This window comes from Sceloporus occidentalis, unplaced genomic scaffold (assembly GCF_023333645.1).
Source record: "Sceloporus occidentalis isolate IW3139 unplaced genomic scaffold, rSceOcc1.0.p SCAF_22, whole genome shotgun sequence".
Taxonomy (NCBI): Eukaryota; Metazoa; Chordata; class Lepidosauria; order Squamata; family Phrynosomatidae; genus Sceloporus; species Sceloporus occidentalis.
In genome coordinates, this window is record NW_028317002.1 from 4,047,776 (window position 1) to 4,119,864 (window position 72,089).

General features: G+C 38.4%; 2 protein-coding genes across 2 annotated transcripts; one reads left to right on the plus strand and one right to left on the minus strand.

The window, feature by feature from the left end:
• Nucleotides 1–2,567: 2,567 nt before the first annotated feature.
• On the minus strand, nt 2,568–8,122 carry LOC149300906 (replication factor C subunit 2-like). Its single transcript, XM_089484474.1, has 11 exons — nt 8,022–8,122; nt 7,278–7,347; nt 6,562–6,603; nt 6,355–6,461; nt 5,568–5,669; nt 4,988–5,088; nt 4,752–4,909; nt 4,197–4,262; nt 4,012–4,092; nt 3,414–3,527; nt 2,568–2,675 (listed from the first exon to the last, which is right to left on the minus strand). Exons 1-11 carry the CDS (start codon nt 8,120–8,122, stop codon nt 2,568–2,570), a joined length of 1,050 nt encoding a protein of 349 aa, XP_089340600.1.
• A 21,314-nt stretch (nt 8,123–29,436) lies between these two features.
• Nucleotides 29,437–58,817, plus strand: LOC149300907 (CAP-Gly domain-containing linker protein 2-like). The gene is made up of 16 exons (XM_089484476.1): nt 29,437–29,548; nt 33,672–34,210; nt 37,795–37,919; nt 40,737–40,950; nt 42,217–42,414; nt 43,036–43,139; nt 43,823–43,883; nt 47,401–47,505; nt 49,055–49,999; nt 54,014–54,071; nt 54,273–54,356; nt 54,726–54,882; nt 56,333–56,492; nt 56,684–56,869; nt 58,010–58,072; nt 58,806–58,817. The coding sequence occupies exons 1-16, from the start codon at nt 29,437–29,439 to the stop codon at nt 58,815–58,817; spliced, it is 3,123 nt and encodes a 1,040-aa protein (XP_089340602.1).
• The last annotated feature ends 13,272 nt before the right edge of the window (nt 58,818–72,089 follow it).

A 72,089-nucleotide genomic window follows, 5' to 3' on the forward strand; every position in this document is an offset into this window, starting at 1 on the left:
GGTCCGCCCTTTGGTGGAAGTACTCAGGGGGGCCTGGTCAAAGGAGCTGAGATTGGGGAGAAGCAGACAAAGAAAGAAGACAGAAGAGGCAGGAGAAAAAGCCCAGCTAAGAAAGAAGACAGGGGCACGCAAGCGGTCGGGGGAGAAGGTAGGGAGACATTGAGAGAGAATTTCTGGGAGACTTGGGACCTCTTTGTGCCACACTCCTGATGAGTGGCGCCTGAGGCGGATCAGGTCTGCCCTCTCAGGTACACTACTGAAACTGAGTATTTTGTGGAAAGTAGATCCCTAGATCTGTTCTAACAAATGTTGATATTCTGTAGTTTATTCCATATTCTGAAGAAAGTATCTGCACAATAAGTTGAATGTGGCTAATTTATCTTTTATTTATTTACAGGATCTGAAATGGAAGTTTTTCTTATATTAAGGCTCCCAGAAATCTCACCTCTAGAAATCATACTCAATGTGTTGAATTAGCTTATCTGGACAAATCATGGGACATTGAGATACCTATCCCCAAACAAAAAAGACAACATAATATGAAAATGTTGTGTTGCAGTATATATGGGAATGGCACTAGTAAAAGTGTATATAATACAGAGAGTGAAATGGGGGGATCAGGATACAAATACAGGTACAGAGTTTGATTGGGAGATGTTTGAATACTTTGAAATACACCTGTCCAGATACCACACCCTCTCCATATGAACAAATGTGTAATTCTCTTACTCATTCCAAACAAAAATGGACATGCTTCGGAATTCAGCATATAGACGTGAATATGAATGGATCACGTTTCTACTTATAATGTGTCATTAAAAACATTGAACATAGATGATCAGATAGAAATAGAAAAGCAATTTGTGTTTTTATATAAACCATTTGTAAAGCCTGAGACCAAAAGACAGTGTCCTAAAATTTTATAAAATAAAGGCACAGTTGAATGTCCCTGACTGAACCACGGAGAAGAATTCTTTAGTGGTTGTAAGACTTGGCAAAGACATGGCTTTGAAGCCAGTTGAAACCAACGAGAGCACTTACTGGTCTGAATAGGCTCCGGCCAGTTTGTTGGAGGTCTTGTTTGACCAAGGTGATCTCACCTTTTCTTTCTGTGAGTCCACATTTTTACGTGATGCTCTACTTACGTTCAATAAACATGCAGTTCAGTTGTAAAATTATATGACGTATAAGAGAGGACCCATTGAAGTCTTCAAGGAAGAGTGAAGGCCAAATGGCACAGCCCACTTCCTCACCAAAAAGCCTAGTCTCCCGGGACCTGGCTCCACTATGGCACTTTCACATATGCACTGGTAGGTTAATAAACCACCCCTCCACCATCAGCGAGGGCAATTTAAGTGAGAGGTGATGCACAAAAAAGTGTACATAGTGTGATTGGTTTACCAACCCATGCACGTGAAGTGAAAACAAGTGAGTGACCAAAACGGGATATTATAAAAACCCCGGGCTTTGTGATGCAAACCCAGCTTTAAAGGTCAGAGAACTAAGCTTTCCCTCTCTAATTTGATCTAAGCAAAATGGCAGAGAAGCGAGTCAAAGCACCTTTCATATATGTCACAACACAAAATGGAGAGGTAATTCTTAGATTGTTTAGGTTCAAAAAATGGACCACCTAGGTGCCAAAAAAACATAACATACACAGGTGGTGTCAGCTGTTTATTATCAAATTGTCATAGAATAAAATTATCTCTACTATACACTGGAGCAATCTGCACCTACAATTTTGTAAAGCCTGTTTCCACCAAGCATCAACTACCCATGTTTTATTATCAAAATACTCTCTGCCACCCAAATCCATAATACTTACTAAATGCAGTAATAACATGTGCCCGTCCGCAGCACTCTCACTCAGCAACGGAATTACCTAGTAACACAATCTCTCACACAGGTCTTACAGGCGATGGCTGAAAAGGAGGAAAGATATTTGGAATGCATTAGGAGGCTTTTGCACTCATTTTCAGCACATCACTATGCAGCACATCGATGCTTAACTTCCCTCAAACTTCATATCTAAGCACACCACCTGAACCAATACAATATTTACACTTTAAGGATCTGCCTGGTTATTCCCCCCCCCCCCCCCAAAAAAAAAACAACAACTTGTCACCCCCAGGGAAGTTGCTGACTTGATTTGCTCAGACACCCTTTGGTGGTGGTGGTGGGGTGAGGAAAGGGAAGAGCTACTCTCCATTGATGGAAACTAGCAGGTACACTGGGGATACTTTCTTTACTTTCCAGTTACTGTAAGTAAACACGTTTGAGCACTATGCAGTGTCTTCTCCGAGCTTGTAGTGTCATCCTGCACAGGGTTATTTGGTATTTCCTTTTCTTGGGGGAAGAACCTGCCTACGCTGATAAAGGGGACTGATGATACTCCAGCACAACCTAGCAAACGTGTATTTTAAAACAAAACTAATTGCATTTATAGATATCATCGGGTTATAAAATCTTATTAGGTGTGAATGCACAGAAGTTTTCTAAAGGTTTTCGACGAAAGATAGAAAACATTACAACTTTAATTAACAAAAAAACAAGCAAACGGGCATATTTTATTTTGATGCTACTGCAGTCTTCTGACACAGACGAGCAAGAAGTCCAGCCATTTGTAAGAGAGAGTGGACACCTTCAGCTACTTTCATGTGTGTGTAACCAATTTCCTGCAATTTACAACACATTCATAGTTAGGACAACACATTTAACATACATATCTGAAACATGACCGTTATAACATACGTAAATATAAATGAAAGTGTAGCAAGAAAGCTGCAGTTTGTAGGAAAGTTTTAGTTTCAACTCCCACAGTTTATAACACATGTGCATATACATATACACACACACACACACACACACCGTATTGGCTCGAATATAGGCCGCACTTTTTCCTCCCACTTTAAGTCTTTAAAGTGGGGGTGCAGCCTATATTCGGGGTCTAGCGCCGGGCAGGGTTAGGATACAGATCCCCCGCAGCGGTGCAGGGGACCTGCATCCTACTCCCCGATACGCTCAGACAGCCTCCCCTGCCAGCACTTTCCACGGTTGTCTAAGCTTTACCTCTGCCCCCAAGACTTACCAGAGGAGACTCCCGGGTGTCTTCCGGTGCCGGCACATCAGCTGAGCGCCGGCACCCCCGCAAGACACCCGGGAGTCTCCTCTGGTAAGCCGGGGGGGGGGGGGCAGAGTGGCAGCATATCTCGGGGGGGGGGGGGGGGGACAGTGGCAGCATATCTCGAGGGGGGGGGAGACAGAGTGGCAGCATGGTTTTTTTTGGTGCTTTTTTAAAGAAAAAAATTTTCTTTAAAAAAGCACCAAACTTTTAGGGTGCGGCCTATATCCGAGCCAATATGGTGTATATATATATATATATATATATATATATATTGTACAGATGAACCTACCTTTATAAATTCCAGCTTAAGATATTCAGGCATCTGGAAAGTTTTGCACACTCTAAAGATGTTGCCTATGATGTCCTCAGGGGAATAACCAAGTTTCCACAGGTGAGCCACAATCTGAAGCATTAAATGGTCATATCAGCAAAGATCTCCTATTGTAACAATAGCTGCATTTTTTGCATAAAGATTTCCAAAGAAAAATATACATTTTCATTCTGCCCTTTTGTTTTGAAACACTTCAAATAGTCTAAGCACAGTGGTGGTTGAGCCAGTTAACCAAGTCTGAAAAAAAGCACATTTAGGTCCCCAAATTATCTCACTGAAAGAGGAGTATAAAATCATTTACAACACAGGAAACGTCTTGGCCTATATTATGCTGTGCATTCACTTCAATAAAATATACTCTGAAATTAATTAGGCTCATTTGATACTACAGACCCAGGCAACGCTAGTATAAAATACACTGACCACTGCTAAACTCAGTCTCTTAACTACCTTTTAAATTTTAGCTTTAAACTTGCCAGTGGTCTACAGCATATCAGCCTAATTTATACAAATTAGCTGTAATTTTAAGAATTCGCTAGTAGTTGGGAACCCATACCTTATACGCTTCATCGATATTTGCATTCACACAGTGCTGTAACATTTCTTTTACTAGTAATGGATGGGGCTCATCGCAAACCTGAAAACATCAAAAGAAAACTGTTGAAATAACATCTTCCCTTTTGTTGTCCCCAGTTACACGTTTCTACCATGAGCCGTTACTAGGAAATGAGTCTCACTTGCCTTAAAAACATTAGTACTGTTTACAGTGCCAAAACCAGCATGAGTAGACTGCACGTTATTTAATGCCTAGGAAAAGAAACAGCAGTTAAAAGACTAATCACACAGTGCAACTGGATTTATACAAAACTAAAAGCAGCCCAAGTATAGTAGCGGTTTGAATAAATAAATAAAAAAATAATTTAAAAAAATCATTGAATTTCATTGTTCTGGGTAATTTTGCTGTACCGGGCTACAGACTCTGTTTGTGCTATAAAAGCCTGAAACGGTCACTATCCACAGGGAGTACTCAATACCATTTGGATTTAGGTTAACAAGCTTGAGAAGTATTTTTACAATTAAACTGTGCTCGTATCAACATTTACAGACATACGTATTTGGTTACTTATTTTTTTTAATGATGTTCGGCACAGATAAAAGAATAGCTCAAGATTGCTGTGGGATTTTTCTCTTTAGTAGTCAATTGGCACTGCAGTACAACAATATTATTATATTATGTTGGTTTCTGAATTGCTGGGTTATTTTTATAACTTTTTTCAATCAAGCCCTAATGCACACCTGTCTCATATCTCCTTGTGCAGTAAACACAATGGCTTCTAGTCCATCATCTGTACACTGAACCCTTTCCTTCTCAACAACCGTCATCAGCCTTGCAAGAACTTGGGCATCCGTCAGTTTGGTATACCGTAGAACAGCACAGCGAGATTGTATGGGTTCTAGGAAGAAGAAAAACATATTAGGAGAAGATGTAAACAAAAACTTTTGTAACTAAATGAATAAGGGAATAAAAATACCTATGATTTTGTCTGAAGCATTGCAAGCCAAGGCAAAGCGTGTGGTTTTGGAATAGATTTCCATGGTTCTTCTTAAAGCTTGCTGGGCTCCATCTGTCATGCTGTAAAAAAAAAATATGTGTCAATATATAAAATATCAAGGACAGTGTAATAGACATTTGTTCTAAAAAAAAAAAAAACCAAAAAAAAAACCCCCCAGAAATGAAGAATCTATTTTCTCCACATTAACCATTACAGGCCCAACCTATATAATCTGGATAATGTGAGTTAGAAGCAGCAACATGAACCACAGTCCAGTAATAACATTAACAATCTGGAGAGATGGAACCCCCCCCCCCTCAAAAAAAAAGTAGGATATTTTAGAAAATATTTTTAGAATGCATTTAATTCACTAGTTGTGGATTTAAATAAACTGTTAATATTAAATATTGGCATGCCTATCTATTTAATGTATAGAAAAAGCTGTATTATTTTGAAATGCAACAACAGAGTTTGTCAGCATACCAAAAAAAAGTAAAACCAGGGTAAATGTTAACAAATAAGTAAACTTATTATATAAGAAAGGTGAAAAATAAGTCACCTGTCAGCTTCGTCCAGGATGATAATTTTATGTCGACCTTTTGGTAAAGTCACCTTCTGCTGTGCAAACATTTTAATTTTGTTTCTCACCACATCAATGCCTCTAAGGACAACAAACACACACTCGTAAGGTTTTTTGTAATTTTTTGGAAAAAAAAACCCCTATGAGAGAATATTGAAGATTCATTATTTTTAGATGAAATTTCTTTTTCTCATTTCTTACCCGGCTGACCAACTTTAATTTTTGACAAGTTGCTGGTTGTTTTGGGGGATTACCGCAGTATTAATGCAGCACACCAACAGTGGGTGGTGTAATAGCTTTCAAGAAGATAATTTGCACAGTGCCCGAAGCTTTTCATACATCTCTTAAAGAATAAATAGAAATTCCACTTTTTCTACAATGACGTTAGATGTTCTTCAGAATTATACGAAAATGGAATTTTATTAATGCCTTTTACAGATTTACTACTAAATAATGTAATACCTCCGGCCTTATCTTTATAGTATTCTATAAACGGAAACCAACCCTCAAAAGCTGTGGCAGAGAAAATTGATTACATGGATATATACTATATTTCCAACATTAAAATCTAAGACGTCAAGCAGATTATATAAATATAGTACTTAGGCAGCTTGTCTTTACTTGCTAGAAGCCAAAATGATCTACTGTACCACACACATATGTATAACAAATATATAAAAGACCAGCAAAACATTAATATATTGTATAGTGAAAGATTAGTGCATAACAGCACAACTGAATTGTCAACATAGATAGGTTTGCATACCGATCATTTGAAGCATTAAGTTCCAACACTGCATCTTTCAACGCAGGGCCCAGAAGCGCTCGTGCCAAACACAAAATACTTGTGGTTTTGCCAGTCCCAGGAGGACCCTAAACACACAAAAAGAGTTGTGTATAAAAAGTACAGATTTGTGTTTTCTTCTTAACATGTATGTAAACACAACTAGTTTTGTAGGGCTCAAATACTTACAGCAATGATGATGTTGGGCACATTTCCTTCTCTTGCAAACACCTAATACAAAATACAAGTTACAACTTCTAGAATACTGATAGTTACAGAGGACAAATATGTAAGAAAGATAATTTAACATATTAGTAAGACATCTAATTTTTACAATACAATAAGTAATCCCCATCATTTGTGTACAAAGGACAAAAGATGTACGAGTAGTGTATGTGATCCCGACACCTAGAACGCAGCAGTTCATTTGAGGATTTCTCCTACTCTATTTATTAATAAATAAGCCAGCTATTTAGAAACACATGCATCAAATTTTATGATGTGATTTTGGCACACCATAAATTTGGTGCACTTGTTGCAAATGTTCAAACACACAAACTACCAATACTTTTGATACTTTTAAAAGGTCTTTAGGGGCTCTGTGTAACAGTGTCGCGATTTAAAAATGGGTCACTACCCAGCAATAAAGGATTTCTTGTTTCATCAAAGCAGAAGACTGGTTCTTTTCTAACAAAACATATTTCCTGATTACTTTTAAAAAGGGACATGTAAAACGTAACCAAGTCGTGCTAATTGGTATTATAGCATTACACGGTATCATGAGTGGTCATTTCAAGGAACATCTTTAAGAGTCCGCCTTTGTGTAAGAAAAAATAAAATAAAACCACAAAAAATTATCTTTGCAAAGGTCAACACTTGCGCGATTAAGATCAAACAGCGATTACCTCCAGCCGACTGACGGTTTCTTCATTGCCAACTATTTCGTTCAGCTTCAGTGGTCTGTATTTCTCCACCCTATACGGGGGAAAAAACCCGTAGTTTCATTTGATGTCAGCATTCAACATAAGATGACATGCGTGATGTCAAGGGACCTAGAGAGCACCCTAAGTAAGCTACTGCTTTTTGTCACTCCCTATCTATAGCAGGGCAATCCCTAAACACCCCAGTTCCCTTAATCAGACTCGCCAAACTATGCGATGTACACATTATAAGGAAAACAAGCAGGATGTAGTGCATATAAAAAATACCATTATGTGCTCAATTATAAGACGACCCCCAAAATCTGAATATTAATTTAGGAAAAAAAGAAAAAACCTGAATGTAAACTATTTTTTTCATATTTAATAAAAGCTATGATTGAGAAAAATGGTTTTATTTCCTTTTATTTGCCAACCTGCCCCCCAATTATGCCTTATGCCCCCTTATATGCCACTCTGCATCCCTGATATGCCTTCCATACATAAACCTCACATTTTGTTATTTTAAGCATTATCAGGGTGTACGATTTAGTAGTATTTGCACTTCCACTTTGCCGTACAATATTACCTCTAGCACAAGCATCACCCTAATCATACTTTAATAACGATACCCACTTTCACCAAACTACAGACACAGAGGACACCGACAACTCCGACTCCGCCCTTATCTGCACTACATCCCCGCCACCCGCTCATACCCTCCGCTCTCACCAGGGCAGCTCATAAGTCCCGGGAGGACACTTGTTATCGGGAGCAGGCTGCTCTTTAACCCCCGGTTGCCCACTTGGAGCTTCCTCCATTTCCACCTCCATGTTTATTTCCCGCCAGCGCCAGACTCCGCTGACAGGCCTCGTAGAACGTGCTACGTCACCAGCCAGGAGACGCCCCCAAACACTGGCGCCGGCATCAGCCCTCTGTGTTTGAAAAAGTCGGGTTATATACACTGCGGACTCCGAATGGTCCACATTTCCTAGTTTAACCTAAACATTGTATTGGAATTATATGTATTTAAATAGCATAAAACATTTTGTATACCCGCTAAAACAGGCGTTCTAGCCTGCAGACTATAACTCCCATCGTGCCCGCTCAGCCTTTGTCGACTATTCTTCTGTGAATGCATTACAATGCGCCCCACGAACCACTGGAGGGCGATAAAGAGCCATGATTGTAAAAGGAGAACGCAACTGTGTTGGGAATTGGTGTCAAATGTCCATCATAGCTACTACCCTAAAGGCCTCATTAATAGACATCAACCTAAAATGTTCAGTTGGGTTAAGTGTTTTTAAATGCAACGCATCCCATGTTCACATATTCACTTAGCTGAGATGTTGCACCTGTGATCGCGGTTATGCTTTCTTCTGATTTCAAAATAAGTACGGTATTATTGTTTTATATAGCGCCATCATATTCTGTGGCGCTGTACAATGGGTTGACAGGACATAACAAATAGTATATAATATAAAAAAATGATTTGAAACAGATGAGGAGGGCCCTGCTCAAAGGAGCTTACAATCTAGAGTTTGGGTGCATTACACAAGAGGTAATGATCTGGGGCAAGCCCTTTTCTTTATGGACATGCTCACATTGGCATTAATGATTTTTTTAATTGCAAAAAGTAAATCACACATGTTAAGTTCTTGTGTATTTGCATGTGCGTGTTTGCGTGTTACTGTAGTTTTTTGCTCTGTTCCAGTACTCTATCTTTCTTAATTCCTGTGGGGGGAGTGTGAGGTCTGTGCCTACAGACCCCTGTTCCAGTACTCCATCTTGGTGCACGTGGCTTCAGTGTTGGGCGCCGGGATATAATGTCATAGCATCGATAGCCTGTATGCTTTGCAAGGGAGCAGTGAAGCAGAAGCTATGAACAGACCCCGCTTTTTTTTTGTTTTAGCTAATTTAGAAAATTAACTGGTCAGTCGGCAACCTTGCTTAATGCCACAACAGAGGCCTTGGCGTGCCTGTTGTGGCCTGCATGCCATAGGTTCGCTATTGTTGTTATACAGTATAATATACAGTATATATATAATATTATTTTATAGCACAACCCTTATGAATATTCTGTCGTATTTTAAACAATAATAGGGATGAACATGTATATCTCTACTAATATTAGTGTCATTAATTAAAATATAATTATAATTAAAAATCAAATTAACCATAAACATCTGTTTCTATTAACTAATTGAGATATTTCAGTTTAACGGCTGTACAATTCTGTATTTTAGATTTATATTCTTAATCACTGTGCAAATTAGAAAGCACAATTGTGTTAAGAATGATTGGTTCCTGTGTACAGAATATACAAAAATATACATGCTATGATACAAGACGTTTTTTTGTAAATCAAATATATACCGTATATAACGGAGAATACAGAGTATATTCGCTATAATGAGTATAGTGGATTTGAAACGTTTTTGTTCACAAACTTTACAGTTCGTTAGTTAAGGTTAATGCACAAACCCCTAAGAAAAATGATACCGTAAAAAAGAAAATTAACCATTTTGTGGATTTTTTTTTTATTTCAGGACTTTATTGCAGTGCTCCATGAGGATGTTCTGAATTTTAGATTTCTAATGCTTGGCATTCATATTTATTAAATAATATATTTTTATGGTGGATTGTGCTATATAGTAAGGTGGGAGGCGGGGAGTTGCGATGTCCCTCTGATGTTTGTGGGACGTTCTGATTGATGATAGATCTGCTGTGGGATATATTCCATCTTGTCCATGCCCATTTCTTTAAGAGCCACCAAGAAGCCTGGGAATTTGTATTTCCTGTTTGCAGTGCATTCTCGTGGGACTGTTTTCTCTTGAATAAAATATTAGTTGCTCTGGTCTGGCCAAGAAGGGAAGCAACCTTTACCAGCTGGTGAACCCCACAGTATATAATGCTGTGTTTATCATTCCCTCCCTTTGCAACATTCAGGTATTGTTCTAACTGGTATACAATTCCAAGTATACACTACATTTTGTTCAATAATATTTTGCACACAACGCCTTAGTCTTCCACCCTACAAATTTAAATGATACACTCTCGTTTGTGCATTTTTCTTAAAAAAAACCCCATAAAACCCAAGTGACAGGTTAATTTCTCTCATCCTCCTACCTAACACTGTCTCCTAATATTACACCTGTTGTTGGGTATCCCATACCCAGGGACGGCCCTGCCATGGAGCAGAGTGGGGCAATTGCCCCAGGCGGCACTTTTGAAGAGGCGGCACTTTTTTCTTCTTTAAACGGAGGAGAGAGAGGGCCGCCGAGTGGTTTTTGCTTATCAAGTTGTCAGTACCCGCTCGGCGTCCCTCTCTCTCCTCTGCGAGCCCTCTAGCTCGGTCTCAGTGCCGGCTTGTAATGCTGAGCGCCGGAATATGATGTCATTTCCGGCGCTCAGCAGTAAAGCAGCGCGCACCGTGGCAGAGCAGGGAGACTCTCGCCGCAAGACTGCTGGAAGGTAAGTGAAGTACAAAGGGGGGTAGGGTAGATAATAGGGAGGGGTGTAGATAATGAGAAGGTAGGGAGAGGAAGGGTAGATAATGAGCAGTGGTGTCGGCAGGGGGGGGGCGCGTTTGAAACTTTGTCCCAGGCGGCACTATCTCTTGGGCCGGCCCTGCCCATAACCCCAACATTTCTGGCATCTAAATCAGACTACCACTGCTGGGGTGTGCGGCAATGGTCAGGGCTATTACCAAAAACAGGCAGGTCTAGCATCACAAGTAAACAGGGTCAGGCCCTTACCATCCGCCCTCCTTACAGAAAAAGCCACCTCACAGAGCTCAACTTCGGGGCATCACAAGGTAAGCATGTGGGATCTGCAGGAGGGTAAGTGCTGCAAAAGACGTCTATTGCAAATCAGGCCTGTAAATACGTCCTGTAAAATTATTGATTAAAACAATGTTTACACTGAGGAACAATTGCACACTCCCATCTCCTTTTGTTTTTGTAAATCCAAACTGTTATGTGATGACCTGTTTACCCATTGTATTGCATTGTGTAATATGATGCGATAAATACATCATTCATAATAATAAATAATAATTATTCAACATATGTCCCATGCCACTTTTTTACATTGTCTATTCACCGTCTATCTTAGTCCTCACAGTCTCCCAGCGACCTGCAGAGTATTGCGCATAAAATTTACTCTTTATATTGATATGTTACAATAGGCTGTTCACCCATCTGCCATCTTCTCCATGTACCCAACACCTCTAAGGGATGCCAGGCTTTAATACGTCTCACCTCTGTAGCCCTGCACTTCAGCCCCTGGTATTGTGTTCTTCACCATAGTGATCACGTTTACCTGACTGACCCATTACCTCTCCTGAAGTCCTATGACCTGCTCATCATGTGGTGGGAGCTTTAAAAGTTAGTGATGCATCTCAGAAGAAGAACACTTGTCAGTTTGTAACCAAACACCTGCCTGGGTATGAAGGCTAGTTTTTTTTTAGAGTACTAATGTGTCAATGTGTAAAATCACACACGCTTCTAAATTAAATTAGCCATGCTATCTGTGAGAAATGAACTCATATAACATCACCAAGTTTAAAATAACTAGAAGACCTGCCATTTTCCTACATTATACACTCCATGCGTTATTATAACAAAATGCACATTGGAGTCAGTTTTGCATGAACACCACCACATTTTACCACCGCCTTGGGTCATTATTATTATAATTTATTTATATAGCGCCAACAGTTTACGCAGCGCTTAATACAATACATAAATTCAAGGGATATGACAAGACGAGAATTGACAGACTAAGACAAACCGATACATTTGGTGGAGAGAGCCCTGCTCGCAAGCTTACAATCTTGAGGGAATGGGGTGACAAACATAAGGCTGAGAGAAAGGGTGAGAGGTAGTGTGGTGGTTGTATCAGCGACAAGGAAGTTCTCGCAGCTAAGATGGTGCAGCTTCTCTGAAGAAGTGAGTTTTGAGATGTTTCTTGAATGTTGGGAGGAAGGGTCATCAGCAGAGACCAGTCACCATAGTACTGTTAAGTGTTCATCGTAATTTGTGCTGCTGTTGCTATAGTAGATTCTTAGCTCTGACTGTGAGATGAAGTGGAGTTAACTTCTTATTTGTGTATTTCTTTTTCTGTCATCTGTATGGCAGGCTTGGCAGCCAATGCCTTTTGCCACCTTTCACATGTATGTAATATTGAGCCCTTATTTCCAGGCATCTGTCTTAAAGGCAGCATAACTAGGATAACTGATTGTGCATCATCTTTACCATTGTCATTAATACGGATCATTAAGTAAAGGTTTCGAGTTATGGTAATCTGCAAAAAATTGTCACAATAGACTATTGTGTTGTGGTAAACTATTATTCTCATTAGATTTTATTTATAGAGTCCCAGCTCTTATGATTCTTGTAGCTGTATTAGCTACATGTGTGCATATAACTATAATGGTATCATTGGCCAGGTTATAAAATAACAAAATGAGACAAAAAAGGAAGACTAGACCAGATGTCAAGGCTTTTCTATATATTCACTTGGCATTAGTTTATGTTTTGCCACCATGTGGGTTCATCAGAACCCAAATACAATGGCTATATCCACTTATTGTGAGAATGGCAACTGGTGGTTCTCACTTGCCACAAGGTTATTCAAGGTCATATTGTAGGTTTCATTGAGTATCGACTTACATTAGAGATTTCATTTAAAATTTCAGTTCTCCTGCGTTTCCAGTTTTGATTTTGTTTCTGTTTTTGAGATGTGGCTTAATACCACTGTTGTCTTCTAGCCTTTTTGTGTTGCACCAGTGCATTCTTTCTATCTCAGAATGTACCAAACTGTTGATTTGGCCACTCCTAATGTTTCTGGGATATCTCTGATGGATTTGTTCTTTTTTTGCAGCCTAAGGATGGCCATTAAGAACTTTGACCGCATGTTGTGGGTTCACAGCAACAGCTTCGAAATGCGAATGCCACACCTCGAATCAACTCCAGACCTTTTTACCTGCTTAAATGATGAAGAAATAACGAAGGACTAGCCCACACCTGTCCATGAAACCACTTCATTAAAGTGCTGTTATACCTATATTATAACCCTTCCTCCAACTTGGATGTAAATATCCTCAAATTAAAGCTGGGAGACTGAACTTTAATCTCATATTCATATCTCATACTCATATGTATCTGTTACTTGAGTTTATTTTTGGAAACTGCCAAAATAAAAAGCTTGTGTCAGTGTCCAAATATTTCTGGACCTAACTGTAGATTGTTGCCATAGAAAATGCTAACGCTTCTTAAATGTTTTTTGTATTGTTCTGTTATACTTTTAGGTGAAAAGTAAACCTGACAGATATGTTAAGGTTTATGTGCACAACAGGCCAGGTGTAAGAAATAAGTATTTGAGGAATAAATATTTATTTCGTTCACACAGACAGCACTTAACATGAACATTTACAATATAATAAACAACTATTCTATCAACAATACCCTAACGATTAAAAAACACAATCACAATATTGACAATATACTGCTACCAAATGGAAATAACAACTGTGAATTTAAAACAGAGGCATTCTATTTATCCTTATTGCCTGCCGGTGTCTGCCACTCTGGGAAGGTGTTTGGCAGTTACTGTAAACCTTTATCCATACCTCTGTGCTGATCAATTCCTCTGTGTGAGTAGTAGTTGTTAGGCTGTCCTGAAGGGCTTACTGAGTTAGCATTAAGAATGCTCTTCCAGCTCAAGAGTCTTGATGCAGCTTGGGCCTTGACTAGAACATGGATAGTTGGTCATCCTTGTGTTGTGGACCTCCGCCATGATATGCCCTTTTGGAGAGTCGGTTTAAATAAGGGACACAGCTGACTCTAGGGTGGTCATCATAGAATTCAGCCTCCCCAACATACTGTATACAGTTCTGGTTATAACTGTCCCCAGGTTCTTGTCAGCTGCCAGTATCCAGATTCTTGTTCAACTATGGGTTACTGTCAGTAACCAAGTTCATGTTCTTCCTATCACCATAGGTAGCTGTCAGTATCCAGGTTCTTGTTCTTTCTATAACCATTAGTAACTGCCAGGGTTCAGGTTCTTGTTCTTCTTATAACCGTTAGTAACTGCCAGGGTCCAGTTTCTTGTTCTCCCTATAACCCTTGGTAGCTGTCAGTGTCCAGGTTGAAAAAATAGCCAGTGTGTTTACATGTAATCACTGTTGCTTACTCCTGAAATGCATTGTTGTTTATAGAGTCAAGATGTAGGATAATATCCAGTTACTAATTATAGTAATTGTAAAACTGATACCTCCATATTTTTACATTTCTACATTTAATGGTTTGTTTATATTATTGGGTATACGTTGAGGGTACTATATGCAAAAGTAATCACAATCACTTTTGTATACATAGAGTTGTAGTAAATTACCTTCAAGTAAGTTGTCAATAAGGTATTGGGTTGTGAATAATGCATTTCCTCAGCACAATACAAATACATGTAAAGAAATTCTGCATAAGTGATGCTACCATGTAAACAGAGGAGCTGTTTATGCCATCCATAACTCAATGGATCATCGGCACCCAGATGATGATACCATCAAATTAAAAGAAACACATCAAGGAAAATCTGCCCTCCCTCCTGGTTTTCTGAACAACAGCAGATCTAGGAAACACAAATCTCTATTCTCTGCTGCTTCATAAAACAGCTGGATTTCCCCTCCTCCTCCTGACTGCTGATCTCCCCTCTGCTTCCTCTTTTGTTTCATACATTCAGTGAAGCAGACTGAGCCCATCCAAGAGAAGCAGGGAGGGAGTCAGCAGCAGCACAACCTTCCCTGTGATAAACACAGTAGCACTGCCTTTCTAGCAAAGGCTTGGGCATTCCCTCTAGCAATCAGCCTGGTATTCTGCTTGTTCCTGCTCCATACTCAAGATCCTGTATAACCCTGCTGTGCACAGATTTGTTTGTTATCTTTGCACAGACACTGGATAGGCTTCACCTCCAAGAAGGGAGGAGGTGTAATTTTGGCCATTGAGGATTGCTGCTGTCATTGCTTGTACCCACTCTGGCAACTGGTTTCCTCCCCCACTGTCTATCCCTTGCCTGCAGGGAGTGGCTGATCACTGAGCTAGAGGCAGACTGCAGGGTTGGGCTGGTAGGATCCCTCTTCTCATCTGGTGCTTTGGGGTGCTGGCATCTCTGGAGGTAAGGATGTATGAGCATTGATGGAGTGATGGCAGTGGGTGTGTGCTGAAGCTCCATGGATCTCAGAATCCCTTGCTGCAACAAAGGCAGAGGAGTGGGTCCAGCGTGGCATGGATGGACAGTTCCACGCTGCCTGTCAAATACACAGGACTGGACCAAGACCCACAGCCACGTATCCACAGCCTTAGTTACACCATTGCATTTAATGTTTAGCATGGATATTTTACCATTTCCACCTATTGTTGATGTGGAGTGGAAGGGCTCTTTGTGTAAATCCAATACAGCTGTCTTTATTTACATTTAATTGTTAGTTTTAAGATACCATTGATAAGGATAAGAAAGGACATAGATATGTTCATTTATAAGGGGTTACAGTGTTGCAATAGATTATTTTGTGGCATGATTGTGAGATTAGCATACTTGGGTAGGACAGATGTGCAATATGGTGCCTAGTATCAGATGTATTTGTGAGACCATTTGTAAGGAACAATGGATGCATCCACTACAGGCATCCTATGGTATTCTTCATTAGTCTAGGATTGCACTGCTGGGAATCATGGATCTTCTGGTCTACTGCTGGAGTGCCAGAGCTATAGCAACCCTGTGGTCCATTTTAAGTAGATGATACAGTGCCCATGAAAATGTCACATGGCTTCCTTCATTTAAATATCCATTTGCATTCATTTATCAACCCAAGTTAAATAAAGATTTTAATTGTAATAATAGTCCATTGTATTGCTCCAATAATCATTGACTGAATCATTGATTTTTTTTTAATTCATGATATATCATGCCTCAAGCCATTATAGAACAGTGCCGAAGCCTGTTCACTTCAGTTTGGACAGATTAATTATTTGTCTTAAACTCCATTATTAGGATATGACTTAGAAATTGTGTCTAATTTGCTAGGTCGATTTGTTAATGTCGAACTTTTCCCTTAGATGGACAATTTTTGATGTCCTCTAGATTTTAAGCCTGCGAGCAGGGCCTCTTTACCTGATGTATTGGTTTGTCTTAGACCAGGGATGCTCAAACTGCGGCCCTCCAGCTGCTGCAGGACTACATCTCCCATAATGCTCCTTCAGCTAAGGGGCTGGCTGAGGAGTATGGGAGATGTAGTCCTGCAGCAGCTGGAGGGCCGCAGTTTGAGCACCCCTGTCTTAGACTGTCAATTCTAGTTGTGTCATACCCTTTGAATATATGTATTGTAAAAAGAGCTGGAAAAGTTGTTGGTGCTATATAACTAAAAGATAATAATAATCATCATCATCATCAAGTAATGCCTTGCAGGAGGCCACCCATAGTATGTTAGGCAAAAAGTCAAGTAAGTGCCTTCTCACGCATTCCACCCTAATATTTTAGTGGTGCTAACATATGTATGGACAGCCACATACTACTACCACATACTAAACTTGTAGCTTCCACTAGCACGTAAAGGGTTCTTAGCTATGTTTTGTAAATTTTTTTAAGGAATTGGTAAACATTGCTAATTGCGCATACAAATTTAAAATCCGTTTTTGCTTGTCTGTATGCCAAGCAATCAAAGAGATTAAATTCAGTCTTTGTGTCACATAATGTCTTATTCTTTCATTCCACTATAATTTGGCCCACAATTGCTCCGATTGGATTCATTTACCAGGAAGATTTAAGGGGGCCTGGGCTAAACCCAGTCTAATGTAATCAGTCTGCAGTCTGCTTAGTGGCAACATGTCAGTAAAAGGTTTGGTGTGCTGCTTTTTAACTAGAAAATGTTAAGTACTTTTATTATATTTACCTGTTCGATGCATACTTACTGTACAAATATTTCATTGAAAAAAAGACAGAAAGCATATTTGATCAGAGCAAGTATTCTAGGAATACATTTATAGAAACGGAAACATATGTAACATACTAAAGTCAACTTACACTTTTGTAAGTTGTTTCTGATGTTAGATGTTTCTGATGTTTGCATCTTAACTAACAGCGTAATGGTTATGGGTGTTTACGACGCATGGTCCTGAGCTCAGTTACAGCCGCTACTCAATGTGTTTGTCTTATCTCCTGTTAAGCTATAAAACCGTGTAAATGTATATGCAGCACAGTTGTCTGGTGCCCTGTAGCATGTTATGTTCTTTTATAGCCATAGCCCAATGTTATATGGTTCAACAATTATCTGGTACCCCTGCAGCATATTGAAACTCTGCTGACCCTATTTGGTGCTATGTCTACACAGTCCACCCCGGAGCCGGTAACACCACTAATGAGTACCAGTTTATATAACCTTTCCCCAAGCAAGTGTCTTACTCCCGATGGTGCTATGCCTCCACAACCCTCCCTTTAGCTTAAATATCCTCTAGTAGGTAGCACTACTACTTAGCATGGTCCCTGACTTGTCATATGTGCACACAATGACAACTCTTATTGATGGTTTCCTGACCCTATTTAAGGCCACTTTATCATAGCCCCTCCTTAGCTGGTACCCCTCACTCATACTAACCCTTGTTTTGTATACAATGCTATGGCGTCACACCATTGGAATAACTCTTGACCTCGGATCAGTTTTCAGTCTTGTGGAAGTTGTACGTTCCAAAAGGATTTTAAGTGCTTATTGCATCCACAAGAAGAGACATATTACAGAAGATTGGCTAAAAGTTCATATTTAATAAAATATGGAGTATCACATAAGAAGACTAACCGAAAGCTCACATTTTTTAGGATTTTTTTTAAATACATCTTGTGATACCATATAAAAACCTTTTTTTCTAACGTTCAAATGATTCTATTCAACTTTAAAACACAGAATTCATGGACAGTATATCTTTTTACATTTTGAAAAGCTTGGCGAGTTCAGCGGTTTAATGCATGCCATTTTAATGAAATCGAAGTAAGGTTTCAATAAGAAACACTACTTGTTCTCTTACAAGATGACTGCCCACAGGGATTGGAAGTGTACTTTCCTAGGCACGCTCTCCTATAATGGCTGTTTAAGAGAACTGAACCCAACCTTGACCCATATGTGCCATTTTCTAGCTAGTCTACTAGACATATAACTGAAATGGGTGGGGGTTCCTACAGAGCGTAGACATTTAATGTGACTTTAAATGTATATGAAGATCAGGAGAAAGTTATTTCACCGACTAATACAAAAACCTGTGTTCTAATGTCATAATATTGTGTTAAAGAGGCACTCCAGCCATCATATGCACTTTGAAGAATATGATAGGTGAGTCGTCTCTTTACATTTTTGTGGTGTTCCTTTTGCAAATGGATGAATGACACGCAGAATGCCACCATATGCATTTGCCTTTTTCCACGTCCCCAGCTAAACGCAGTGCAGGAGATGTGTTTGGCCAGACACTTCTCAATGTAGTGTTAGACTCACCTCCAGTGAGCTCCAGCACTGGCTCTGGGAAAGCTACACGTGTGGGTCAGTTCAGACACGCGTGTGGAAAGTGTGGTGGTAGAATCCATTTCCAACAGAAGCACTACGTTACTTTAAATGAGAGTCGTTTTCTGCCGCTGATTGACTTCTGGGGTTTAACATTCTGCAAAGAATTATTTCATCTTATCGCTACTGTATTCCTGCCACAGGCTTCTAATCAGACACTTCCCAAGTGCCCAACGGTAAATGTCAGTAGTCTAAGGTCATCAGTAGCTTGCTGGATTTTACACAGGCAGAAATCTCCAGTCTTATGACATGGGAAGTTGTTAAGCTCCTTGCTGGGAAAATATTTTAAGCGGGCATAATCACACATACTTTTTTTTTTGCTTCCTGTCAGGGTGTGAGAAAAGCCAGACCTCTTGTAGATGAAAACTGTCTCTCTAAGTCTCAATGTTAATCCTTCTCTGCTCTCCGCCATTGTGCATTTTGTAGGTCTATAGCTTTTCTAGGAGACATGTATAACACGAAGGCTATAAATTTCGATAAGCGTGGCGCTACTATAAAACCAGATCAACCTGCTCTTCGGGGCACCCATTTGTATAATGGGTCTGTTAGAGAATGAATGTGTAATGCTCTGTGTTTTCCTTTAAACACATAATTGCAAAATTGTTATTTTATTGTTTATGATCAGGCCCTAAAAAAATCAAGAACTGTCCCTGCGAATAAACAAGTCATGTGGCTTACGCACTAAGATGGCAAAACTACATGGGGTATTCATGCCTTTATGTGTAGCTCTTTCTGAATAGAGCAGCTTGGTGCACACAGTTTTTCTTTAACAGTCCTGATTTGCATTCAAAGTAAATACTGCCCGACTACATTACATGACCACAGCTGCCAGTCACAGACTTTCCGTGTAGCTCTCCAATAGATCTCTCTATGGATCTTTGGCGTGTATTCTAGCGGCATTAAGATGTTTTATACACGTATTCTCAGATATTCTCCTATATGAAACAAATACTTAAGAGGAAAAAGGTTTTATTATATATTTTTTTATTTTTATTTATTGCAAAGTATAAAATATTTGTACATTTAACATACTAGAGACTAGAGCTATGAATCTGGTTCAATTGAGATAAATGTACCACAAATCATTGTATACCAATCCTCCCAAAAACAGTGATACATTTCATACCAGTTAATGAATCCGGTTCAATATATCTCTTGTTTTTAGTTACATTTTTCTATTTCAGTCTACGGAAGGATGTCTGTTCAGATTTATATCTGCCAAAGTAATCCAACCTGAAAGGAAAAGCTACTTTTTTCTTACAAAGTTTGAAAACCACGTGTTTTGTCCCAGGTGAAACTTGGATTTTTGCCACAGCAGGTATTAAGACAGCCAAGTAATTGCAAATTTAACATGAGACCCATGATTTTGCAATTCAATTCCATATGGTGGACCACAAATAAACACTAAACATCATAGTTTTGTATGCTGTAATACAAAGGCAACCTTTAGGCCTTCATCTGTTGTTTGCAGACCAAAAGGTGTTATGGGACTTAAAGAAGCCCAAGTAGCCTTGCTTTAGTGTGAAAAAAGATGCCAGAAAGTACAGTCCTCACCTTCGTTCGACTCTACTACTAACCCAATACTAACCCAATAGATTTTGAATTAAAATGCGGCCCTCTATTCTGTTATCACATTTTGCACTAGGTTGAATGAGGATTTTTGTTCCTTACAGGCACCCATCAAATAATTGTATTTTGTAATGGTGATAAGATAGCAAGTGCATGAGAGGTTTTATAGTGATATTATTTTGAAGCTAAGCTATTGCTGTGTGCATATTGCTCACAGCTTGACTCGATCATTCTGTGTCCATTAGACTGGGGCGATTTGAGTGATATAAACTGTTATGAAGTGCACATCCTGTGTTCCAGGGAATTACAGCAGATGACATCTTACTCTAAATTTCACAGGATTGCACCACAACTCTAAGCCGGACAAACGTCTGTGACTCATGCTAATAAAAATCATATGAGGTTTTCCAGGCTTCCTGTTAAAGCTGCCGCTGATTTAATTGCTTACACATGTTCCATTCTGGTTCCCAGTAGTAAGAGGATGACTGTTGTGTTCACATAAATAGGGGGCTAAGCAGGTTTCAAGGCGAGGAACAAAGTATAAATAGCCAAACAAAAATATAAAAGAGACAAAAGTAGTAATGCAGTATTTAGTAAACTATTGCTTCCTGCTTGCATTCATGCAGTTCGAAGTGGTAGATTATGTTATGTTATGTTATGATTACGCACGGGAGAGTACCCATGTTCCATACTCATATCCTTACGCACACGACAAAATAACAGTCCCCAAGAATAAAAACCTCAGGAATTTTATGGTGCCCTTCTGATTCTGCTTAGAGATTGGTCGTTTTTGGTTAAATCTAGTTTTATTCTCTTCTTTATATTGTGACCTGTAGCCCGAGGGCCATAAACATCACAGTTAGGGGTCTTAAGCACAGTCCTCTAGGGCAATCAGAGTCAGGAACACCAGTTTGTAGCAAAACAGTGCTTTATTTTTAATCGCTCAAACCCCAAAACCAAATCATAAAAACAAAACCTAGCTCCCAATTGGAGCCCTCTCTAACTAAACTATGCTGGTCCAGACTGACCAGCCTAATCACCCGCTACCTCAACCTCCCAACCAGGCCCAGCTACGCCAGGCTCTGGAAAACCTCCCCCAGACAGCACACAAAATGTCCAGGCAGGTATTGCCTCACTTGGCTCAGGGATTGTCTCCTTCAGGGCCTCTCCTTGCCCTGGGAGCACAGGGAAACTTCCTCTTCCCCCAACAGTCTCTCTGAGTATCAGGCTCCAGGGGTTTTTAATGTCCAGCACCTGTGCCTGACGCCAGCCCCATAGGAATCCCGGACCGGATCCTGCGGACTTCTTGCCTCCTGGAAAACCCGGCATGGAATTTCCACAAAATGGGGGAACAGAGCATTGGCCCACTCTGCTCTCCAAATGCTCCACCCCAGGGACCCATATTTATGATCTGGATAGCACCTGTACCCAAATGCCACACTAAGCATCTCCCTGGGGTTTACACCGTCACAATATCTATAATCTTTGCTATATACGTTTATGTTTACCAAGAAACATGTTGTAGAGTTTATGAGCCAACATCATTATTTTTTCATAAGCCAAGAATGATAATGACCATAGGAATCAATTGAAGGCAAAACAAAAAGATTAATCAGAACTTCCTCTACTTTAAGGGTAATCTGCTGCCTTGGCTGCTGGGAAGTGAAACGGAACTCTTTTCTCCTGATTCATTCTGGTAATCTTTGGTGGCCCATTGCTATTTGGCACTTCTTCCTCTCTATCCATTGGTCCTAACATGGACACAATATGTTGAGGCAGCCTTCAACGTTAAGGACACATATTTTTGCACTAATCTTCTGACGCCTATATGAGATGTATTTATAAGTTTACATCAAGTCATACGTTTTTTTTTTAACCCCTTGGCTTCTCTTGCGTACAATGAGCTCATCTTGTAGTTGCCTGCCTGGGATGATGAAGTGACCCTTATCCAGTAAATATTCCTAGAACTCTGCTTTTTCGAACTGTAAAAGTATGGATTTCTTTAATTTTTCTGTTGTTTCTATGTCTACAGCTTCTAGCAGTCGCTCTATTCGTATCTATTATATAAATGAATGTTTTCCAAAGACAATAAAGAGTTTATTCCAGTAAATGAACTATTTTGGGAATTATCATCAGTCTATATACACTGACCATCTTCATGTATAAGTCATGTTGACTCCCTAGTAGTTGGACGAGGTTTATGATTGTTGCCCTTTTTCGATAGGTATTTGTAAGTGCAAACACACTGTATCATTATGGAGATATCCTTTGTAAGCTTATGATTTTGGGAGTTGGTAAACTGAACTTTTTGTGCTTTCATGGGAGCGGAACATATTTTTAAAGCTTCATATGTTCCAGTGTGATGCAACCACTTGTTTTAGAAAGTAGGAGTCAAAACTAACACCAGCATCTACTTTTGTGTGTGTTATCTCCCAGCACTGCTTGATTTATGTCTAAAAAAACAGAGCCTTCCAGTGTGAATAAGCACATTTACAGACGTAACATAAAAAACCCCTTCACTTTGTGTTTAGACATTACAGATTGTCTATAAATAATTTACAGTGATTGTGAAATGAGAGTTATGTCTCACTGCACACTTATCGTGCTATGTGAACACTTTAGATGTGCTTAAACGGGCATTTAATTCTAAAAACAAACATTCAACTAAGTTGGCTGTTCTACCTAGACTAAAACTGAAGAACATATATTTGAACCTACCGCATATTATATACATTACATTATATTTATTTATATAGCACGTGCAGATTTCAGATATGGCTGTTAATATAGGGGAAAATATTTACCAAAGACAATTTAAAATTGACAATAAGGATGAGCAGGCCCTGCTCTTGCAAGTAACATCATTAATACTGTAAATCCAAAGAATATACTATTTTGTTACATTTTAAAAAGGATACCAGAAATGTATAACCCTTCAGTTTTTTATGCTACTTTATGTTTATCTTTACACCATGGAATATGTTCCTTTCAAATGCATGAGTTTGACTTGATATTATTTATCATTCCATTAAGATAACAGTGAATTATTAAATTATCTTTCCCAAATGAAGCTGTTTCCTTACAAATGAGACATATAAGAGCCTCTTTTTTATAAAACATCTATATTTTAAAGCCCGCATATTTACTTAGATACTTTTTGTTTATTCTTGTTCACAACCAAATTGCTGTTAAAATATTGATATCATAATTATTTTTTTCCTGATTATATGAAATATCAGTACCCTGTGTCCTTGACTAAAGACAATTAAATTATTTGGGAAGTGAGTTTCACTAGGTATCTTTATTATTTTTTTAACCTATGAAATGAAAAAGGATTTGATAAATACACAAATTATTCAGAAAAAAAGTGAATAATTTAGACTTTTAGTCTTGCAAATAGCAGCCTGGGTGGAGTACACATACTTTTTGCCAGATGATACTTCAACCCAACAAAATGAGTTCTTCGCTCATCAACATATGTTCCAAGTGTAACTTGGCTGACCATTGCAGAAGTTTAGGAAGCATCTTGTGTTCTTGTTCAAACAAAAATCATACACAGAGTGCTATGTAATATAATACATAGTTGTGTCATGTGTCATTCATGTTGATATATATTGTATCGACCCAAATGTGGAATTCATAACTGTGCTGTATTAAGGGCTTATGTTCTGTGCCTTCAGGGCCTAGGTAGTTCTGAATAGGTCTCCCTAACAACTTTTTAGTCTCCATTAGCAATGATATTCTAGTGCAGATAAGCCAACTGTCATATTGCATACCATTTACAAGGAGGGCCATTCCCTCTTTGGGACCAAAATCACTCTTTCTTCCTCTACTGATCCTCTATTGTAGGAACGCAGAAGGTTTGCTGGGTACGAGTGTATTATACTGTGTATAGAAACCAAAGAAAATGTTGAGATGTATGATATCGTAGAAATATTTGGGTACAAACCTCTTTTTAATCCAGTTATCCACTAAGGTTTTTTTATTATTATTTTTTAAAATAATTTGCCAGCATTCCATGTCTGAAATTATGCATGTCTGGTAAACCCTTTCCCCTCACATATTTCCACACAACATACGCTTAGCTTTGTATAGAGTTTCATAAGATATCTTAAATGGCGAAGGATTTGTTAAATATACAAATGATAAGCAGATATAAGAAAATTGTAGCAGTAAAAATAAAAATTTAGGGTGAATAATACATATACGTTTGGTCATTTAGGGTATGTTTCTTTGAAACACTGAAAATAGTAGGCCGTTAACATCTCGTATTAATGATATGCATGTGAGAGGCAGTGACATTAGACCACGCTCTACTATATGTATGTCCATCTACAGACTTAAATAAAGACCTGATATAAAACACTTTTTGGGCTGAACCTAAGGCCATCCGTGACCCATTTGTAATACATATTCTCCATAGTTGGTGGCCAGATGACCAACAAATACAGTTAAAAGTTCATGTATGTTCTTGTTTTTATACAGCCAAGGCAGTTTTAAGTAGGGAGTGAGGGTCACTACTGTGAAAATAGTATCAGGCAAAAATAAATATTTTGGCATCTGTCTGTCAGGATCACAGCTTTTCTAGACAGTAGCCACAGTTGTCTTTTGATCTGAAGTGGTGGTCTAACATTCTGTGCCACATTCTTTGATCTTTGCAGTTCTATAATCTGTAGTATGAAAACAGCGTATGCTACCAGAAGGCTTTTATTTGATTAGCCGTTAAGGCCACCCCACAACCAGCAAGAAATGTTTCATCTTGAATCTTTTTTAAAACACACTTGATTAATCCATGGAGCTCCTATGACATTTTATTGGGGGTGCCTTAATGATAATACAAACCACATGCCTTATTCGTGGTGACTTAGCATCGACACTCAATACAGAAACCCTACTTTTATTGTACATAAATATAAACTATTTCAACTTAGATGATCTAGCTTAAATAACTATCTTCATTGCATTGCTGTGAAAGACCCTATAATTACAAATTCCAGCAACTAGTTGAACTCTATAACATAACGTTCATTAATGATTATACAGCTACTCTTTAATTTGTTACTCACACAGCTAGAAACGGAGAAGTTTAAGAATAGAAGGGCACGGGTAGTTTCCTACACAGTAATGGAACATTAGGAAAATAAAACAATATTATGCAAATTGTTTTAAGATCAGTAAAAAGGCATGTTTGCCAGCATCTTCTAAAGCAGCATGCTCCATTACAAAGAAGTGGGGATCGTTAATTATTTGTTACACTAAGTAAAATATTTTGAAGCAATGACTGTTAATTAAACTAGTACTAGTGTGAAAATTGTTATAATTGACCAAATCAGACTTTTAAGTATAGGTTTGCCATATCATCTATGCCCCACAGCCACCCGGTTTTTACCAGGTCAGTCACAATTTCTGGCCTCTGTCCACCAAAACACCCGCATTGTCCTACTTTTGGTAACAGTGGGGATCATGGGCTGGTAGAGGAGGTTTTCTGATATCCTTTGGCCTGACCAGCAGGCTTTGACATTGATTGAGGTCTGTGCAAGAAAAACCTAAATCACAGCTCGTACAATCACCTAAAATGCCCTGTGAGATGGCCATACAGGTAAAGTACAGTAGATGTTCCTGCCCTGCCTTCAACCCTGCCCCATCCACTTTTAACCATGCCCTCCAACAATAAAGGTTTCTTAGTCTGGACACTTGAAATGTTTGGGGTATTAGATTGAAGTGTATATGATGGCTGAAGTGCCCCTTTAAGTAGTTTATTTCCTTTTCTGGGTTTCTAAATTCCCCATAATGTAGGAAACTATTTTATATGTGTTTGACGGCAGCCTATAAACAATAGATGTGCCCCAGAAAACATTAAAAGTCACAAACATTATTGTGACTTTTAGGGCTGTAGAACACTGTGATAAACCCAGACCCAGCAAGCATTCTGAGCTCCTAGAAAAGAGGAACAGTAATGGAGGGAAGAGAGAGAGGTGGATTTTGGGCACTTTGAACATATGACTTAGTTTTTTAGAAGTTGTAAAAATGAAATTCAATATACAGTAATACTACTTCTACTACGAAAACGCATTCCCCACGGAGTGTTTTTTAAGAAAGGCTTTAGTGGAGATGAGGAATAGATCTGACAGATCACCTTGATAAAATGTCACAGAAGGTACCCACCATACCCTGAGGCTTACACAGCCTGCAGTCTGCACAGCCGGGCAAATTAATCAAATGTGACATTCTATCCAGAACATCCTGCATCTGCTGCAAACCTGCTCGATTAATGTGACCACAAAGTCATAGGCAGGCATAAGGCACATCACAGCTTTTCTAGCATTGTCACCACGGGTTTCAAAAATGCATGTATACATTTGTAAAATTAAACAAATACCATCACTAAATACAATGTTTACTTACCATAATAACTGAGGTAGGTACATTTCAAAAATGCTGTTTTCAGAGAAATGTCCCACTCTTGATAGCACTGATGGAAATCCATTGTTGTTCTCAGTTTATTCTAGCATCAGAACAAGAGGTTCTGTCATTCGCTATTAAAGGGCTTGAGGTCCAGAATTAGGAGGGAACTACAGAGATGGAATAAGGTGCCCCTCTCTATAGTTCAGTGTGTGCGTTTTTAGAGTCTCTCCATGATGGTATTCATGACGGGGGTTCACTGTTACACTGTATAGAGGTGGCTTTGTCTGAGTTGCCAATTCCCAAAGTAAGAAGCAATGTCACAAAATGTGAAATATGAAAGTCTCCACTTATACTGGCTTGTTTCTTATTTATTGTATGTTTTATGCAAATATTTTTCCGTTATCCTACCAAAGATTCTCACATCTCAATCAAATAGAAAAAGAACACAATAATGATGTATATAAGGCACTACTGTGTGGCTTGCTGAGTGGGAGCTGTGACTGGTAGTTCGGTGACAAGAACAGGGACCTAAGGCATTTAGATTGCACCATCCTTTAAAATATAAGGGTCACACAAAACAATTCTCAGATAAACTCATAATTGGAGAGCAATCACCACAGCAACAAATAAAATGCTCCTTTTGAACTTTTTTCTTAAAAAAAAACTGACCCAAATTTTAAACTACAATCAAAGTGTGTTTCTTCCATAATCTATGTGCTGATATCAGCCTCCCAGCATAAGATTTTTACTGGTCTTACTTTTAGCAGGAGCCTTTAATCACCACACTTCCAATAGATATAAAACTTTAGTATCATTACATTATGTAGTCACCATTTGTGCACTGACATATCAAGCACATTTTCCCCATCAGGTGAGAAAGTTGTGTTTTTTAGTTTAGGAGAAATCAGCTACTTAAAAGCTCCGACAGATTGGAGGTAGTGCTTTCCTCGCTGAGAAGACATGGGAAGTTCATTTTCTGGTCTTGCTTGGTAATATAACAGGCGAACCTCAGTATTCTACAGCATGGAGGACTCTAGTCTTCATTGTCTGTGGTCAATAATAACACAGAACAGATAGTGCTTCTATAATACAATATATTCTGTCTGGAATTACATCACACCATTGGAATTAGCCTGGACTTCAGTTACCCTTTTTCTGTATTGCAGGAAACAGATGCAGTGTAGAGGGTTTAGGTACCAAACTAAGGGTGTAGAAACCAGGGGTAGAATACTAGAAGTAGTAGACTGAGAAGAACACCATACCAAACATTCTATTTAAAAGCATATAATATAGTACATTTTCCATAACTTCTGTTTTAGTAAGTATTAATAATTCCAGAAATAAGTAGGATTTATAAAACATTAATCCCTGAGGCATATGGAATATCCTTGTAATAAAAGCACCAGAAATATTCACTATGCATATAATAGAGATATTATGCCTGTTTAAATGTGCGTGAGGGTGCTTGCTAGGTAGCAGTTATAATTGGATAATGTGTTTAGTGATCCAATTTTCGGCACAAATCGTCGGCACACTGTGCACTATGTGAGCTAGCGAGCAGCAACAGGAAGGTTTGTTTATCAAAGTAGATCATGGAGGTTGAAGGGCTCTAAATTTTAAACCCCTTCTTTGCTACAGCGCCTGGTTATAAAGAGGGAATCTGAAAAGATCTGAAAAGAAGGAAGCTGTTCTGCCAGTTATTGACATCTGTTTTACTATTATGTAAAAAGTGGGTGCCTAGAAAAGATTCTGGACTAGTACTACTGTTACCAGACCTTATAACACCAAACCAACAACAAATATGGTTTCCAAACACTCATCTGATGAAGTGCTATGACACTACACAGCTCAAAGTTTTGTATGCATCACCAACACAATTAACTATATATAAGTTAATAAGTAGGAATTATATACTATTTCCATTATTCTTCTCTGTCCTTTGCTGCCATGGATACCATTCTCACACATTTTGTTACGGAGTAATTAGTTGTGACGTGTCTGCAGAAATGAAGAATAGTTTATTTATTAGAATTAAGTTTATGCTGATACAGTGTATTTTGTAAATTTTGCCATTATTGAATTCCCATATGCTCACTAAACCCAGACATCTGTTGAAACATTTTATCACAGCTAATCCAGTTTACAGTGTAACATGTGGACAGCCGAGGCTACTGTTGCCTTCAGGTTAAATCATTACAAAAGCTCTTTTATAGAAATTTCACTGTGCAAGCGATCATTAAACTTAACTATGATGATGGTGAGATTCAATTATTTATAAGAAACATTTTGAAAAATGACTGTACATTCTATAAATGTATCTAATTTAGTACATAATAAATGGGGAGTTGTATGTTAATTGTGCATAAAAATATACCTTTTAGTACTTTTATCCAGAGTGAAACCTGAAAATGCACTTAATGTGTGATTTAGAACCTAATATTGTCCTTTGTTTATTTAGGTTCCTGAATATGGAAGATGACATCCAGTGCAGAGATGCCTGACAATTAAACATTAACGTGTATCCTGATATAGAACAAAAAACGCAGCCTGCTTGAATATATTTCTGTAATAATGTTGAAACCAAGTGGACTTAAAATCCCTGGGAGGGGAGCTAAGCACTCCAGTCCTGTGGGCAGATCTTCTGCAGGGGCAAGTGTTACTGGCAGCACCAGTTCCAAGGAAGGTAAGGCATTCTTGACCTTTAAGTCATTATATGGATGTGGTGACTAAAAGCAGACTAGGACCAGACTCTCTGACTTAACAAGAACACAGGGATGTGTGGCTTTAGAGAGAATTCTCCCTAACTCCAAGGTATGGGGTTATATTGTTTTATAAATATTTTGTTCTCAAAAGTATGGTGAAATGAATCAATACAGTTAAATATAATTTACCCCTGTCATCATTTGTAAAAAGATTGAGCTATTGCTGACACCAGCATTTGATTTTTTTGCATTGCAGGGTCAAACAAAATTAAAGCTGAGTCAGGATTTGGCTTTGTTACAGGGCATAGTTTTCCCTTTGTCTAATGGTGCAGCTTAATGCCAACACTGTCCTAGTGCAGATTGCCCAATTGTGCCCCCACATTGGTTTTTGTCCAGTTCCACAATATAAAAGTACTCTGAGATTATCTTTATAACAAGTCAAAGGAACAAGTATAATACACTTGCTGTGTGTATAAAATATTTATCCAGGCACAGTGGGGATACTAGCAAGCCAAATGAATAGATAAAGGAATGGGTATGATCATCATGAATTTGTGGAGGCTGCAGTAAGAATCTATGACCTCTGGTCATTTTACACTTTATGTTCTTACAGTATTTTGATTTTGGCAGCCTTTTTTTTTGGGGGGGGGGGACAATGAAGTAGTTTAAGTAAAAAATGTTATTACTGTTGAAACCTACCTTGGGGTCACAATCTGCTCCAACTGCAAAGTTTGCTTTGTTTGATTGAGTTTCAACTACCAATCCATTTTGCCTAAAATCAGTCATCTAGAGAAAAACCCATCAGCCCACATTGTTTCATGAAATAACTTTAAAACTGCGGAAAATGAACAAGGACTTCCGGTAGTAAGTTTGTTTCCATCTGTTAAAAGGTCCTAATAAACAAATTAAATTTTTACATTGACACAATGGGAAGGAACTTCGTGACTATAGTGCTAGAACCCTGTTAAGTAACATATACAAAATACCGTATGTTTTTTTTAAGTCTCACAGGGAACTGAAAATTGATCCCACTGCTGCACCTTTTTTTATTTAGTAACCACCTTTATGCCTTAAAGAATCTACTATAAAGTTACCCCCCACAGCTATCACATGATTGCCACTTTTCCTCCACCATTAAGTGTTTATCCATTGTTGCTTGTTTATTTACTTGTCCCTGCCTTACTTGTTGAGTACCTTGTTTTTTTACACCATGTAAAATATAAGATTAACACTTTGGAGTTTATTCATTAATGGGTGCCTTTGCAGGAGAGTTGTCATCTGAACTCCTTGACTTCACTTTACCTTATGAAGGTCAACCCTAGTTAGCTTCTCCTGCAGGAAGAGCTTGATTGGCCACGTATTACCCATTCATTTATACATTATTCATGGCCAGTTCAGCTCTTCTTGCAGGAGAAGCCTGCCTGCGTGTCACCCCATCATAATGAAAAGAGAAGCAAGGCATTGAAACTCTCCGTTTAGTGAATAAATCACATTGTGTATAACTTATAGTGCAAGCAGTGTAATTCAAATTATATGTGAACATAAAATATGCAGGAAAGAAACTTATTTAAGCTGTACAAGTGTTACAAACGGTATTTTGGCAGGCAGTACATCTTCCTTTTTTATGGATGATGCATTACACACCCAAGATGAGGGAACTGAATAAACAAAGCCAATAACATTTCTGCTTATATATGTCTATAAAACAAAGCGATGGCTGGGGGATGGGTGCCAGAGGTAAGATTATGAGATGCTTAACTAAATTAACTAAATATAAGATTTTTCTTGACATCACAAGCAGTAAAACCGCCTGCTTTTCTTAGTTGCCATGGAAACTTTCTGGTTGGAATCAGTTTTGTTCTCCTCCTCATTTTAGATTTTAGGTGTGTGCTTATTTTTTCTTTCATCCTTATTGTTCATCAGACACCTAAAATAAAGTATTCTAATTTATTGCAGACTCATTTTAATGCAAATGTGTATTTTCTTTTATGTGGGAACAAAAGACTTCCTGTACCAGTAAGCACCAGCCTTGTACCATGACAGCCATGATTATAGCATGCAATGCAAGCTACAAGGCAAAAAGAACAAAGAACTCTTAGAAGCCACTGAAATCTATTAAGTTTGTCTAAAAAACAAGCATCCAAGCTCCATTTCCAGACATAAAAACCAAGAATACAGAAACACAGCAAAATGAAAAACAAAACACAAAAAATACCCACTAATGTGCAATGCTACCATAAATAGTGGGTGACTATAACTTGATCCATGTGCACTTGTAACATAGTAACATAGTAATTTAGGTTGAAAAAAAGACACAAGCCTGTCTAGGTCAATCTTGTTGTTGATAAAGAAAAAGGCAAAACTCCCATATTGAAGCAACTTCCAATTGTGCTGCACAAAGAGCACACTTTTTCTTGAGTCCAAAATGGCAATCTGATTTCTCACTTGTTTAACAAGCTACGAATCATTTGCAATCATACAGTGCCTCTGGAAAACTATAATCACAAATATCAAACCGCGAGAAAGCATTTTGTTTTCTTGCCGGTACACCAAAGTGACAAGAAAAGTGACCAAGGAGATGGGGTCCCCCATCTTCCTCTATGTAACTGGACTGTCTGAATGGAGATGTGCATCCCATTCTTTCCTCCATAACTAAGGGTAGAGGAAGTTCTTCTTGTCCTCCCTCAATAGAGGGGAACCACTGATGTCTAGAGGGGAAGGTGCTTGTCAAAAGGCCAAACCTGCCTAACTCCACCAAAACATTGAGTAGGGCCCCAGTGAACAAAATTATGTCAAATAAATCCAATCAAAAACATGCACAAAAACAATAAAGTGCAATGTGCAAACCGCCTAAGTCTGGCAAGCCTAAGTCTGGCATTATGGCCATAGGCTAATATAGTACGATTTTTTTAAGTGCAAAAAGGGTCCAACAGTGTGATTCAGTGCACTTATGAGCACCATCCATGAGACACCACCATGCTATCCAGACATATCAAATCATGGGGATTCAAGCCACAGCTCAGGCTTCATTGCGCCCTCAGCCATAAGGCGAGAGGAACAGATTTTTTCATTCTCACAGGTATTCACTTGATTTTATCTAAAAGGCTGAGAGACTCAGTTTGTCCCCAACTCACTAAAATCTCACTCTAGAGCACAGTGATGCAGAAACACGGTTCTGCATTCCTGATAACAGTATGTGTGATTAGCTGTTAGTGGGTTACCAGAGACCCCAGCAGGGTCTGTACAGTGTGCAGAGTGTCTACTGCAGGCGCCAGCATTCACACCACCTAAACACTTATTATGGGAAGGAGCTAGGCTGTCACAGAATGCAAAAGCTCAGGATGTCCTATTAAATCCTTGTGGTAGTGTGTTCGTGTTTTACAGGACACAGCACTAAGTCCTAAAGTCATAAAGGAGTAATCAAACACTGGCAATGACATATGGGCCCTGTAGGGTCACTTGTGTATCCGACAGTCCACATACATTTGGTTATATAGTGTAGCTAGAGGGCGGGCAAAGGGGCAAATGCAAATGAGAGATTCTGTGGAATCCCCCCATGCATTTGCAAGAAGAACACCACAAAAGTCTAAAGTGCATATGATGGCTGGAGCGTCACGGCAACTATCATATGCAATTTAATACATATGACAACTGAGTGTCCACTTGAAATTAATGTGGTTTTTTTGACCCCTTGCAAATGCATGGAGTGATTCATCAGAGTTGCCCCTATACATTTACTCTCTTTTTCTAGCTCTGTGGCTTGCATGAGATGAATTTGACCGAACACATCTCTCACTTACCAGTGCACAGCCAAAGGTGGTGGTAAAAACTGATGGAGTCATGGGCAGTATGCTGCAGTGTTTTAACAAGACAAATTATTTTTATTTGTTTATTTATAGGTAAAACAAATGCGTTAGAACGTAAAAAGCTGTGAATGGAGATATATGAGACATTAAACTATTTCCTTAATCTTAATCAATGTATCCTTTTGATTTCTAAAAAACCTATCACAGGATAATTGTAACTTCCACATAAAGGCTACAGGATTGATAAGCATGCCTATAAATGTTTGTTTGTTAATATTGCCTTGCTTGTTACACACAGGTTCTCCATTGCATAAACAGGGATCTACCTCTTCAGTTGGTGCAGAAAAATCAAGTTCAAAGATCACTGAGGTTGGAGATGAGTTCTTGGGAGACTTTGTGGTTGGTGAACGTGTATGGGTCAATGGAGTAAAGTCTGGAGTGGTACAATACTTGGGAGAAACCCAATTTGCCCCAGGACAGTGGGCAGGAGTTGTTCTGGATGACCCAGTAGGAAAGAATGATGGATCGGTTGGTGGAGTTCGGTATTTTGAATGTCAACCATTACAGGGGATTTTTACTCGTCCATCCAAGTTGACTCGACAGCCTGTGGCAGATGGTGCAGGAAGTGATTCTCATTCTGTGGAATCATTGACTACACAAAACTTGTCCCTGCATTCTGGAACTGCCACCCCACCTCTAACTACACGCATCGTTCCACTCCGAGAAAGTGTGCTGAACAACACCATAAAAACAGGAAATGAATCGGGATCAAATCTTTCAGACAGTGGGTCAGTTAAAAAAGGTGACAAAGATTTACGGATTGGAGATCGTGTTTTGGTGAGTCAAGATTTCCAGAAATATGTCATTTAGTGGAATGAATATATGTTCCATAGTGTCAACATGATTTCATTGGGGAATATTATGCATAAGTACCTGGGAGGCTTTTATTGAAATGAGATATTTGCATATGATTTAAACAATGATACATTGACCTCGGACTCCTAGAGTAATGTACGTTTACAGACACCTGTATTTTATTCAAAAGCATAGGCTTGAAGAGCCAATTCTGCTACTGATATTCTAATAATGTTGTACTGTAGTCATTCTTAAATTTTGATCCATGGACCTTTGCAAGGTGGTCCTTAGAATAAGAACCATATTTTTAAAACAGAAGAATTTAAGATACAAGAATTTTAGATTAGGTACTCACAGACACCCACAAAGGCAAGAGGCCAAAGACCGGTCATGGGTATTCATAAGTTAGCATCTAGGTAACATATATTCAAGATATTTCTTAAAACCTTTATGGATATAGGGTGTTCATTCAGGTCGCTTTAAATGGGACTGGGTAATCCTTAAGAGTCTTTTGTTTCACTTATCTTTTGAACCGAGATATTGGTGTATCTACTCTAGCACCACTGCCCCTCACTTTAACTGCCATTATATTTATTTTACATAAAATTTTTTACTGGTTATCTCAAATTGTGCCCACGTGCAGAGCCGGCCTTAAGCGTTCTGGCACCCTCCTCTGCGGACTACTCCTCTGGCGCCCCCCATCCCATCCCCTTCTCACTGCCCCCCCCTCTTCCCCTTCTCACTGCCCCCCCTCTGCCCCTTATCACTGCCTCCCCCTCTGCCCCTTCTCCCTATGCTTACTTACCTCGTTGCCGGAGTCCTGCGGTGGGAGCAGGGGGGCGTCCGTCTTCCCGCTCTGCCGTGGTGCGCGCTTCACAGCTGAGCTTCGACACCGCGACGGAGTCACGGAGAGTGAGGGGCGCCAATCAGTCACTGAAAACTTCACGAGCGACTGCTCGGCGCCCGGCCTGCCCGGGACTTAAATTGAAACATCGTTTTTTTTGTTTTAACTTTATTTAACATCCTCCATGTTAAATAAAGTTAAAACAACTTTATTTAATATGGAGGATGTTAAATAAAGTAAAAAAAAAAACCCCAAAACAAATAAACGATGCTTTAATTTAAGTCCCGGGCAGGCGCCCCTGTTGCCATGGCGCCCTGTGCGGCCGGCCCTGCCCACGTGGTACAAAATGCAAACAATAAATTATTTGATTCAGATTGGGATTGTTTTACTTGAATAAAACGCATACAAAATATCATGATACCTTCCTATCTGCTCTTTGGATGACCAGTAATCATTCCTAAAGCACATTTAAAGCGTAAAATATGTGCTGGTTTGCCGTTATTAGCCTATAGCTAATATAGGCCAAATTCCTAGTGTTCTTTTTTTAGGTTCACAGTCGCTAATTGGCTCACAAATCCCTTTTGTCTCTCATCCTATCCTTGATGTCTCTCTTTTCTAGGAGCTCAGAATATTTGATGGATATGAGTGTATCACATTGTTCTACAACCCTTAAAGTTACAACAACGTGTAAAGAAATGTGTTCACAAACTAAATTATAAATCAAATCCAGTATTTATATTAGTCAGTAGGTCACAGTCCCATAAATAGTATTAATAAAGATTTGCTCCCTTTCCCTCTATCCATACCCCCTAAAGCAAGTGTCTTTCTTTAGTCATTTTGGAATGAAAGGGGGTATTTTTTCAAACATTGAACAGCTTATAACTAGTCCTTTGGAGGGAGGGGGTCTTTTCAGTCTGCTGTATTCTTTAACAAATTAGGAGTGGGAAATAATAAGTGAATGTGGAAATGTTGCTGTTTTAATGTACCTGGGCCTGTGGCTGGTAGGACTGGATTCTTAACTATGGTACTGCCCCAGCGGCATACCTGGTCCTGTGGTGTGTGGTCAATGGATGGATACGTGCGGCTGCTCATGGTCTTAGTAGAAAAACGTGTGCCCTAAAGTGCCAAGGCCGCTAGGTCATCCCCAGTCTGGCCCTGAACGTGGCATTTATGTGTGTAGCACATTTGTCAATATAATAAAATAAGACTTGGGGACACACTGAAGCCATGCTCTGAAGCCATCTCTGTCAATAATGTCATGAGAAAAATGGGAAATGATCTAGGCTTACACTGAACAGATTAAACATTATTACCTTTATGCACTCATTTAAATGATAGAAATACAAGGAATTAGCAGTTTCAGCATGTGTTACAAGCACATTGTCTTTGTTTCCTCTTAGCTGTAAGGACAGTCCTTTTTTAAACGATCCAGCTGAACAATGTGGGGCACATTGCAGAAGGCATCCACATTTATTTAATTTTAATGTGGTATCCTCTTACTCTTAGCTGAGAGCAAATCATCCTAACACTATGGCCTCATTAGCCACATCAAAAAGATATTGAGAATAAAACTGTTAGCAGATTCTGTGACTGCCTAACTTTGAAACTGTACAAAGCGGAGACTGTCAATCTGTGCGCATAATCTCTGCAAGACGTTACTGTGCTTTTGTGTTGGTTTTATAATAGTACAGACAGCAATTATAATGCCTTTGTCTCCAGCCTGCTAAAGTATTTGTAGTTCTACCCAAGAGTCAACCAAAATCTTAAAGTTTATCTAAAATTTTGAGTAGGTAATTACAATTTTTCTCCGACCTTCTTACTATAATTAGCAAAAGGAACGGAAATGTATTGTTTAAGCTCCTTCAGTGTTTCCTTCATATATACATATCCCAAATGTCCCTCTTTTGGACCCAAGCCAACAGCCATGCTTCAGACCATACCCGCTAAATCGAAAGTGTCCCTCTTTGGCTTTAGTGGAAAAGATATATAGTTAAGCTATACATTGACAATGTAACTGGCAAGGTGGATGTACAGGTCCACAAGACTGATGAAAGTTGGTAAGGGGTAAGCATGAATATGTAACTCATTACAAGGTCTGAGTCAATAATCGACTTGATTATTTGGTTTGTTGTTGTTTGGAAAAATGCTCTGAAAATGTTTGGAACATGCACTGTATGTGTAAATGAAAAAACAAATTGTTTAGCGCTTTGCATCATACATCATTGTTTAGTAAATCACATTTGACACAGAAAGGCACATGGTTGGAAGTTTAAATTCACAATTTGTTACCTTTTTTAAGGGTTTTTTGTGACTGACTGTAATGTGTGTCTCATACACAAGAATTGACTTTGTTGTATTCTAAAAAGTTTCAGTATATATTTCCTTTGTCGTGTACAATAAAATGACAAATAAAACCAACATGATTCTGTACATACTACTACACACTGCTTTGCTAAAGTTTACTGTGTGTTATTAATAATAAACTAAATGGCTGCGTACAAGATATTTTAATGAACATCTTAGTTTCTTTACTTACAGTCACAGCATATGTAGTTAAAAATAATGGGATTCATAAATTTTAAGAACACGTTTGACTTGAATTAACTACTTTCTATATGTGTTCTGTGTCTGATTTATCCAATTCTCTCCTTATTATAATGCCAATTTTATTTAATATTCAATGGTATTAAAGGTGTTAATTTCCCTTAATCATGGCTTGCAGGTTGGTGGTACAAAGACCGGAGTGGTTCGCTACGTGGGAGAGACAGATTTTGCAAAGGGCGAATGGTGTGGAGTTGAGTTAGATGAGCCTTTGGGCAAGAACGACGGTGCAGTGGCAGGAACCAGGTATGCCGGAAACATAGTAAATCATTCTCACCAGGTTTCTCACATATCACACGTACACTTGTTTGCACAGGTATGTTGTCTAGTCAAAAACTAAACATAATATAATTTCTATTAATGCATTTATAATTGTTAAGCCAGCATACACTGTAAAATGGGTCTAGATTTTAAAAATCTACTTGCATAAATGCATTGGCTTAATTAAGAAGAAGTACAAATCCAAGCCAGGAACATATCTAAGTAATAAGGAATGAATATATCAGGGAACAATACAGAGGAAAAGTAAATAAACATCCTTTGAATAAAAAAAAAATAGGTCAGGCTGTCTTCTCCCTTAAGCGGTTAAGTGCAGCAACCGAAGTAAATACCAGGCTGTATATCAAAAGAGACTTTAATGGAGTGGTTTGGGCCAAAGCTTTCATGTTTTTTACGCCAAAACCTGACCCTGCCATCTGAATGTCGCAGCTGGAATCGAGACTCATCAGACCAGGCAACGTTCTTCCACTCTTCCATTGTCCAATTTTGGTGAACCTGTGTGAATTGTAGCCTCAGTTTCCTGTTCTTAACCGACAGGAGTGGCACCCGGTGTGGTCTTCTGCTGCTGTGGCTCATCTGCTTCAAGGTTCAACGTGTTGTGCATTCAGAAATGGTATTCTGCATACCTTGGCTGAAACGAGTGGTTATTTGAGTTACTGTTGCCTTTCTGTCATCTCGAACCAGTCTGCCCATTCTCCTCTGACCTCTGACATCAACAAGACATTTTCGTCCACACAACTGCTGCTCACTGGATATTTTCTCTTTTCTGGACCATTCTCTGTAAATACTAGAGATGGTTGTGCTCGTAAATCCCAGTAGATCAGGAGTTTCTGAAATACTCAGACCATCCCGTCTGGCAACCACAACTATGCCACGTTCAAAGTCACTTAAATACCCTTTCTTCCCCATTCTGAGTTATTATGGAACTATACTGATAAAGCTGCCTTTTCAGGCTGAAATTGTAGTTAGAAGTGTTTTTTGGGTACATGTAAAAGAGAAATTGCCCTGATGAAGAAGAAGAAGAGGTTATTGTAGGTGGTTGCGCTGCCATAAATGATTGCTCTTAGTCTGATAATGACCTGTAGTGTAGCAGAATAGAATAGCGCAAAATGAATTTCCTAGACCCAGTTAAGGGTAATGTTCATGCTATACCATACAAAGACATTTAAGACAATTGTATGCTTTCAACTTTGTGGCACCAGTTTGGGGATGACCTTTTCTTGTTCCAGCATGACTGTGCCCCTTTCATGGATTCACAAACTTTGTCAATTAACCCCATTGAATATCTTTGGGGTGAATTTGAACACCAATTGTGAGCCAGGACTTCTTGTCCAACATCAATGCTAAATGCTCTTTTGGTTAAATGGACACAAATTCCCACAGACACACTCCAAAACCATTTGGACAGCCTTCCCATTGCATTTGGGAAACAGCCAATACAGACAAGATGTATTTTGAAAAAAAATTTTTAAACTGATGGTAGAGATGCGTGTTTTAAGATCAGAGAAGCCCAACACAAAGAAGTTCATGGGTAATTTTGTATTCAGTGGCATGACATTTTCCATGCAGATGGACATTACATGGTGACACAGACAGAATAATACCATTTGCTTTAAGTGGAAAAGATTCCTTCGTGGAGAAACACTGCATATGTTGTAATGGGTGGGTATCCTTAAACAGCTTGTTTATGTCTTTTGGCAGTATTTGATACACAGCCTGTACTCACTGGAACTTTATTTTCCGTAAACATACCGTATATATAGAGTTGCACTAAGGTACTAAATGTATTTAAAATACTTCCCACTGGCAGATCACATGCTCTATTATGAATAGTCATCCTCTATTCTGAGTCGTCACTAGTTTTGTTAATATATAATGAAAATTCAACTAAAAGCTCAAAGGAGGATACCAGAGAACACACAACTCACTATTATATAAGAATTAAAGCATTTATGATGTTTGATCTTTTCTACTTGACTGAAGATGTCATCAGTTGTTGGCAAATATCCAAAGGGGATGAAGTGTAAACATAGAGTACACTTATGCTTACTATATATTTAACTTTAAAGATGATGGGAGTTATAGCCTTCAAATAGACATTGCTATTTCATATAGGGCTCTGGGACTTGGTTACTTTTGGTTATAGTACGCCTCTATGACAGCAGTTGTGTATCATTTGATGGAATAGTTTTGTAGCGTGCTTACTGTCTAGACAATATTTTATAGTGGATAATATGGTGAGAGTATTGCAGAGTTAATTGAAAATGCAATACTGTCAGGTTGTTACAGTTTCAGCTCAGCTTGAGATGCCGCATGCCTAATTTGTAGAGTTCCTTACAAGTCATCAGTCATCTCCTGAGGGAACCATCCTTCCAGAATCAAGGATTCTATATCCACAGACCTTATCAGCCTTCTAAGTGTGGAGCGGCTCTGCTTGGCAGTATGCTGAAATGTAAAAAGCATCTTAATAAAGCCAAAGAGAATTGACTACTATTAGCTAGCATTGTATGGAACTTCGGTAGCTATTGTGGCTGTTTTCAAGGAAGCTGCATATTAGCCATTGGTATGTTGTTTTTTGTAGCCCAAACTACACCATATGATAGAATTGCCAAAGTGGTGGTGGTTGAGAGGGAAAGCCATCCAAAACTTCCCCTTTAAAATAAAGTAACTGTAATGGTGAATGCAATGGTTGCTATAATGTTTTCCCAGCTCTTGCTTGGTAAACCTATTCTCACTCTGCAAGCGAACGTATAGCAATGATGACTTTACTTTCACATTTTCCAGGTACTTTCAATGTCCACCAAAATTTGGCCTTTTTGCTCCTATTCACAAAGTGATCCGTATTGGGTTCCCATCAACAAGTCCTGCCAAGGCCAAGAAAAGCAAGAGGATGGCAATGGGTGTGTCAGCACTGACACATAGCCCTAGCAGCTCTTCCATCAGTTCTGTAAGCTCGGTGGCATCATCAGTAGGTGGCAGACCCAGCAGAAGTGGCCTAGTAAGTAATCTGTCCTGTTCTTAAAAGTTTCTACCTACTACTTATACATTTTTGTATTGCCCATAAAATATGTGGATAAGTGAGTTTCAGTTTGTACCCTGGAACCTGGAAAGAATACTGCATTATATGTTTTTCTTTTTTAATAATTGTTTTTATCTACCGTATTATCCTTGCCATTTCATCAATGGAAATTGCAAAATCCTGCTTCCAATAAATTAGGTTTAAAAGCTACCATTCATGGTCAATATACATGAGACTGGTGTCATGGAAAGCAACATCATTAACTTTGCACTGAAATAGGATCATACAAAAATAATTTGCATAATGCCCATATATTTTTTAGCCTGCATCAAGATACAATGAAGTTTTAAATGTAAGTCAGTAGGGATATTGCATTGGTTGTTGTGATAGCTATCAGAGATCATTCAATACTTTTTTAGTGAAATCAGCATTTAGAATTCTCATTATCAAGATAACGTAGAGGTTAGATGTGCGCATTTGGAGTCATACACCTTTTAATTTTAACAAAATCTGGCTATTTTGTTAATTTGTACAAATGTCTGAAAATGAGGAAGGGCTCCAAGGAAGCAAACGAAAACAAAGCTGAAAGCACAGAATTTTCATTTAAATTTTGTTTTTCGCTCTCACTCTCTGTTATGCTCTCACACCATCTCTGTCACACTTTCTCTCAGTGTCTCCCTACATTCTCCGTCTCTTTTTTACAGCTCAGCTTCTTGTTCTCTGCTTCTTATCTTTCTTCATGGTCTTCATGACTTCATTCTTCTTTCTTTCCCTTTCTATTTCTCTCGCCTCCTGGACCTCCTCTGCAGCACGGCGGAGCCTTGGCACGCACTATAGGAACAACCTCCAATCAGGGAAGAGCTTGTCCCTGTGGTGTGTGCTGAGGCTCCTCCCATGAGAGAATGAGTGAGTGTGAGTGACAACGGATTTTGTTTCCAAATAAAAATTTGATATTTAAGGTGGTAAGTAACCTAATTGCCCATCCTAATATGTAGGATTCAAGACATGAATCAAGCTCAGAGGGAGCATAGGTTTCTGTTATTTTTGTGATTTTTTGTGTTTATTAAAACCCTCTTAAACACTGGAAGTCCCCAGTGTTTGTGTCCCTGTGCTGGCTCACATGTCAATAGATGACATAGGGAGCCATACTACCAAACATGTAGGTAGTAATAATAATATAATTTATTGGTAGTCAAATGTATATAACAATCATTTATTGCTGATTAATTCATTTTTGCCTCTTAGCTCACTGAAACGTCATCCCGGTATGCAAGGAAAATCTCTGGTACAACAGCTCTACAAGAGGCGCTAAAGGAAAAGCAACAACATATCGAGCAGCTGCTGGCAGAGAGAGATCTGGAGCGAGCTGAGGTGGCAAAAGCCACAAGTCACATCTGTGAAGTTGAGAAAGAGCTCACTGTCTTGAAAACCCAACATGAGCAGGTACAGACACCATCCCTGAGCAGGAAGCTGCTTGGATCACATTTGCTTTATTGTTAAGTTTATGTGTCTTCCTATAGAGAATGACAGCATTTTTGTTTAAGGCATATTATAGGACACATTTGTAGGTTAAAAATAAATAACCAAGCTGCCATTCTACCAGCATTTACAGATGGCATAATTTTTTTTCTTTCATCTTTCTGGTGATCAAATCATATTATCGAGTTGGTGATTCACCTCAAAGGGAGGTATAATATTGGAGAACACAGTGGAGACTATTTATAAAATGCAATTCTGGAGCAGAGTTTTAAAAGTGATCATTTAACCAACACAACAAATTGATTATTCCTGCTGAGTGGACTGTGCTGTGGGGTTGCTATGGTGATAAGACCACTTTTCAAACTTTGCACCAGAAATGGTCTATAAAAATAAATAACAGTAATATAGGATTACTGGAAGGGAGTGTATAAACAAAGCACAAAAAAATCACACCAGTGCGTATAAATGTCAAAAATTCCTTCTTATTTTTTGGCAAGCTTTATTTCCAACATGCAACATCCTAATATTTTATGATCCTATATGCTCCGCCATCTTTGGAAACTCTGACCTTTGTTCTTGCGACAGTATATTACAGAAGCAGAAAGTAACCTTCAAAGAGCTCGTGCCCTGGTGGAATCAACACAGAAGGAGAAAATTGAGCTGCTGAGTCAACTAGAAGAAGAGAAAAGGTAAGTGAATCACAGAAACATAATAGAATTTTGACTCATACCCGTTTTAAGAAATTCTGTTGTCACTGTCTGCTTTTGCTTTCTCATTATAGTTGTCCATACTTTAGCTATTTAATATTTGATTAACAAGAAAAAATAATGTTATCAATGTTTTGTCTTATTATATTAAGTAGCAAACATGAAAGCAATATCAAATATTACTAAAAAAATTATCTAAAAAATGTGTGGATTTTTATATTTGTTGGCATCCAAGAGCCAGTCAACATCGCACAAGTTCCTGCCAGCAGTTACAATTGCTTATCTCTGAAAAACCCATTAAGTTTACACAGAGCATGTTGAGATGCTGCATAGTCTTCAGTGGTACTTGCTGCCTCCTTGTAGACTAAAAGCAGCCATATCTATAATGACCTGGTCCAGGCCTTCCGGGGGTAAGTACTATTGAAGTTTCCATTAGATCTTAAATATATTTGAAAGTAAAGCAAATCATGATGTGCTTTACTCATCCCAGTGGCTAAACTGATTTTCCAGCTTACTAAATGGAATGGAAAATCGTTGTGAAGAGGCTGTTTATTTAAGGCAGGCATGTGTTGTGAAGGAAGCGTGTTTCCTACACAGTACTGGGGAGCAGTAATACCAAATGTAGTCTGTGAATAACAATGTATAACAATTTCTTCCCTGCATAGGAGAGTGGAAGATCTCCAGTTCAGAGTGGAGGAAGAATCCATCACAAAGGGCGATCTAGAGGTATTGTTTGTAATGGCCGTAATGGTTGTTTTTTTTTTATATGTATTAAATTGTTGATTGAGTATTTGAATTCAATGCCAAAATGAAAAAGCATACAAAGTTGTAATCTCGCCATCCATCGCTGCTTTTAATGGTTGTTATTATCTTTAAAGAGAAAAAATACTGCGGTGGTGTTTTCCATTAAAAGTGTCCAGAGGTTTTAAGAAAAAATGGCTCTCTCAAAACACCTAATATTGCCTGAAAACCAGCCATAGTCACTGTACGCATCACATTATAGTAAATGTCTCTTGGTGAGATCCAGCAATAAAATCAGGATATTGGTTGAGTATACGGACATATGTCATATGGTTCATGGGGTAGCAATTATCTCTGACATCTGGAGCGGAAATCTGTAGGTTCGCCGTCAGGAGTTAAAGGGCGGTGCAAGCGACTCTATTGGTCCCCTGCAGGGGCCTCCTATGGCATCAGGGTTCTTATGGCCCTTTAACTCCTGACGGCGAACCTAGGGATTTCCACTCCCGTTAACCCCTGCGATGCTGCGTAGATAACGGGAACAGAAATCTGTGGGTTCACCGCCAGGAGTTAAAGATCTTTAACTCTTGGAGCGGAGAGACAGGCCAAGTTCCCTGTCAGGAGCTAAAGGGCCGTGGAAGCACCTGCACTCCATTGGTTGATGCCAGAGGAGGCCCCTGCAGGCGACCAATAGAGTCGCTCGCTCAGCCCTTTAACTCCTGATGGTGGAACTTGGCCTGGGGAGACCATGGTCTCCCCGCTCCAAGATTTAAAGGTCCGTATGAGCGACTATAGTGGTCTCCCCCGGCCAAGTTGCGGCACCAGGATTTTAAAAGTCTGTACGAGCAGGGGGCTCGTCTGCCATGAAGCACTGGAGTGGAGGTGCACTTCATCGGTTGATGGCAGAGGAGGGCCCTGCCGGCGGCCAATAGAGTTGCTCGTACAGACCTTTAAAATCTTGGTGCCAAAGCTACTGCGTAGTGCGTACTGCGTTAACCCCGTATTAACCCATTCTACAAAAAACGAAGAAGAAAAAGAATGTACACATATATTCACCCGAACCTAACACAGGAACAGGTGGAATACAAAGTTTTTTTCCCCACGAAGACGAACACGAAGAGTTGGCCGGCGCCCAAGTCTAGTGTATATATATGGCTCTTGAAATTTTACTACTGGCTCCAAACTTTTTGTGCTATGTTATGGTCATTTTAGATTTTAAGAAAGATTTAGCCAGCCCTGTGTTTGTATGTGTATATATCATACCTTAAAGTCATGTGCTCTATTAGAGCTTATGCATTAATTAATCTAGTTGGCTTCTTGTATCTGTATGTGCAGATTTTTTCTGCCACTATACACTGGCGCATTGGCTCTTTGTAACAAAGCACTCATTGTCTGAAGTTTATCATCCCCGGGTGGCCCCTCAGATGGCATTCTCTTGTACAGAAAAACATTGTTCAATGACATTGAAGCGTCCTCTGGAAAGATGAGTTCCGGACTACATGATTATATTTCCGACTCACCCGGCTGGTGTTTTTGTTGCCTCTTCAAAATTAAGATGCCACTTTTCAAAATATGCAACTATTTATTATATTTTTATTCTGTTATTCGAAACTGCATGCACTTATAATGCTCATTAACGTTAGAGACTTTAAGTTAACAGTAGCAGCTTTTGTTGAGAAATAAAATTTATAAAAAAAGTGTTTTCCTGATTAATATTCATTTTATTGAGGGCTCCAGCCTGTTATATGAATAATATGATGGTCCTTTATGAGTAAGATTTAGCAATCACATCTCTTAGAGTTTCAGATCAATAGCTTGGAGATTCTGAGAATCTGCTGGGGTTTCATCATCAACTAGGCACAGAGGATTTTACCAACTTTAGAGGTAGCTTGTATATATAAAATACATTTAAAACAGTTCACTGTTTGAACTACGTATTATGAAGGGGCAGCTCTGAGAAATTAGCCAGGGATGGCCCTTAATAATCTATTGTAAATTCGGGGAGTTTACACAAAGCGGATACATTAGTGTTCTCATGTTCAGGGATGGGAGTGCTGAAAGGTGGATATAAGGAATATCAGGAAAACTATTTGCAGAATAGGTCTTGGAATGTGATCCAATTTCTAAAGCTTTATATGATTTATTATGAATCTTATGAGCTGTTTTATTTAGTGGGTTCCCCAGACTGCACTTGCCTTAATACATAATGACAGCTGTAGACATGATACAGGGCCCTAGGCTTCTATAGCCAGGCTTTGTAAAGACTCCTATGATTTTTTATGTCAGTAAAGTTACACTTTTAACCCTTTGATTGCACAGAGTTAAAATATAATATACATACTCTGAGCCATATCCAAATGCAGAATTCATGGTAGACAAATGAATGCTTTCTAATAATGAATTGAGTTTGTGACAGAGGCTTTATGCTTCAAAGATGTTTAAAATGAAATAGTAGTAGGGTATTGGGAGTTGCAGGTCGTATTGTGTTATTCTTATGCTATTGTACTAATGCAATCCAACTGGAGGCCCCCTGGCCGTATGAAACTGATTATGGTCTGTCATTGACCCTCAGCCTGCCTGGAAACTTCATAGGTGACATTATAATTAAAATACTAGCGTACGTGCCCCTCATAGAATGATGTGAATGTTTTTTTTCTCCTCTATCAGTCTGTCCACTCTCTTATCTTTCTCTTGCCTTCTCTTTCTTTCATTTCTCTCCCTCTATCTTGTCTCTGTCTCCCTTCATCTTTCTTCCTTTTCTCGCTCTCTCTCTTCCCCTCCCTTTCTCTCCTGCACTTCTTCTTTTTTTCATTCTTCTCTCTTCCACTCTTTCTTTCTTTTATTTCAGTTCTATGTTTTTGACTCCCCCCACACACACATCACTATTTGGTAAACTCTTTGATTTGCGCACCCAACACTATCTGGAAGCCCTCTAACCATACACAACACTATCCAGCAGCTCCCTCCCATACAAAGTTATCTGGCAGCCCCCACAACATCAGACAGCCCACCTCCTTCCTGCAAAAAAACATCCTGCAGCCTCTCTCCTCCCTGCACACAAACACCCTGTGACAGCCTACCTCCTCCCTCCTCACTACACTATGCACACCCTCTCCTTTTGGCATACAACACTATCCGGCAGCCCCATCCTTCACGCACAAAACATGATTCGTCAGCCCCTCCTTCCACACAAAAGTTCCAACAGTGACAATATTATATGTATAGAGATTTGTTTGATAAAGTTCCCACTGGAACACAAACTAAACAACCCACTTGGGTAATACAATCTTGCAAAAAGGTTTATTACATCCAGCCAAAACAATTGATGGTATTTTAACAAGATGCTTCACTATCCTCAACAATGTTTTTGAAAAAATCCCAGATTCTGTTGGCTTGCTGCACCACATTGCTTCCTGTGGTATTTGTACACTGTATTCTAGATGTTGGATGATGTTGCATCTGTTCTTTTTTTGCTGTCTCTCTGTTTCCTATGCCGTGCGTGCAGACACAGACGCAGTTGGAGCATGCCCGAATTCGGGAGCTCGAGCAGAATCTACTGTTTGAGAAGGCAAAAACTGCAAAGCTTCTCAAAGAATTAGAGGACAAGAGGGTAAAATGAGTCAAGTGACCCCGCCTGCAGTACCATGCGCTTGCCAGCTTTTTTTATGTTCCCAACAAGCGACCCAACAATTTATGGTTTTATGTTGCTTCAGTCCATTTTTGGCTTTTACAGTTTTTATTCACATTCATATTTATTGCTTCCTAGAAGAGTTATAATTTTACTAGCATTTCCAGGCTTAAAGCGGTAGTACTCATAACTTATTATTTTATTAATAACAAATTATTTGTACTTAATATGCCAAAAAACTTGTTCCAAAAAAGTTAGAAAAATATGTAGATCTTTAAACATGTAATTATACAGTATAGTACATTGTAATTGGCTTAACCAATACAAGACATGTTGGTTGTTCTTGTAATTAAAGAAACATCCTTTCTCATTTAGGTTCCTTGGTCCTTGACTCTGTATACAAAAAAATTATAAATTTTCCTTTAAAATGCACAGATGTTTTTAAAGCCACTCTTTACCTTCTGTCCAAATTGCTATTTGATGTATTACTTGTTATGTCCTGTTTACTCATTGTACAGGGCTGTGGAATACGATGGTGCTATGCAAATCAAGAAATAATATTTTACAGACGTAATTTATTTTTCAGTTTAAGGCAATAATGATATTTCCAGTAAGGCTATCTTTCAATATTTAGTGATACAATAACATGACGGGTCAACTTTGTAAAATATACTTTTGGCTAAACATTAAATATGTAAATATTAAGAAGCCTCAATCCATAAACAGAAAGTAGTGCTCAATATTGAAAACTAGATAATAAACCTCACAGAACCGTAGGCAAAACCTCACAGAACCTCCTCCCTTTCGCTCTCTCTGTGGTAAAGCATAGTGACATAAGGACCATCCACCCACAGCCAAGCAACTCCCACATGGTGCTTCTCACCATAGGCTGAGCTCTTCTGTTTAAAAACTATGCAATGACTGCGTTACTCACGTAGTTACCCAAGTCTGTCTTATTATAGTGATTAAAGTACGCATTTAATTTCTATTAATTGATTCTTAAGTGTAGATTAGTTCTAAAAAAAATTGTCTCTATGTGTTATATTGTTTATAATTTCATTACATAGTTTCGTATCAGCAAAAATAATTTGCCATGTTTGAAAACTTGCAGTTATCTTAAATTGCAAATAAATTTTCATGCGCTTCATTTTTAATTTGCTAACAACTTACATCCATATTGCAAGCCAACTTTATTTTACACCAGGATTTATGAACCTCAGAATATTTCATCTGTAGTGCTGCAGACAGCAGTTGTCTTAGTGCGCTGTTCCAAAAAAAAAAGAATAGTATAGATTTCTAAACACAAGGTTAAATGTTCATTGCAATAATGAGCACCTTGATGAGAAGCTAGTGGATTAAAAGTAATATCATAATTTTAAAATTAGATACACTGTACCTTGGTGTAAAATAAGTAATTCAACATTTACATTGTCGTGGTTTTTACTATTGTTCTTGAAACTTAACTGTAGAAACATTAACAAAGGTAATCTATATATAGTCTAATTCTCCATATTTACTCCCGTTTCTGTAGCTTACAACTGTAGCAGAGCAGTCCAGAATCCAACAGTTGGAGGAGGAACTGAGCCTTCGTCGCAATGAAATTGAGGACCTCCAACACTGCTTGTTGAACTCAAGCCAGACAGATATACCCGAGCATAGTCTTGAACTGCAGACAGAGGCATTGCGTCTCCGGGATCAGCTCTTATCTGCCAGCAAGGAGCACCAAAAGGAAAGCAGTCAACAAAAGGACACGTATGAGAAAAATATGAAAAAATACCAACAAGAAATTGAAAAGCTCAATGGGCTGAATGAGAAACATGTCCAGGAGATTGCAGATTTAAGGAAGAAACTAGAGCTAGCCACAAGGGAGAATATGGGTATGATGGACAGCTGGAAATCCAAACTGGACAGCATTGTTTCTGATCACCAGAAATCTTTACATGACTTGAAAGGGTCCCTGGTTACAAGCCCTGACACTCAATACAAAGAGGTAGTAGATCTTAAAGCCAACATGGAGAGTCTTAAAATGGAACATCAGCTGGAACTTGAGAATTTAAAAGCCAAGAACGAGATTGAAATAGCAGTTCATATTAAGGAGAAAGAGATCCTTAAATCCAAGATACAAGAAATTAAGGACGAAATAGAAGAAGGCAATAACAACTGGAAAACACAGCTGGAATCAAAAACCAATCAACATCTTAAAGAACTTCAAGACATTAAGGACAAATACAGAGCAACAGAACAGCGAGTATGTGAACTGGAAAAGATAAACATAGAATACAACGACCAGACGCAAGCCATAGCCTTCATGAAAGAACAGATCTCCATAGCTGAAAAGAAAATTGTGGATTATGATTCCCTCCAGAAAGCAGAGCTTCGAAACAAACAAGAAATCCAAAGATTGCAGGATAACATATTGCTTCTGGAAAACAAACTACAGTCCATGGAGCAACTTCTCTCTTCACAAAATGCAAATGTATGATCTGTTATTAGTAATCTACCTTTTTGTATACCTTTTATATGAAGCTGCTTTATTCTGGGCACATATCCTAGAAGGACAGTGATTTGGCAGTGCTCCTAAAACATGACATGCAGTCGTTTTTAACTGTGTGGTTAGACCATTGGGACAGGCATAACTTATTTCCCCTCTTAACCCCTTCGCGACCTTTGCCGGTTCAGGACCGTCATAACAAGAAGGTCACTAAATGACCTTTGACGGTCCTGAACCGTCAAAAAATTAAATAAGCTTAGAAAGTGATCAAGGATCACTTTCTTCGCTTAAACGGCCTTGCTACAATGCCTCGATGTCGAGGCATTCAGCAAGGCCGAGATCGGCATCGGGGGCCATGTCTGGCCCCTCCCCGGGGCGTCAACAGCCGCCATACATTGTATGGCGGCGGACGCCCGTTTTAAAAGCGTTTAGGAGGCGATCAACGATCGCCTCCTAAACTTAAATGGTGTCGCTGGAATGCCTCGATCAGGAGGCATCCAGCGACACCAAACACTTACCTCTGGGTGGGCTGTGACCGCTCCGGAGAGCGGTCACAGCCGCCGCTGCCGGTGATCTTCGCCATCAAGCAAGATGGCGGCGGCCCGGGAAATAAAACAATAAAGACGAAAAAGTTCGCTAGAGGGTCTCCAGACCCTCTAGAGAACTGGCTCCACTTGCTGGTTGAATACAGGTACTGAATTCAACCATGCAAGTCAATGGAGCCCAGCTTTCTAATCACTGTGATTAGTAAAATATTCAAAAAAAATAAAAATAAATAAAAACTGGAAAAAAAAATTAAAAAAAAATGTGCTAACATTTAAAAATAATTATGCAGTGATGTCACTAGATGAACCATCCAGTATCAGCAAAATGTGTAAAAAAAAATATAAAAAAAGTATTAAAAAAATAAAATAAAATTAAAAAATAAAGTTTATTATTATGAGCAAGTGCTAAAATTTCTCAAAAATCTCAACAAAGAGTTAAAATAAAAGCACTTCAAATACCCAAGGGGTGTCTAATATATAAAAAAAATGGCTGATGGGGTAAATTGGAGTGGCCTAGCTCAAAGATAGGGCATAGGTACAGACTGACCAAAATGGAGAAAAAAAGCGCACTTCCCAAATGTGGCATTTTAAATCTGAAACAACCCGACAAACCCATGCATGTCGGGTATCACTGCACTCAGGAGATGTTCCTGAACACACATTGGCGTGTTGTTTGACAGTGGCATATACCAGGACCTGTATATCTATAACTAAAGTACAATTTGTGTGAAAAAAAAATAAAAAAAATTACTATTACAAAGTTTGACAAAGTGTAGTTCTATAATTGGTGCATGGAAAGGGTTAAAATAACAGCATTTGGAATACCCTGGGGTGTCTAGTTTTCAAAAATATATGGTTTGAATGGGTTAAATTGAGTTAACCGGCTTCAAAGATATTCCAAAGAGGAGAGGGAGGCACAATGACCAAATGACCACCTGAATTACGCATGCCCCAAAAGTAGCCTTTTACCAGCCAACAATCTGACGAACCCATGCATGTGGGGTATCGCTGTACTCAGGAGATGTTGCTGAACACATATTGGGGTGTTGTTTGACAGTGACATATACCAGCACCTGTATATCTATAACTAAAGTACAATTTGTGTGGAAAAAAAAATAAAAAAAATTACTATTACAAAGTTTGACAAAGTGTAGTTGTATAATTGGTGCATGGAAAGGGTTAAAATAACAGCATTTGGAATACCCTGGGGTGTCTAGTTTTCAAAAATATATGGTTTGAATGGGTTAAATTGAGTTAACCGGCTTCAAAGATGTTCCAAAGAGGAGATGGAGGCAGACTGACCAGATTTGTTAAAAAAGATTTGGAAATCATAAAACGCTGCTTGTACTTATTGCCCTATAACTTACAAAAAACAGCAAAAAAACATAAAAACATTGGGTGTTTCTAAACTCAGGACAAGTAGTAGAATCTATTTAGCTAGTTTTTTTACTTGCTTTTTTAGGTGAGTAAAAGATTTTTCAAATAAAAGTCATAAAATGTGTTTTTTTTTTCAATTTTGCACCATGTTTTTTTTATTTTTTTTTATAGTAAATAAGATGATACGATCAAAATAATGGTATCTGAAGAAAGCCCATCTTGTCCTGAAAAAAACAATATATAACTTATGTGGGTACACTAAATGGGTGAGGAGAAAATTACAGCTGAACACAAGCACCACAAAAGTGTCAAAACAGCCTCGGTCCCACAGGGTACAAAACGAAAAATGAGCCCGGTCCTTAAGGGGTTAATAGCTTTATGCAAACATAACAAAAACCTAGCTACTGGTCTTATTTCTTCATTTTGTAAAAAGGTCCATTGCCCATTTTTTCCACTGAGTGTCTCTTATAGAAAATTATGGGGTAATTGCAGTCAACCCACAAGCTCTTCAAGGCATGCTTTGGTAGACTTGTATTCTTTTATATATCCTCGGTTTTGTCAAATGCTCTGTTGACATTAAAAAATATCCTGGATGGCTTCTGAATTTTGCAGTAGTTATAGAATACTTTTATTTTAATAAATGCAAAAAAACTGCCCTAAAGTTTCTTTTTCTTAAACTTATAGTTTACAGTTTAGCTATACACCGATCAGCCATAACATTATGACTACCTGCCTAATATCTTGCAAGTCCCCGTTTTACTCCCAAAACAGCCATGACCTGTCGAGGCATGGATTCTGCTAGACCTCTGAAGGTGTGCTGTGGTTTCTGGCACCAAGGCGTTAGCAGTAGATCCTTTAAGTCCTGTAAATTGTGAGATTGGGCCTCCATGGATGCATTCTGGTGCCATGTGTTCTCCAGGTATGCAACTTGCACCCAGCCATCCACATGAAGTAAAAGAAAACGTTATTCATCAGACCAGGCCACCTTCTTCTATGTCTCCGCGATCCAGTTCTTATGTTTACTTGCCCATTGTAGGCACGTTTGACAGCGGACAGGGGTCAGCATGGGCACCCTGACTTGTCTGCGGCTTTGCAGCCCCATACGCAACAAACTGCAATGCACTGTGCGTTCTGAGACCTTTCTATCAGAACCAGCATTAACTTTTTCAGCAACCTGAGCTACAGTAGCTCGTCTGTTTGATTTGACCACACGGGCCAGCCTTCGACCCCCATGTGCTGTCGCCGGTCCACTGCTTTTCCTTCCTTGGAGCACTTCGATAGGTACTGACCACTGCAGACTGGGAGCACCCCACATAAGCTGCAGTTTTGGAGATGCTCTGACCCAGTCATCTAGCCATCACAATTTGGCCCTCAGATCCTTATGCTTGCCCATTATTCCAGCTTTCAACTTTGAGGATGAAATATATCCCAACAGCTGACAGGTGCCATGATAACAAGATTATCAGTGTTATTCACCATACCTGTCAGTGGTCATAATGTTATGGCTGATCGGTGTATATTAAAAACCAACCCTGTGGGTACGATATTGAAGTGGCGAACCGGTTTTCAGGATTATTAGTCCCTATTAATTTACTTCTACCTCTTTGTAATTTTACTGTTCCTCTTTGGGGAGGGCTGATTTGGTAGCACGAATAACAGGGCAGCAAAGCTGGTCCTGGTACCTTTTGTGGCAGATCAAATATTTCCTGAGATCAAATGGTCCCTAACTTGTAAGATGGTCCTGTATCATTATGTTAAGTAAAAAAAAAAACTCTCCAAAAATTAAATACATTAAATGATGTATTAAATTAAATTAAAGACGCAGTCACCTTTTGATCCTTCACTTACTTCAATGTCATAAATGCTTTTTATTAATCAATTTAAAAAGAGTTATTCATAAAACTACTTAATGCTTTTCTTTAGTATAGGCCATTATATTTCATGACATTTTAAGGCATGTGACTGCTGATTATAATGATATTATTTTACGTATTTGCACTAAATCCATTGTTAAGGAATAAGTAATAAGTGATCCACATCTCATATGTTCCCCTTTTTTGTTTTGTCTTTCTTTTAGGTGATAGAAACCAATGATATTTCTGAAGAAAAGATAAAAATGAAAAATGCATTGGAAGGTATTCATTCTCTTTACATATATTTCCCTTGTTACAGAAAAAAAATATTTTATCAATCAGCTTAAAGGAAAATGGTTTTAATCCGCAGTTAATGCACTCTGCATTGTCTTATGTAACAGAAGTGTATAAATAATTCTTAATGTGTCCTTGGAGATGAAGAAAAGAAATTCGACTACTCATATTATGTTATTTTGCATACAGATCTGCAAGTTAAGCTCAGTAAGCGAGACAAAGAGGTGTCATCTATGTCTTCCCACATTGAAGCACTAAGGGCTCAAATAACTGGTAATTATATGATTTAAATATTTCATTATTTTTTAGCTTTTTTAAGACCTATTCTTTATACATCTTCTACATCCTACTACCTTGTGCAGACTATCATGCGTTACTTGTCTTTCTTTTCCTTGCCTGTGCTTACTTTATGCTTCTTGGCCCCCTCTTTTTCAGCAACTAAGTTTTACTTAATTAATCTGTTTTACGTTGTGTCCATTCACTTAATTCTCTTGCTTCCTTGTCACTGTACCAATGCTTCTTCAGAACTTTTTTTCATTCCCCATATCAATCTCCACTGACCTCTGTCCTTTATCTTTTATTCTCATTTTCCTTAATTGAACTTAATTGAATGACATTCATGTTGTTTGTTGTGATCCACAGCTCTTGAAAACAAATGCAAATCAGGAGACAAAAAGGTGGATTCTTTAGTTAAGGACAATAAAAAACTTGAAGCTGAGCTAGAAGCCTTCTCTAGAAAATCCCATGACACATCAGGGCAGTTTGTCTTAATCAGCCAGGATTTACTCAAGAAGGAGAGGTGAGTAAAGCCTGTATGCTCAAATGATTTGTATACAAAAAACAAAATACTGTCTGCGCTTCTCACCCTAATAAAGTTGGCAACAAATATATAAACATAATATAAATGAGAGGTTTTGGTTATATGAATTGGCCAAAGCATAATTAAGCTCACCCGGCACACTCTCAATAGGGTGAGAACCTACTCTCACCTCCTACATAGTGGGCACACAAAGCAGTTTATACTGCTACCAAAACCAAATTAATGTGTTGGGGGAGGTGCAATTAAACCTCCTCCCATTTAACCCCTGGACAACAAGCTGCAACCAGACTAATGAGGAGCCAACAACCTCAAATATGTGCAAACAGGGAAAAGAAAAAATGTCGGTGCGCTAAGCTAGTCTCAGGCTCAAATAATACAAATGTATAATATGAGGCCTACCAAACAGTTTGAGCATGCTGCAAATACAGTGTGTTGGCTGTGCAATGTATACAAAAAACAAAATACTGTCTGCGCTTCTCACCCTAATAAAGTTGGCAACAAATATATAAACATAATATAAATGAGAGGTTTTGGTTATATGAATTGGCCAAAGCATAATTAAGCTCACCCGCCACGTCAAGGCACACTCTCAATAGGGTGAGAACCTACTCTCACCTCCTACATAGTGGGCACACAAAGCAGTTTATACTGCTACCAAAACCAAATTAATGTGTTGGGGGAGGTGCAATTAAACCTCCTCCCATTTAACCCCTGGACAGCAAGCTGCAACCAGACTAATGAGGAGCCAACAACCTCAAATATGTGCAAACAGGGACGTGGCGGGTGAGCTTAATTATGCTTTGGCCAATTCATATAACCAAAACCTCTCATTTATATTATGTTTATATATTTGTTGCCAACTTTATTAGGGTGAGAAGCGCAGACAGTATTTTGTTTTTTGTATACATTGCACAGCCAACACACTGTATTTGCAGCATGCTCACACTGTTTGGTAGGCCTCATATTATACATTTGTATTATTTGAGCCTGAGACTAGCTTAGCGCACCGACATTTTTTCTTTTCAAATGATTTGTAACATACTTAGGCACCTTGTATGTATGCAGCATGGTTAACATAATGTATAATGTATATTCTACATATAATGTATATTATATATATATATATATATAATACCCTTTTTTTTTTATAAACTCGGTTCTGGTTCATGATAGCTAATTTTATGAATAAAATGGGACGTTCAAAAATATACTTAAGTTTATTGTTATGTTTGGCCAGATTACTCATTCTTACAATTAAAGAAGTGTTCATTTAAAATGTATAGAATTATTATAATTACAAGTTCTGCAGTTATTTGAGTTGAGTTTTATATCAGATGTTTTCATAAATAGCCCTTGATTTAATAGACTGATTTCTTGATTTGGCCACATTTGCCTTTGTTTTTGTGCTGATCATGTTGGGGTATTTCAGGAATTTAAATGAATTGAGAGCTCTTCTGTTGGAAGCCAATAGACGCTCACCAGCACCAGAAAAAGACTTAAGCCGAGAGGTTCATAAAGCAGACTGGAGATCAAAAGAACAGAAACTAAAAGAAGAAATCAAAATATTAAGAGAAAAGCTTATGATTTTGGTGAGTGTGTTGCATGCCCAGCCCATACGAGCACTGACATAAATACATCGATTGTATGCCCACCATTGTTGTGCATTGTATAATGATTTAAGTTTCAGCTGCAAAATATTTTTATTGTAGATGTTTTTATTCCTGACTCAAAAAGTATGTGGATTTTTTAGAGTTTACATATCATTCCTTCCATGCTTCAGGACAAAGAAAAGTCTGTATCAGATCAGAGGCGTTACTCGTTAATAGATCCTTCGACTGAGTCAGAAGTCCTGCGGTTACAGCATCGTTTGGTAAGCACTGAAGATGCCCTCCGTGTTGCGCTGGATCAGGGCCATCAAATGGAGAAACTAATGGAGGCCATGAGAAACAACACAGAGAAATCTCAGGTAAATTCATTACTCAAATACAATATTCATATTTTAGAACAGAACATCAAAACATGCATTGTAGTCATTTACTCTTTAAATTACACAAGCACATTACTTGTATAAAAGTAACATTGTGACGTTGTGTATAATGTTTTTCATATGGCTAGTTAAAGCAAGCTTCATATTTGTTTGCTATTTTGAGTACTAAATCATTAGAGAGTTATGATATAGGCATGATAATCTGCCATTAAACATTGGAACCAACTTTGGCTTCTCGCGCAGAAGTTAAAATTATTATGATGATGTCAACACCCATATTGGCCAGGTTACTCGGGAACGGATTGAGGAACGCTTTACTCCAGCCCGCACATGCTAGAGAAGGTCTATTTAATATCCTCTATATCAGATTGTAGTGAACTCTTGTCAGGCTGGTGATCCTGGGAAAGCAGACTGTAACTTGTAAAATGCAAGCTGGATTCTCAGTTTATAGGAATGGTGTGAAGAGAAAAAAATAACTAAGTATAGCGTCCCTTAAAGCTGTTACAATTTATATTTAGTTTCATTTTCAGTGTATTTATGTTCTTTTTCAATTTTTGTATAGGATATTTTATCATAAATAACTGATGCTTAATGTCTTTTCTGTGCACAATGTGCGCTTGGCATTAATACAAACAGTGATCCGCAGCTGTGATATATTTGCTTGATGCGGCTAATATTACCATTATCTGAGGAATTTTTTCATCATGACTTTCAGTTTAGAATTGTTTGATCAATACACCTTAATGGATTTTGTGGCTTAGCAAATGAAAATTGCATCATTGTACCTCCTTTCCCACTCTTTTTCATCAGTGATCTTGGTAGCATATAGTGGAAATACAAAAACAAAGTAGTCATTGTTTGGTTACATAGCATATGGGGCATTGTTAGTAGCACTTTGTGGTGCAGTTTCCACTTTTTGTGTGTTATAAAGGACCATCCTTCTGCAACTATCTCTCTAGATTGTAAGATCGTTTGAGCAGGGTCCTCCTCACCTGTTGTTTCTGTAAATCAAATTGTTGTGTTATATACTACTTGTTATGTCCTGTCTACCCACTGTACAGTGCTACGGAATATGATGGCACTATATAAAATATTTTTTATTACCTCTTTTTTTGGCAGGTAACTGGAAACTCTGAATCGGCCAATGGGATCCATCAGCAGGAAAAAACATATACACAGGAGGTGAGAACTAAGTTACCTTTCAATATGCACATTTATTTTATTTGGTTATTTAGAATAAATAAATCTAAAAATAAAAAGGTTTTAATAATTGCAGAAGATCTATTATAATCTGGTTTTAGAGGTTAGGTTAGGAAAAATGCGTACTAATCTTTTTCAAGATGACCGTGAAAAATAAGCACACATCTTTTGTAACATCAGTTGAGACTTAACTTATTTGTCTTGAAGTTTGCAATACATAAAAGACTTATAAAATTTGACATTAGATAAGATCCATTTGGCCCATCAAGTCTGCCCATTTTTCCTGATGTAAAGACTCAGACCTCAATCGGTCCTTAGTCTTTTTTTTTAGATTCAGGATAGCGTTATGCCTGCCCCCTTCACTTTATAAGACTTTATACTACTTCTGCTAGGAAACGGTTCTATATATTTACCACCTCCCACCATAATTCCATTTACTTATGTATCATAGGCTGATACAAATACAAGGTTGTTATCATAATATTTATTTCTCCACATGAAAGGAGGTAATAAATACATTTCAATCTTGTCCATTTTGAGTCATTAATCAAATTTGATAACATTGCTGGTTTGAAAATATACAGTATTTGGTAAAATGAACCAGGTTTGGTTATTTTACATATAATAATATATATGAGCCACTTCTATTAGCCTGCAAACAGCAAAGCAATATGCAAAATGACTAAACTTGTAATCCCTGTTTTCTTAATTGCAGGAAAATCCTTGACACCAACAAAAAAATCTACATTGTAAACCAATGAACTTTTGGCAAATATAGACAGAAAATCTATGTTGTAGCTGCCTACCAGAAAGAATTTATAGAGTATTTTGGCTGGAAAGACAGGACAGTGTTGCTTATGTAATGCTAGATATTGGACAATCATGGAGTGTACATCTCACAACACAAAACTGAAATGAGACATCATAAAAGGATCGTACAAGAGGCGATCGTTGTTTTCTCGATAGACCAAGTAACATGAACCATGCATTGTATAAACTGGACATGACCTTGAGTCAGACATCTTCAGATAACCATTCCCCACTTACTCTAACATTACACTACCTGTTGAGAAGATCTAAACTATTCTGGAAACCTGGAAGAAACACCAACCATGTCTTCTCTTTCCTCAATTGAACCAATAAAGTGCTTGTTCAGGAATGTAGTAAACAACAAAAAAAAGAAAAATACAACATTCAGACCCCATTAACTAATAGCAGGGGAATGCCTTCTCTTTGGTTGACTATGTATTAAGTGATCTTACTTCACTGAAACATCAAATGTTTTTTAGTAGTGTATTATACTATAAAGGCTATACTTTATCATGGAAAAAATATGTTCTGTAAGTGGATTCCTAGTCTTTAATGGCAGCAGTGGCACCTACTTTTTATTATTTGGTTGTAAATTACTAATTTTCTTGCTATTATGTTAATTCTTCAATCTATAAACTACCACTTTTCAGTACTTTCGAAAAGTGTATTCTTAATATAATAATCACATATGGTCAGCTAACTCTGATGCCTGATTTCTCATTGTGTTCTAACATATTTCTTTGTATCCACTGTAAATTTCCAAATAATTCCTGGACAATTTTGTTGCCCGTTCATTTCTACTTCTTTTCTCATACTTAAGGATACTTAAGAATTTTTTTTATGTTAAATAAGGAGCTTGTGGCTAAGGATATTTAATGATAAGATGTAAACTATAGGTTTTGAAACATCAAAATATAAATCTGACCGTATATTGTTGTTTTTAGTGTATGAGATTATTTATCATATTTATCATAAATCATGTTTTAGATTTGTTTTGTGTGTTTCAACCCTGAACTGGATTCCTTCAAAAGGTGAGAAACATTGAATAAAATCAGTTATTTAAAAAGCATTATTTTAATCAAAAAGGAAAAAAGAACTCCATTACTGGAGGAAGCAGCATATATAAAGCTACAACTCATTTTTTGTTAAGGTTGATAGATGCATGAAAAAAAACTACGGGCATGGAAAAAATGTGGAATAGAAGAACAAGCTGGTTCTCATACAGTATAAATGATACCTACCTATCTTTCTATAGTAATTAATCTAATTAATCTGATTCAGTGTGGCCCTAAATATAGCAGTAGTCCCTATATCCCCTTAGCTCCTAGCAGCAACTTACCTTGTTTGCTATTAAAGAGCTCTATGTTAAGTGCGCTAAACCTAGACAGAGCTTCCATTAACCAGATGAAAGGTGCTGTGAACATCTGTAAAAGAACCTGGCACTGAATTGTTTTGTGTTACTTGCCATTACTTATAATGCTGTACATTTTGTTCAGATGTTACAATGACCCAAATTTAAGGCATGTTAAGAGTTTTTTTTTTTAAGATATGCACTGTAAAAACTATGGGCAAATTGGTATTTCCACATTGCTAACCTTTCCAGGTCACATCTTTAATAATGCTAACTGCTTGCATGCCCGTGAGTAGGGTATGCATGCACCTGCAATGCATTCTTAATGTTGGTGTTCTTATTCCCTACTTACAGGTGTACAAAGTTTATATTAAAGTATCATTGAGTTCACAATTTGCTAGCAATTTTGTGCTCACAATGTATAGATTGTATAAATTGATATATGCAAATTACATCTGTATGTGTCAATCACTTTGTAATTTTCAAGGCGTGATCTCAGTTACCAATCTTATGCTTTACCATGTTCAGGGGGTTTCACCAAAGTGTTTTTTTGTTGGTATGCCAGTCTCATGGAATATTAATTATCTGAAAAGGCAAACACTTTGTATTAACTGACTGTAAGAGAGTCATGTCCATGTAATATTTACTTTCAACGGGGGCTTGACGGATTATCTAAAAAGTGACAAAATCAAATAAAGAGATGTTATTGTATAACACAAATCAAGTATACTGCATTATCCATACCCATATAATTAAAATCTTTTTTTTAAAACTTCTCTGCTTGTTTTAATTCGAAATGTGTTATTCCCTTTGTGTTTACAAGATGAAAATCCAGAACCAATGGGTAAACATTGAGACTATATGAATTTTCCTGTTTAGTTGTTGGTACAAGGAAAGTTAAATATATATTTTAAAAGAACATCAACAATGGTTCTGCCCTTCTAAAACCTCTATTCAATCCTAAATTAAAGCAAAATAATAATAAAAAAAAAAAATCCATTATACATTTGGGACCTCTCCATGTTTGACATCGAGCCTCTGAGTGAAGAACTGTTATCTTGGGCCTCCTGGTACCCCAGCCTCCTCTAAAGCCATTTAGAAGAGGGAGAGCTCTTGGCAGATTGTGAGCTGCCTTGCATTTCTTGTCAAAAAATGCGCATCAGTTTGTTTTATTAAATGTGGTTTATTCTGCTTTATGTGCAACTCACACTTAGTGAGAAATAAAAGATGATGCAGTATAATTAGACTGCTTCTATTTAGCATTTGAGGGGCATTTCATATGCATTAAAGTCCAAATGATGGCTGTAATGTCAGTTTGAATACTTACTGTTGGAATTACTATACAACTATATTGTTTTGATATTTACTATATACATTATAGTAATAATTTGAGTGTTTTGTTTATACTGAGTGCTTTGATTCACTGCACGTAACAGACTCCTAGCGCCTATTATACATGAATAACCCCACTATAATATATGTTTGTAGTATACATGTACTAGCTAGAAACAGATACATTCCCATAAAGCTGATAATACCAATATGTATTAACCTGCTTTATTTTCTATCCAAAATGCAGTTTTCACAACATAATCTGTTTACATACATTGACAAAACATCAGATTTTAATGATTATTGATTAAAAGTTATATTTTATGATACTTTTCTCGTCTTCTCTTTTTGTTTATGGTATTTGGTCTCAAGGCTTACCCCATTATTTATTTATAACTTAGGCACCTCTCTGTCTGGATGGCAGACATCTGATGCTAAAATGCTCCTTTGCTTAATCTGTTAAAAGGAGAATAATGTTTTACATGCCTAAAACCAAAGACTGACATGATGCTACATTCTATTACTTGGGGTAAATTTAAATGCGGTAACTAAATAAAAGTCCTATGCACTGTAGTATAAGAAATTTAGGTTAAATATGTGTAATATTAGGAAATAAAATCTAAACAATGGTTAATTAATCTGATTTATTATATTGGTCAGAACAGTCTTTGATATTGTATAGATAATGAACTGCTATTATGATTCGTGGCTGTGGATATGTATACCTATAGATATAGAAAATAGAAATATTTTGTGTTTGAATAGTTTATTCTAGATATTAAATTACGAATCTACAATTTGGTTTGAGGTTTTGCCTATGTTCTACAACAAAATATTGACAACCCCCCAAAATCCAACAACTGAAGCAGGGCCGTAACTTCCATGGGGCAAGAAGGTCAGTTGCCCTTCGTGCTGAAAAGTGAGTGATGTCGGCAGCAATTCCCAGCATCCCCCTCCGCTTCCAGAAGTTCATGTAATGTCAGCATGGGATGGGCCCTCCGATTCTGCTCCAGGTGCCATAGGCACTGAAGGAATGCATATATTTTTATAATTCTGCACATCACTCCTCATCACATGATATCATGTGATAATTCAGATCCCAAACCCTTTAACGATATCACCAATGAGCAGTTAATAATTAACAGGAGAAGTACATCCAAAGAAGATCTATTTCAGGATTTCTGTGATTCCATATTAAACTTAGAAGTAACTAAACAAAGCAGCACATAATTAAAACATTCCTTACTACACTGTTTCGTTTATAGATGTAACCGTTAAAATAATATGTTGCACAAAAGTTGTCAATACAGATATATAAAGGATTGCAGTGTGATATATGTTTATCATCAATATATTTATATATATATATACACACACACATATATATATACATATTATATACATATACACACACACATATATATATTTACTCACAAAGTCCATTGCACACCATTCCAAATTTCCCAAGCCTGGTGCTAGTAACCAGCAGTTTCTATATAAAGCACTTTCAAAAGATGGTCAGCACTCCAGGTCTTTAAATTAACAATTTCTCTTTATTATCAAGTCGACGTTTCAGTCATTGCTTGTCCTGAGGAAAGTCAGCAATGACTGAAACGTCAACTTGACTTCGAATAAAGAGAAATTGTTAATTTAAAGACCTTGAGTGCTGACCATCTTTTGAAAGTGCTATATATATATTTATATATTATATACAATGAAAATATTGTTTGCGGGATACGGATACTAATTTATTGCAGTAACCAAACTTTTGAGCCAACATCCTTTTGCACATTCTTACACCAGTCTTCATTTACATGGCAGTCCAGTCCTTACGTTCTGCAAATTACTTTCCATGTGGGTACTGGATCCTCTAAGGAAAGGGTCGGTCTCAGGTCAAGAGTTAGATCTTAGGTAGTTTCCTTTCTCTCTAAAAGGATCCATACTTGTTACAGCCCTGCTACATGCAGGAAAGCTTTTATAGTTTTATTTTTTTCACTTGATGGTTAAAATGCCACCAAAACGGGGATTTGTGGATTTCCTCCCGGGTCCACTTGGCCAACCATATATTTCATACATGTTGATATTGAAATAGTTAAATTATACCCCGTGGCAATGGCTTATCCAGGTTTAGGCATAAGGCAGCAGGCCTATTGAGCGTGGCAACAAAACCAGGGCAGATCTCTCTCTCGGACGATCAAGCCCTCCGATGTTTTACTTGGGAGGTGCCAATGGTCACCATACACTGGGGATATTCCTGGTTTGCCTGATGGCCTGCAAATATTTCCCTAAGTGGCGTCACATACAACAACAACTTTAATAACCATTGCAACAGATACTTCTGTGCTTGTATGGACACATTGCCTATCTCTGGGCTTCTCTTAGCCATACTGATGTAAATGTATATTATTTTGCTGCACACATTTTCACATTTAAATACCATGGATGCTTATAGCTAGTTAGATATAATGAAGGTGTTGCTAGAATCCTGTACCTAGTTTTATTAAATAAGCCAAATTACAAGGCAGAAGCATCATGCTTTTAATGGTAAGCTCCCTGGTAAGTAACTAGGTAGAAGGACTCTTATACGGCAATAACGTTAACACTTTCATTACCATGCTGCGCTCAGATAAACCCAAATGCCTTCAGTTACTACCACGAATGTCCTCAATGAATCAGAAAAATATATAATAATTACTTTTGGACTGTTAATATAGTTTCAATATATATTTGCCATTGAGAAAAAGAGGTCTTTTATCCCTCAGCACTTTTTGATGTATTTTGGATATGCGGTGACAACCACTAGATGTCACCAGTTCTATCCTGTTTCACAAATTATAGTCTATACCATACTGTGGTATAAAGAAATAACATATTTAAAGTGAAGGCATTGTGTACCATCGTAAGTTGCGGAAGAGTGGCCCATTAAATTTTGACATCACAGCTGTAACCCAATTCCAAGGAGGTAATTTATTTGGCATTTTGCCTAGGTGCTAGTCTGCAGTCCATTTATGATCATATGCGTACAGTAGTGACCAAGGTCTAGGAACACGCCGACAAGTAAGTGAATTAAGCAAATATTAATGGGAATACCTCTTCAAATATTGGATTCTTGAGTTCTTAAAACTTTCTTGATCCGTTGTTTGATGCTTAATCAGCGTTAGTACATGTAAACAAAACATATCCCATGGTGCAGATCTCAAGAATACATAAATATTAATTAGATTAATAATATTAATTATATGTGGCAATTGACTCATTAAATGCTTGCCTGGTATAGGAGCAACCCACCGCTCCTATGTTTGAGGAGCAACCCGAATGCTGTGATGACTTGTCTCCATTTGTACATAGGTTCCCAACTGTGTTGCACCAACAAGGAGAAGAGAGAAGTTCCAGTAAAATATTATGTAATGAATATACAATCAAAACAAGTATCCGCTTGCATTAGAAGTCTGAAATACACAAACCTCACTCCGGCGTTTTAGTAGTCTTCCCCTACAGTTGAGTCAATTCCCAATACTTCACTTCCAGGTATGACGTTGCAAGGTTTCACGGATGCGCACTGACATGTTGCACCAAGATCTGGCTTCTTCAAAGTGCTGTGATCGTAGATGGTTCTTGGCCAGGGGAGCATTCTCGGGTTATCTCCATGTATTCCTCGCTTAAAAAGGAAACTTATCCAGGCCCTAAGGACTGCAGTGGGCCACTTCACCAGAAATGTATGTGTCCATGGGCTGCACTCATTTTGCATTGAGATAAAATATACAACATGACTCCTATTGTTATATAGTGAGCCAGACCCAGACGGTCGTACAGCATGGCTCCTATTCTATAGCAAGCATGACTCCTATGATTACATAGCAAGTCAGACACAGATGGTGGTACATCCAATGACTCCAATTTCATAAACCTCAAAAAATGTAGATAGATTCGTGGAGAGAGAGGTGTAGAAATGCTTCTCTTTCTCAGCAAATCTTTCTTCATTATGCTGCTCTCTCGGAGTACTTTCGCAAATGGGCAGAGCCACAGGTACAGTCTCTCCCCCGTTCCTCCAATCAGGGGAGACATTGTGCTCCTCCCTTTTGTAGAAGTGCTCTATGAGGCCTGGTTCTCGGCGGAGGTGACAAAGAAAGAAGCCACGGAGGAGCTGACAAAGAAATAAGAAACAAGGCAAGAGAAGAAGGAGCTACAGGAAATGAGACAGGAAAGGGAGAAAGGCCATCAGAGAAGGTAGGGAGACTCACACCATGCACCCACCTAGGCATTGCTCCAGTACTTGCATTTGGCCCATGGGCCACATGTTGGATGCAGTTGACCTAGCTGATAACCGCCAGATCACCAACGATTAGAGAGGCCTTTAACTGGCCGTTTAAGGAGATGATCATGGAGGCATCCCTGAGGGATCCTATGGGCTCAACCGGGGCTGGTTCCATCAATTGGTCATGGAGCTGCCCTGATGGCTCAATGCACCAGAGGACACACTTTGTGTTCACTTCCTCAACAGTGAAGCATAGGCAATACTGTATGGACCCTGCTATTTCTCTAATCATGGAGCCCTGTGACTCCAGGCTAACCTTGGGCATAGGATTCATCCTAAGCCCAGTTCCTACAAGTTAAACACTGAACTGTTGCAGTGCTTATGATATTGTGGAAGAACTGAAATTATTTCTTTCATTTGTAGCGCATTAGTTCTTGGACAAGAATTCTGTTTCCTGACTTTGGACAAAATGTCAAAACAAAATTGGTGCAATATTTTCAATGGCTGAGGTCCCTGTCACCTTCTGGCCTCACATTTCAACAAGATTTACTTCAAGCAGCATCCTAGGGATTAGGAAGAGCCAGACTAGATTTGTTATTGTAGAATCACCAGCATTATACCAATGGATAGGCAGATCCAGCAGCATGCTACAGCATTGAATTTCAACAGAAATGACACCACTTATTCAAATTGATCCCTCAAAATATGGAAATGATAGAAACAACAGCAGTAAAGGAGCACTGGGCAGGCCATGGCAGAAAGACATACCCAAGCACATGATATGGGACTGAATTTCCCCCCAAAAATGCTCTACAGCAAGACTGACACTGAGTTTAGTCTCTACACTGTCTATATTGCAAGAAACTTTGGTGATCTAACCCTAACCTGTTTCTGGTTGCTACTCACAAGTTAAAAGTGTGTCAGCAAACGTATATGACTATGGTTGTGCATTTGCAAATGCAGATTAGCTAGACTGATAAAGTAAACAAGAAAAGCTGTTGGAAACAATTATAGCCATAACCAATAAGACTGTCCCAGGATTGTGTTGGCTACTTCTACCTTGTTCTGTACCCTCCTATACACAGTCTCTTCCCGCTTTTCGCTGAACAATATTCTGAGGTTTCTTGTTCATTTAGTTTGTTTGTTTGGGGTCCCTCCTCATTTTCAGAGATTTGTACGGATGCAACACCATGCAAAATGTGTTAAAAAAGAAGTCCATCTGAATCTGAACAGAAAAGTCTAGTGCATGTTGTATGTAGATAATTGAGCTGAAAGGGCTGCTACTCAACTGTAGCCCATGGTGAGAGTACAACAAGGTAAAGCTTCACAACTTCTTTTGGTTGCAGAGTAAACAGCAGGCCAGTGATAGTAAGAAGGACCTTAGAAGGCTGCAGTGCAAGTTACAGTCACTATTGGACCTTCAACATTGTGGGTAGGGGATGAGCTAGAGAAAACCAAAAGGACCTGAATAAGCGCTTTGAGGAGAAAACCGGTCAAATCACCTTTTGTGCCTAAATGAAGAATCTTGAGAAGGGAGAGACATGCAGCACCTTCTTTAGAAAACTCCACTTCAAACACAAGCCACTGACTCAGCTGCCAAATAGCTTAGTTGTAGTTAGGCAGAGAAAAGAAGGGGTTCAAAAAGGTAGTCACCGACACCAACATAAGCTGTACGCTGCCGCTAAATCCATCAGGAAGGGTAGTTATGGCAACCACATATATTTACCGCATTTGCTCGATTATAAGACGATCCCCCAAAATCTGAATATCAATTTAGGAAAAAAAAAGAAAAAGCCTGACTATAAGACGACCCTATAGGAAAAAAGTTTTACTAGGAAATATTAACTCATGTAAACTATTTTTTCATATTTAAGAAAAGATATGATAAGATAACCTGCCCCCCCCCCCGTTATGCACACCTGCCACCAGGCTTGCCACTCTGCCCCCATAAATGCATTATACCCCCCTTTATGCCACTCTGCCTCCTTGATATGCCTTATACTCTCCTATATGCTACTCTGCCTCCAGAAATACCTTACACCCCCTATATGCCACTCTGCCTTCAGAAATGCCTTATAGCCCTATACTCTGGAAGCCAGGAGGATCCAGGTCTCCTGCAGCGTTGCTGCGGATCTGGATATTAGTCTCATAGCCAGACCTCTATTCGATTATAAGACTTTTTTATATGCAAAAATATAATGGACATTTTTCAAGGATATTTCAAGGATATCGGGAAAGCTTTAAAGTGTAAAGGTCAACTTTACCAGGATTTTGCCATGTTTATGAGGAAACACTGCTTGAGGAAGTGAAACCCGACTTGTGGTCAACTAGCTCACCTAGTCCAATAAGCGCATTACACACACTACAGACACCTGCCATAACACACACATACACTGCCTAAATGCTGCATTTACAAATACCTGCCATAAACACACATATCCACATACACTCACCAGCTTACACACACCTGGCCGTACACATACACCCCTTTCTCCCCATCTCTTACCTTTCTCATCCTTCATCCGGTTGTGGGAGCTGTTATGCTCACTAATCTTTACGCGCCGGCTATTGATGCAGAGCGCCAGGATAAGACGTCGTATCCCGGCGCTCGGCATTAATTGCGGCGCGTAGTGATTAGGGTGTACGGAAGCCGAGGTCTGAAGTGGCCGACTTCGAGCTTTCTAATTTGGGGCCGGTTGCGGGGGGATTGTGATCGCCTAACCAGCACTGCTCATCGGGCGGCAGCTGAGCAGAGCAGAGCAGAGCAGAGCAGAGCTGGTTGGGGTCTTGGGGAAATCGCAATCTTGAAGAGGCTTCGGCGCGGACGTGAAGACCGGCCTAGGTGAAGCGGTCTCTCCGCTCGCCACCTCCCCTGTCGAAACGCTACTGTTTTAGGGGCTACGTGGTGAATGAGTTTGCTGGCAACCATGCGATTCACCAAGGAGCCCCCAGAACGCGGGGTCCTTGGGCAACTGACCAGTGAGCCCATAGTTTTTAGATTGTACTGTGTTATTTGGCACTGCAGCTGGGGGTGCAAGGAATAAACTTGGGGGGCATATGCGTCGCTACTACGGGGGGAGGGGGGGCGTCAATTTTGGTATTTTTTCCACCTACTGTTACATTACCAAAGGCAATATATACGATGCCACTTCATTTTAAAGCAGAAATCTCATAGAAAATAAAACCCATTTTTCTATGAGTACAAAAACAAGTGCTGTATATAGTAATATGGATCACCGTCGATTATAAACGTGTTTTTATCACGTTTTAAACGTGTTTTTTTCTTTAGTAGGCATTTTTCTACCAACCAGTAAACCAATTACATGACATGTGTACTGTTCTACTCAAATATACAATCTAGCTCAGATCTTAATTTACATTATGGTTTTTGGATTGATTTAGTGATTGAATGATAATAGTTAAAAGAAGACTCATAATATAGAATGCATCGTGAAGGTGGTTATATTGTACTAGGTGGTTGCATTGTACTGTTTGCTAAATCCATTCAAGACATTAACTGTTTTATTAGGTAGTGTAAAAGAAAAACAGTTCATACAGAAATATGTTTGTATTATGCCAATTTCAACTGTGAATGATATTGAAATAGGTTAAGGAATAGTGACTGAAAACAGGACACCTAAACATCATGAAGGTGATAATGCTGTGATGTCACTGTGGCAAACACTGATAACTGCTGTAACATTCCATTAACTCTCAGAAACATTTGAGGCTGTCACTGAGATTCACTTCTTACCCCATCTTCAAGGCAAAAGGAGTTTTATTTGGATGTGCCTGCAGTCCTGGAGCTTGAATACCAAAAATCTAACTTTGAGCTTCATCATTTTTCCATATGGAAGAAACTGAGTGCAGCTACTCCCTTTACCTTTCTTGGAGATCGGTGCTTTCACGGCAGGATTGATGAGTACCCAACCAATTTTCTTGTTAACCAGAATGTATCCTTAAATATTATCCCTTAGCAAACACTCAAATAATTGTTCTGGGGCCCAACATATTGTGTTCCATTCCTGCATAAAAGCATCATTTTATGCAAAATGTATTTTGGGATAAATGCCTTTACTAGACCCATTAATCCAAGTTATAGTTGGAATCAGTCTATTTTTAATTATCTATATTATGACCATCTTTTTATCATCTTTTTTAGTAAACTAATTACATGACGTGTACTATTCTACTCAAGTAAAACATTTTACTCAGGTCTTAATTTACATTATGTTTTTTGCATTGATTTAGAACAAATGAAATGGTCAAATAGAAGACTTATAATATAGAATGCATCATGAGAATGGTTAGACCTGGTATTGTATTGTTTGCAAAATCCAGTTAAGGCTTAAACAGTTTTATTTGGTAGTGGTACTGATAACTGCTGCACAAGTCTATTTACTCCTAGAACTGCCCAAAGAATTCTGATACCCATCTCTAGGCCAAAAAGAGTCTCACTTGGATGTGTCTCCAGAGTGTGTCTACAGCTACTCCTGTACCCGTTCTTGGAGATCGATGTTTCCACAAAGGGGATGAGTGCCCTCCTTTCGCATGCTGCTTTGAGAAGGACAGAAACAAGGTGGTAATTCAAATATTGTGTTACATTCCTGGAAAAGAGCTGCACTTAATGCAAACGTCTGGTCATTCTGGGGTAAGTGCCCTTACTAGACCCAGTAACCGGCTTATTTGAATTAGTTTATTTTTAAATGCTTTATTATGACCATCTTTCTACCAACCAGTAAACTAATTACATGACATGTGTACTATTCTACGGAAATATAAAATCTAGCTCAGATTTTAATTTACATTATGGTTTTGGATTGGTTTAGAACATATGATAATAGTTAAAAGAAGACTCATAATATAGAATGCATCATGAATGTGGTTACATTGTACTGGGTGGGTGTGAAGGTGGGTGGTTGCATTGTACTGTTTGCTAAATCCATTTAAGGCATGAACTGTTTTATTAGGTAGTTAGAGATATGTTTGTATTATGCCAATTTAGAAAGTGAATGATATTGAAATAGGTTAAGGAATAGTGACTGAAAACAGGACACTAAACATCATGAAGGTGATAATGTTGTGATGTCACTGTGGCAAACACTGATAACTGCTGCAACATTCCATTTACTCTCAGAAACATCTGAGGTTGTCACTGAGATTCACTTCATTTTGGATGTGCCTGCAGTCCTGGAGCTTGAATACCAAAAATCTAACTTTGAGCTTCATCATTTTTCCATATGGAAGAAACTGAGTGCAGCTACTCCCTTTACCCTTCCTGGAGATCGGTGCTTTCACGGCAGGATTGATGAGTACCCAACCAATTTTGTTGTTAACCAGAATTTATCCTTTAGCAAACACTCAAATAATTGTTCTGGGTCCCAACATATTGTGTTCCATTCCTGCATAAAAGCATAATTTTATGCAAAATGTATTTTGGGATAAATGCCTTTACTAGACCCATTAATCCAAGTTATAGTTGGAATCAGTCTATTTTTAATTATCTATATTATGACCATCTTTTTATCATCTTTTTTAGTAAACTAATTACATGACGTGTACTATTCTACTCAAATACAAAATTTTACTCAGGTCTTAATTTACATTATGGTTTTTGCATTGATTTAGAACAAATGAAATGGCCAAATAGAAGACTTATAATATAGAATGCATCATGAGAATGGTTAGACCTGATATTGTATTGTTTGCAAAATCCAGTTAAGGCTTAAACAGTTTTATTTGGTAGTGGTACTGATAACTGCTGCACAAGTCTATTTACTCCTAGAACTGCCCAAAGAATTCTGATACCCACCTCTAGGCCAAAAAGAGTCTCACTTGGATGTGTCTCCAGAGTGTGTCTACAGCTACTCCTGTACCCGTTCTTGGAGATCGATGTTTCCACAAAGGGGATGAGTGCCCTCCTTTTACATGGCGCTTTGAGAAGGACAGAAACAAGGTGTTAATTCAAATTGATTTAGAACAAATTAAATGGTCAAATAGAAGACTTATAATATAGAATACATCATAAGAATGGTTAGACCTGGCATTGTATTGTTTGCAAAATCCAGTTAAGGCTTAAACTGTTTTATTTGGTAGTGGGAAACAAAACAGTTTATATATTGAAATACATTTGTATTAAGCTAATGTGGACTGTGTATCATAAGTATAGGTTAAGGAATAGTAACCGAAAATAAATCATTAAATATCATAAAGCGATAACGTTGTGATGTCACAGTGGCAAATACTGATAA

Bases quoted from the DNA above. Each gene is read 5' to 3' on its own strand.
- LOC149300906 (XM_089484474.1), bottom strand. From the start codon at position 8,122: ATGGAGGTGGAAATGGAGGAAGCTCCAAGTGGGCAACCGGGGGTTAAA. The intron at 5,670-6,354 runs GTATGCAAACCT...TGTTGTCCTTAG, and splicing joins CTTAATGCTTCAAATGATCG to AGGCATTGATGTGGTGAGAA. The intron at 2,676-3,413 runs GTAGGTTCATCT...TGTAAATTGCAG, and splicing joins TTAAGCTGGAATTTATAAAG to GAAATTGGTTACACACACAT.
- LOC149300907 (XM_089484476.1), top strand. From the start codon at position 29,437: ATGTTGAAACCAAGTGGACTTAAAATCCCTGGGAGGGGAGCTAAGCAC. The intron at 43,884-47,400 runs GTATTGTTTGTA...CCGTGCGTGCAG, and splicing joins TCACAAAGGGCGATCTAGAG to ACACAGACGCAGTTGGAGCA. The intron at 56,493-56,683 runs GTGAGTGTGTTG...TCCATGCTTCAG, and splicing joins GAGAAAAGCTTATGATTTTG to GACAAAGAAAAGTCTGTATC.